The 72,089-nt window shown below is 31.4% G+C and overlaps 6 protein-coding genes across 7 annotated transcripts; 1 reads left to right on the top strand and 5 right to left on the bottom strand.

The window, feature by feature from the left end:
• Positions 1–299: 299 nt before the first annotated feature.
• LOC111038730 lies at positions 300–2,470 on the top strand. Its single transcript, XM_022321956.1, has 6 exons — positions 300–785; positions 932–1,184; positions 1,267–1,436; positions 1,499–1,862; positions 1,939–2,251; positions 2,358–2,470. Exons 1-6 carry the CDS (start codon positions 555–557, stop codon positions 2,422–2,424), a joined length of 1,398 nt encoding a protein of 465 aa, XP_022177648.1. The 5' UTR covers positions 300–554; the 3' UTR covers positions 2,425–2,470.
• Positions 2,471–2,586: 116 nt separating this feature from the next.
• LOC111038724 lies at positions 2,587–5,478 on the bottom strand. The gene is made up of 3 exons (XM_022321949.1): positions 5,154–5,478; positions 4,315–5,057; positions 2,587–2,703 (listed from the first exon to the last, which is right to left on the bottom strand). Exons 1-3 carry the CDS (start codon positions 5,476–5,478, stop codon positions 2,587–2,589), a joined length of 1,185 nt encoding a protein of 394 aa, XP_022177641.1.
• Positions 5,479–17,547: 12,069 nt separating this feature from the next.
• LOC111038727 lies at positions 17,548–19,409 on the bottom strand. Its single transcript, XM_022321954.1, has 6 exons — positions 19,138–19,409; positions 19,030–19,059; positions 18,876–18,956; positions 18,713–18,814; positions 18,545–18,643; positions 17,548–18,485 (listed from the first exon to the last, which is right to left on the bottom strand). Exons 2-6 carry the CDS (start codon positions 19,037–19,039, stop codon positions 18,217–18,219), a joined length of 561 nt encoding a protein of 186 aa, XP_022177646.1. The 5' UTR covers positions 19,040–19,059; positions 19,138–19,409; the 3' UTR covers positions 17,548–18,216.
• Positions 19,410–22,554: 3,145 nt separating this feature from the next.
• Positions 22,555–25,271, bottom strand: LOC111038723 (zinc finger BED domain-containing protein 1-like). Its single transcript, XM_022321947.1, has 4 exons — positions 25,265–25,271; positions 25,120–25,211; positions 23,212–24,264; positions 22,555–23,097 (listed from the first exon to the last, which is right to left on the bottom strand). Exons 1-4 carry the CDS (start codon positions 25,269–25,271, stop codon positions 22,555–22,557), a joined length of 1,695 nt encoding a protein of 564 aa, XP_022177639.1.
• A 1,003-nt stretch (positions 25,272–26,274) lies between these two features.
• LOC111038726 lies at positions 26,275–28,316 on the bottom strand. Of its 2 annotated transcripts, none has more exons than XM_022321952.1 (4): positions 28,155–28,316; positions 27,416–28,081; positions 26,935–27,351; positions 26,275–26,801 (listed from the first exon to the last, which is right to left on the bottom strand). In XM_022321952.1, exons 3-4 carry the CDS (start codon positions 27,071–27,073, stop codon positions 26,326–26,328), a joined length of 615 nt encoding a protein of 204 aa, XP_022177644.1. In that variant the 5' UTR covers positions 27,074–27,351; positions 27,416–28,081; positions 28,155–28,316; the 3' UTR covers positions 26,275–26,325. Both variants share the same exon structure in this region, with proteins under 2 accessions (XP_022177644.1, XP_022177645.1).
• Positions 28,317–33,582: 5,266 nt separating this feature from the next.
• LOC111038720 (scavenger receptor class B member 1) lies at positions 33,583–61,556 on the bottom strand. Its single transcript, XM_022321945.1, has 10 exons — positions 60,895–61,556; positions 39,969–40,060; positions 39,004–39,182; positions 38,690–38,831; positions 38,346–38,552; positions 36,540–36,769; positions 35,692–35,939; positions 35,482–35,603; positions 35,284–35,409; positions 33,583–34,444 (listed from the first exon to the last, which is right to left on the bottom strand). The coding sequence occupies exons 1-10, from the start codon at positions 60,953–60,955 to the stop codon at positions 34,127–34,129; spliced, it is 1,725 nt and encodes a 574-aa protein (XP_022177637.1). The 5' UTR covers positions 60,956–61,556; the 3' UTR covers positions 33,583–34,126.
• Between the last annotated feature and the right edge of the window lie 10,533 nt (positions 61,557–72,089).

Genomic DNA, 72,089 nt, shown 5'->3' with positions numbered 1-72,089 from the left:
TTTTGAAAACATATCATGAACGTCACCATACATTTTCGCATTTTCAAGCAGCAGTTTCTTTTTTTTATCACGTGCTTTTTCAGGGTTTGTGCCCAGTTCGCCGACACCCAATTCGCCGACACCCGGTTTTTTGATCAAAAAACCAGTTTTTAATATTTTTTAAAAATAGCCCAATTCGCCGACAACAAATGATATTGGCGACATGCTACGGCGGTATTGCAATAAAACTATAATACTATCATAAGCTGTAAATTTATTTTATCGTGTGTATAAGGTACCTTTCGACTATCGCACGTTATTATATCTGTAAACTTATTTGATGGTGAGTATAAGATAGTATTATAGTTATCTATCACATGATAATTTTGACATCCATCAATATATTATAAATATATATATATATATAATAATAATATAAGTCCACTGCGTGGTTTTCAAATAATGATTAAGATTTTAGTTTGCGATTATATTTCATTGCGTTAGGTACTGCAAAAAAAATTATTCTTTATATATATATATATATATATATATATTATTTTAATTTTTCCGTCGTTATGGAATGGTTTAAAATTAAGTCAGAAAAAAATCAGGACTTACTTGTAGTGAACAATTATATTCACAGAATAGACCGAAAACGTGGAGACAACGAATATTATAAATGTGTGGATAATTGCGGCGGTCGTGCAATAGTTAAACATTCAAACATAGTAGTTACGTCTAAGCCACATAATCACGGAACACATGGTTTTGAATTGGCAGAACGAGGTTTCCGAAATAAATTAAAGGTAAATAATTATATTAAATATTATCATATGAATAATATTCATATTTTTATAAGCAATTACTTGTAGTACATTTCAAACCCTGGACTTAACAATACATTTTTCGAAGTGTTTCACAAAATTAAAAACTAAGAATATTTTTGTTATAGGATGTTGTTACACTTAATCCAACAAAACCAGTTCCTCAAGCTTTTAACGAAGTGAGAAGATCTGTTATAACTTCAGGATTACAAGGGTCATCACAAAACGAAGTATATAGTTCTATCCCTACATTAAATAGTGTTCGAAGTTCATCATACCGTAAAAAAATGAAACTTATTCCTAAATTACCTAACAAATTACGTGATTTAATAATTAATGGCGAATGGCTTTGTACTAATGACGGAAGAGATTTTTTATTAGGTATAAAGATATAATTAATTATGTATAATAGTATAATATACATAATAAATAAATAATATACGTGTTATAATATTATTCTTAGGATCAGACGGAGATGATGACAAAATAGTTATATTCGGTACCGAAGGCTTCTTAAGAAGACTCTGCACAGCTGAAGTTGTTTTTATGGACGGTACTTTTAAATCAGCTCCGAAGTTATTTCTTCAAATTTACACGTTACATTGTTTTGTGCAAGGAATTTTGGTACCAATGGTAATTATATTTAAACTTTAAGTCAATAGCTAACAAACATTATATTTAACCTTCTTATTTAGGCGTATGCACTTTTACCAAATAAGACTTCCGCAACGTACAACCGAATGTTTAATCTAATTAAAGAAGCCGCAATTAGAATTGATTTAATATTTAATCCTAAATGTTTTCAAATTGACTTTGAAATTGGAATGATTATGGCAATTAAGGAGTTATTTGGGCACCAAACTAAAATAAAAGGCTGTTTGTTTCATTTTGGACAATCTATATGGCGCAAGGTACAGAACGTAGGACTATCTGAGGAATATAAAAACAATGCCGAGGTTAAACTAACTGTCCGTAGAATATGCGCATTAGCATTAGTCCCTATAGATACAATTGACGAGTGTTGGACCACAATTCACGCACAAGCTCCAAATAATGAAAGTAAGAAAAAAATATTAATGAATATTGAATACATAAAAATATTAAAATAGACTAATTATTAAATATGATTATAAAGATCTAACAAAACTCATGGATTACTTTGTTGATACTTATTTAAATTATGACGTATGCCACTTTCACCGAAAAATGTGGAATCATTTTGAAACAGAAGGCAGTCGAACAATTAATCATTTGGAAGGATGGCACGCAGCTTTAAATCGAGCTGTTAACCGTCACAGACCCAATATTTATATACTTATAAACGAGATCAAAAACCAACAGCAGAACTTTGAATTGGATATTTCATCGCAAAGTAGGGGAAATCCCAAACCTAAACCAAGTTTGAAATTTCGTAAGCTCGAGGAACAGTTGAAAAATGTTAAAGAAAAGTACGTAATATTTTTTTTTCTATCATATACACACACCGGGTGAACATACTTTTATGACTTTTAAAAACAATGTTATATTTTAAATAATCATATTTCACTATTTCAGGTTAAAAGAAAATGAAATTTCTCTAATGGAATATATTGATACCATAAAATATCATATCCGCTTATAACTTTTTTTTTCTTATAACTATTTTTTATTTATAATTTTTACTATAATATGATACCTAATGACTACCTAATGTAATATTACCATTTAATTTTTTTTAAATTTTTTATTCTGTAATAAATTTACTATTTTATATTTTTTTATATTATTTATATATTTTTTATAACTAAACTGTAACTATTGAGTGTCGGCAAACTGGGTGTCGGCGAATTGGGTGTCGGCGAACTGGGTGTCGGCGAATTGGGTGTCGGCGAACTGGGAATACACCCTTTTTCAGCACCACCTGGACGTTTTTTTAGTAGGAATAGGGAATGACATTGTAGAACAAATTTAAATTATGTATTAAAAAATTAAAAACAATAAAAACTTAAAATTGCAGCAGTAACAGTAATAACGTATTCGTCGTATTCCTGAAATACTAATGGCAATACTGCTGAAACCACGAGAACGATAACTGTAAAATGGAAAATTTACAAAACTGATTATACTATTGATTATAATATTGTTATTTGTCACTTTGACAGTTGTAGTTATCGAGATGTATATACTATATATATATATCGATGGTCGTAGTCAAAAGATTACGATAAATAAAACAACTATAACAGTGACCATCACGGCTCTAGATATTATTTCTATTTAAAGCCGTGGTGACCATACTGATTACTCTAACCAATGTTTTTTTATTAGCTTATAGCTGTCATTATATCAAGATAACAATTTTTATCATAGATTACATATTTACATTTTAGAATCACATGTTTGTCTTTTGATGTAAAATAAACTATGGATAAGATATTTCTCCTAATTCAAAATATCATCAAAACGCCCCAAATCTTTCGAATTTTTAACGGCCTACCGGGTGTTGCCCGGGTCAGGATCATTGGAATCCGGGCCTGCATATTACATAGGTACCGTAAAATGGGGTGACTCCGGACAGATTTGAACCTTTTTTCAAAAATTAACCTCAATATATTGTTTCTAAAATTATGAAAAAAATATGCAATATTCTTTAGGTATGTTGAAATCATATAGCAGAAGAATAATCATAAAAGTCTTTAAAGTTCACACTTTTTTTAAAAGTTGAACACTGTCCGGAGTCACCCGCAAAATGGGGTGACTTCGGACACGTATTAAATTTCATTAAAAACCGATGTTAGAATTACAATGGTTGACTTCGGACAGTATAGATATTTTTAAAAAAAACGTAACGAATTAAACAAAAAAAAAAACATAACTTTATCATAAATACTACGTATTTTATTCAATATTTTGAAAAACTTCACAAAAAAAAATTTTTTACTTTTATAAAAATATCAACAAATGTTATATTAGGTAGGTATGTAAATTATAAATTTATTTTATTTTTTTAATGAAAATTAGTTGTATCAATATTGTCAAAAATAAAACGTCCTCGTTTCATTATTTTAGTGGGCACTAATTTTCGTACTACTTGCAGTTTTGTGATATTACTCTTATCTTTGACTTGTGGAAAAACGAAATATGACCCTTCTAGTGCACTTGTTTTTTGTCTCAAAAAATTCACGTATATCAATGGAGATTTTTCCATTTCCACTTGTCCAATATACATAATATTTCGTTTATTTGTTTCATATTTAACAATAATAAAATCACCCTTTTTTATCACAATATTTGGATCAATGCAATCTTCTTCGTTAATTATTTTTGAGAAATCGTTGCCTTGTGTCCCACTGGTAGAAGGTGCATAAATATCAATTGAATTTTCTTCCCGAACTCTGTCGGGGTCATCTAGGTCATCAATATCATGTAGTTCGTCTTTTTTTTTAATATCATCTATTCTTACACTTTTTCCTGCAGATACATTGATTTTTTTTCCTCTACATTTTTTTACTGTACCTTTTTTATTTCTTACATCGGACAAAATATCAACAAATTTTTCAGTCCATGACCTTGACGATAAATCATCATCGTTATTTTCAGATCGACTCGGAACTTTATTTAAAACTTTTTGCTTATTGAACGGGTAGATACCTGTTGCACTAAATCCTGACTTAATATTGTTTTGCATAGTTTCACTTAATGATTCTAAAGTATTTCGAAGTAGTTTGGGAAATTCGGATTTAGGTATTGTTCCTGAGTTTTTGACTTTCCAAGTATCTAAAGTATTTCGCCAACATCTTTTAATCGGTCTAAAAACAGCGACGTCGAGTGGTTGACACAAGTGTGTTGCATTTGGGGGAAGTAATACAAAATGAATGTTATTTTTTTCACAAAGTTGAATTACTTCTAATGATAAATGACTCGCTAAATTATCACCAATTATAACCTTAGGTCCGTCCAAATTACGACAAGCCGGTAAAAAACATGTTACAAACCAATCCTCAAATATGGGCATATCAAACCACCCACTATCGTTCCGATTATAGCCTGCTCCTTCTACACCACCTTCAATCCACGTTGGATAAATATGTTTAGCCTTATAAACTGTGTAGGGTGGTAGCATTTTTCCGTCAGCCGACACACAAAACATAACTGATACACTTGTTTTGGAGGTATCTTTTATAACTTCTGGGTGCTTGGTACCTCGTCTTACCACAACAAGTTTTTTACCTGGGTCATCGACAAAATTTGTCTCGTCATAATTGAAAATATTATCTGGAGGGACATATTTTAAAACTTCATTCAGGTTATCAAAATATTCATTTAAAACAGATGTCGATACAGCTGCTCTCACACGCTTAATATTTTCACCAAATCGTAGTGTGAGAGTTTTATTTCTTTTCAAAAATAATTCAACCCAATCTTTTCCAGGCAAATTATTATTGAATTTATTACAATTATTTGAACTTTTACCCAATCTGTCTAAATACGATTTAACAACTAACTGAATGTCACGGCACTTCATGGGGAAGCCCCACTCAGAACATTTCAGTAACCCTTCTACAAGTCGACTTTCCTCGTCGGTGCTTAAAATGGTTTGTCCACCAGGCTTTCTTATAATTGTTTTTGTATTTAAATGGTCACATAATGTACTTTTTGGTATTCCGAACGCTTCAGAAGCACGTCGAATTGACATTTTTTTGTAACGAACGGCATTAACTGCATTTTTAAGTATATTATGATCGTAATTCTGATAAGAACGGCCACCTACCGTTTTTTTGTATGATCTGGGCATCGTAATTTTCCTGTCCGGAGTCACCCCGCGTTTTGAAAAAATTTAAAGAATGTAGCACTACAGTGTATGAATAAATAAATAAACTATTTTAACACACGTAAATTATAGCTGATAATTTTGCGAGCCGATTGCCGAAAACCGCAATCAAATATGTTTATTTGTTGTTGTTCTACAGATGTTATCAGTTCGATAATTTTTAAATCTAAAAATAGATCATCTTGTATTTACCTCTATATTATATGGTATGATAATATTATGTTATTAATAAATATTATTTTCTATGGAGGTAATAATAGATATGAACGTGGAGTATCAGTTTTCAACTTTTATCAAACTTGTAATCCAAAATGATAAGAAAACTACAAAAATATGGTTTTGTCCGGAGTCACCCCGCATGTCCGAAGTCACCCCATTTTACGGTATTTGAAATAGTTAAATAATACATATATAAATAGTATACTTATTTAAATAGTTTCATATTAATAATATTATAGTTATAAGTCAATATTATTAAACTAAAAATAATAAATGCAACATTTAAAGTATCATTAGAGTGAAGAATAAGAAATGCAATATTTTTATTATCACTATCACATAAAACAATATATTTTAAAAAGTTTGTGAGATCTATATCTACAGTGGTGAATTCTTCAGATAAGTTATTAATATAATCTATACCCAATTTTAAGCTGTTGATAGGTTTTAAAAAATAATATTCAACATGCTTAAACTGTCTTACTAAAAATACATTTCTACCATTAACCGAATTGAATTGTGACATGTATTAAAAACTTTAAAAATTAATAATTTTTTATCATCTTCAAATCCTATGTAATTATCACCGATAGATTTAGTGTTGATTTTACAGACTTGCCACAGATCCTCAATTAAAAAATTCCCTGACTTTTCCAGGTTTTCCAGGCATTATTTTACATTTTCCAGGATTAATCAAGTTTATATAAATTAACTTTCACTGCCTAGACAAAAAATATCTCAAATCAGTTCATTAGAATATGCCCAAAATATTTTTTTAATACTTCACAACATATAATATTTTTTTTGACATTATAAATTTGTTAATAAGTAGCAACTTTCAAATTTGCAATAATAGTAAGAGTAGCATTTTTAAATCTTACCCCAATACATAAATTAAGTACTTAATAGGTTAAATTATGTGTTTTGTGATCAAACATATACAGCACTTCACATTAGGTATAAAAATATACATTGGTAAAATATAACACACAAGTACATAACTATTAAGTATAAGTTTTAGTTTAAAACCGTTTTTAATATGTATTGCATCTCTTTTGTTAATTAGTTAATAAATGTTATAACAAACTCAACAACTTTAATAATTAATTAAAATAATTTAGATAATAATAATCAAACATAACTTGAAACAAGTTATAATATATATTATATAAATACTATTTTCTTAGTGATTGGATTTCTTCCTCTAACATATTTAATTGACTTTGAGTGTCTTCTAATAAACGAATCTTTTTCTAGTTAAGTTCTTTCAACAGAGCCCCAGCTTTCTTTCTTTTTTCATTTGCTTTTTTTGCTTCATTTTGTTTTCGTTTTTTATTTTCTAAAACTTTCTTGTAATATGATCTTGAATTTCTGACATCCATAATCATTCTTTTTGTAATATTAACTTTTTCAACCCCTCCATACTTTTGTATTGCTGCCCACGTATGTCTCTGAGCGATAAGTGATTCTTCATGTAAATGTTCAATGAGACAGTCTTTGTTTGCAGAGAAGCCACGCTCAACACTAACATTGCCATTAGACTATTCAGATTTAAATACACAAATGTTGATTCTTGAAACTTCTTACCATTTTTAAAAAACGTAGAAGTTCCGAAGATAAATCATACTTGACTCCATTATTTGACCAAAAATGGTCCAATCTAATTTCTCCTTTAACATAAGCCTTAACTCTTTCAAAAAATGATGAATTAGAAAACAGCACAGTAATTTCGCTTTCAATTCGATCAGCTAAATACCTTGTCAACCAGTTATTTTCTACAAAAATTGATAATGTAATTTTCAAACGATTATTGGCCATGTTTATTGATGCAGTTATGATTTGGGAGTCACAGAAGCTTATTCCTTTTACCAATTTATATTTTAACGGTGACCTAATCGAATAAATTACATAATTAAAAATATATTTCTATTGATCGGTCATTAAAATAAGAAAAATTATAAATAACTTAAGCATAAGCTTTAAACATATAGTTTGAAGAATAACTAAGCAATATACTCTAAATAGTAGTATTTCTTTATCAGTAGCAGTGATTAATCTGAGCGCTTGACGAGTCATATATCCTAAATTAATTTTTTTAGCACCAATAGAATTGTCTTTGTCCATTATATTGAGTTTTGAAATATCACCAACCATAATTTCAGTTTTAATAAATCTGCTCAAAAGTAATTTCAGAATATTATTTAAATCAGTCTTCATAATATAATCTAACCGTGGCCCGTGACTGAAAATCATACCTTAAGATTATTGAACAGAAACTTTTGAAAATTGATAGCAAAATATTGTGTACCTAACAAAATGTTGTTTTTAAAATGGGAAATTGATAAAAATTCCAGAAATGTAATTTAATGCAGATCAATTCCCTGACTTTTCCAGGTTTTCCAGACTTGTGGCAACCTGTTTTAACATTATGTTTTATGATAATTTGATATTGAGAGGCAGTTAAATGTTCAAGAAGAGGTCCATTATTATGTAATTTTTTATAGATAACTTCATTACTTAAATTAGAACTTTATTTAGATTCACTAAATGTCATAAACTCCTGATAACCTGTTCTTGGGGTTTCTCGTGTTTCCTAATCATTTTTTAATACAAGCTTTCTAATATATTTTTACAATATAAGTTGAAAAATGTTAAAAATACATATGCACAATTTTTTTTTATAAGCATTTAAAGTACGAGTCAAAATCTTGAAAATTATCAATCATTGGAATTAAAAAATTATAAAATGTTTAGTTTTTATAACTATGAGTTGAAAATTTAAAACAAAGATTCTCTTAAATAATTCATACTGTAACGAAAAAATCTAAAAAATATATAGACACATTTATTTTTTATAGACAATTTAATTTCAAATTCGGACGAAATTACATATTAAAACCAAGAACAAAGATTAGTTATTTTGTTGTAATTTAGAAATATTATTTGTTGGTATATGAAACGTTTAAAGTATATTGTTATATTTTGTACACAAACAATGGCATTTTAAAATTTAATTTTTTTGCGAAAAATGAATTTAACCAACTATAGTAAATACCTTTATGCCTAATACTAAAATTAAATACTATTTATTCTCAATTATATTATCAAATACATTTAGTAAGATATTATAGACTGACTGACCATCATTGCTCAGAATCGTTTTTCTTATACAGTGATATTATATCATTGGATTCAAATTTAACACAATCCATTACAGTGACTATCTTATAACCTTCTCTACTGCAGAGCGACATCCACTTACCCGCCCTTTTTGTTGTACAGATTGTATAAACTATAAATTAAAAATAAAAAACATTTATATATATATTGGTGTTATTATAATAATTACAATAGGGATTCTATTTTATGCATTTTAGTTTATCATATTTATTTAGCTTAATTATTTTATTGGTCAATTAATGTAGATCCCATCCGTTCAAATATCTTAATATGAATGACATTTATTTATATGTATTGTGCTAATATTATTATAATAATTACATTAGTGATTCTACAACAATAATTAATTGTGGATAAGATTTTCGTAAATGTATACAAAAATTTTGAGTAGATTATACCCAAGATTTTCGTAAATGTATATAAAAATTTTGAGTAGATTATACCCAATCTTTTAGTAAAAGAATTGTCATGAAATATACATTATTGAAGAAACGGGACGGCATTCCAACGCCACAGGTACTGAAATGCAGTACAAATGGTAGACGGGACGAGCTGTAATTGAGTCCCAAATTAAATAATTCTTAAGCTTGAGCACCCCTCTAAACATTTTTCCTATTTGTGCCACTGGTAAGTACCAAGGCTGACTAGTGATTACGTTGATAGAAAATATTATGTTTTATTAAGGATACGTAATGATGAAACTCAACGAACAAACTGGTTGGATTTTGGCTCTAAGTGGTATGCAATAAGTCAAGTGAAGAAGAATGCAGTTATTTGTTCTTTACACTTTGAAAAACCTTGTTTTGATTTTTATAAAAAATCTGTATAAGTATAAACAATAGATGGGGAAATTTTATTTAAACATACATTTTATGATAAATTTAATTTTGCTTTATTAATAATTTAGCCAAGACAGATATATCCTACGTACACAATTGACACTAATACTGCAGCAACAACTTTACCAGAACCAAATACATCCAGTACTGCCGTATCTTTATTACAAGTAATTAATTAATTATTCTTTTATTTAACTATTTATATATTATGTAACTTTTCAAAGTTGTATTCAACATAATTATGTATCATGTAAAATTTGTACTTTTGGATGAAAATGAAATTATAATGTTTTTAAAACAATTTTTACGGAATGTTTATTTTCTTTTATAATTATTTCAGGAATCATGTATTGAACCACTTTTAAACTGTCAAATTAATAATCCTCAAATTGAAAATGTTAAGGTACCCACCTATGATATTTCATATTGTTTTTCTATTGTTTTAAAAATAGTTAAAACTTAATTATTAATATATATTAATTATAATAGGTAACTGCAAAGGAAATATCTGTCACTGGTATAGCCATATTGGACAATAATAACAGGACAAAAAATATCACAATTGATAAAGAAAATTAATCTTCTTTTGTTATAAAAAAGAAACAAGTAAGTAAATAAGATTTACTCAATGAAATAAGATAGTTAGAATGGGCATGTTATACAACATAATTATTATAAGAACTAAAACAAATGAGTAACTTATTGCTGTATTTATTGATGTAGGTAGAACATTTTAAAAAATCAATTGTTGAAGCAGCTCAAGTTGAAGAAAAAGATACTCCAAAACGTCAATATCTTAAACGTCAAATTGTGTCATTAATGAATGAAAATTCTGTTAAGACCAAAAAAATTAAATTACTAAACCAAATGGTTAAACGTCAAAAAAAAAAAATTATTTCTCTGAAGACAACAATCGAATCATTAACAGAGAAAAAGATCAAGCAGTTATTTTACTTGACAATTTTGGTAAACATAAAGATTTAATAACTAGATTAACCAAAAAATATTCTGGAGAAAAACTTACTCGTAAGTATAGTATGGAATTACGTCGCTTTACTATTTCATTGCACTTCTTTTCGCCAAGAGCTTACAAATTTATTAGACATGAGTTTAATAGCGTTTTACCAGATCCACGCACACTTTCTAAATGGTATGCACATGTTGATGCTCAGCCAGGTATAAGTAGTGAAGCTTTATCTGCTTTAAAATTAAAATGTTCCAATTCCTCAAAACCCATATACTGTGCACTCGTTATGGATGAAATGGCCATTCGAAAACATTTAGAATGGGATGGACAACAATATCATGGATACATTGACATTGGTACAGGAATTAACAATGAACGTGTAGAATTGGCTTCAGAATGCTTGGGTTTTGTTGTAGTTGCTGTAAATGAATCTTGGAAACTACCTATTGCCTACTTTTTAACAAATCATATAAGTAGCTCGCAAAAGTCTGAACTGTTGGAACACTGTTTAGATCAATTAATGACAACTGGAGTGAATATTATAAGTCTTACTTTTGATGGTTGCGCCACTAATATCAACATGGTTCAAAAATTAGGTTGTAACTTTGACATTAATAACTTAGAATCTGATTTTTCATTGCATGATTACCCTCCTATTAATATTATACCAGACCCTGCTCACATGATAAAATTGGTTGGAAACACATTTGGTGAAAAAGGTAACAAAATTGATGATGAAGGAAAAGTAATTAGCTTTGATTATTTAAAAAAATTGTTAGAATTACAAGAAAATGAAATATGTCATTTGGCAAACAGACTTAAAAAAAATCACATATTTTACTATAAAAAAAAAATTAAAGTAAATCTGTTGCAGATGCCTTAAAATTTTGTAAATATAATTTAAAATTAAAGGAGTTCAATGATTGTGATGCTACTATTAGGTTCATATTAATGTTCAATGACGCATTTGATATATTAAATTCAAGAAAAATTAATGATGTTGATAAAAAAAAAACATTATGCAAGTCAAATTTTGATAGTACTCTTTCTTTTATTCATGAATTTTTTTCTTATGTAAAGGCTTTAAAATTTTCCGATGGAGAACTTGTTATTAATTCTCAGAGAAAAACTGGTTTTATTGGTTTTTTAATGTGCTTCAATAGTTTGATAAATTTAAAAAAAGATTTGATTGAATCAAACGATTTGCTTTTCTTACCTTTCTATAAATTAAGCCAAGATCATATAGAACTTTTATTTATTTCGATTAGGGCACATGGAGGACACAACAACAATCCGACAGCCAGGCAGTTCAAATCCGCCTTCAAGAAGTTATTAATACATGCAGAGGTTAGAGATGGAGGGTTAGGTAACTGTATTCCAATAGAACAAATAGGTATACTTAATTGGTCTAGCACTAAAGATCCTGTTGATATAATTAATAATACAAACGTACATTTTTATAAAGATCATGAATATTTGGTAACTAGTAATTTAGGTCTTAGTATGTTTGCCAAAGAAGTAGTTATTTACTTAGCTGGGTTTGTCGTACATAAATTAGAGAAGAAACTTTTGTGTGAAGTCTGTGAATCAGCATTAGTAGGAAATAAACAAGACCTTTTAAATTCTCCTATTAATATTAAAACTAAAGGAGTTTTATCTTATCCTAGTGAAGATGTCATATCCATATGTATGATGACTGAAAAATACATTAAAGAATATTATAGTGAAAAAAAACCAGTTAATAAACTGTTACTTGAGACTAAAGTGTTATCTTATTTTACTACAAATTGTCCATTTAAAAATATAAGTTACCATCAACATGACAGTGATCCTCTAACAAATCATATTATTTTGTTAATTAAATCTATAATTTCTATTTATTTTGATACTAAAATTCATTACTTGTGTAAAAGTAGTAGCGAAACAATATCTTCAAGACATTGGTATAATAAAATAATAATTTTCAAAGGCCAATAATATATTATTATTCAGTATAAAATATAAATATGTATTTTTATTATTTACAAAATAACATAGTCAGCAAAAAAACCACAGAACAATAACCAAGAGACATAAATGTGAAAGGATTAATCGTAACATTTATACTTATTATTTTAATTTTTTTTATGTTAAATTTTTAATTATTGAGTGGATTATAATATTATTATAGTTACAATAAATATAAATTCAAAATTATACATTATACATTTACATTCAAAATTATACATTATACATTTACATTCAACATTATACATTATACATTTGCACAATAGTAAATTATTAGTAATGTGGTGACACTGCATATCGACCTTTAGCGATTCAAATATACTTTGTATGGCCACCACCTGTATTACCCATATACATTGTGTGTATCTGTGTTTGTATCATTGCCTTATAATCATAAATTTACGTATATCCGAATACGGTATACTCTATGGTTTTTTTACAAAAATACAACTGATAAGTAGATAATAATGACTGCAACTTATTTGCCCCACAAATTAAAGTTAATGATCAATGATTTTGGTTTGAAATTATTTAAAATTTAACCTAAGTGATTTAATAATATAGGTAGTTATTGTTTTAAAAATTTAAACTGTGATGGAAATATTATTATACATGGTGATTCTTTTATCATGAACCAGTTAATATCTCGGTAAGTATTAGGAATTTTAATATAATTTTTTTTTTTTACTTTCTAGGTTTTACTATTTTACACTGTGTTACAATTTTAAAGTTCTCTCTTATTTGATAAAACACTATCAACTTTCGATTTTCAAATGGCAATACCTATTTTCGATAACAAAAATCTATTAAACATTCTGAAAAAAATAATTTTAACGTTTACAGAATTTAATTGGAGTAAGCCGTTTACGACTTATTAATGCTGAAATATTCGTTCAATTTACTGCTACTGAGCAATTAAACAACCCAATAGTAAAAACCAGAAATCAATACGAAATTTTATCTCAATTTAACAATACCCATAATAACGGTCATAATCATAGACATATAATAGAATAGACCGCGAATAGAAAGAGAACTACAAAGCCAAGATATGTGCAAGAGAGAAAGAACCATTAGAGGTTTTCTCATGGATGAGTTAGTAAAACTGTTTTTTTTTTCCAGTTGAATTATATTATGCAACGGGATCACGATTCACGATGTAGATACGTGGGACGTGGATAGGATACTAGGAATTAGGTTAAATAAAATATTATTAAAATAAAATATTGTTCATAGACATAATTTACAAGCTTAAAAAAAAAATATTTATAATTTAAACATTAAAGTATAAAATATACAAATTATTACAAATACTTAATATATTATAATATGTGTGTTGTACAAATGGTATAATAACAAAAAAAAGGTAAAACAATATATTATTTTTATGTTACTTATGATTTATTGATGTTTAAAAAGTATTAATTTTGTGTAGAATGTTCTAATTTTTTGATCTATTGAATTTGTTGATGAATTAATATGATGAAGTCTTAGTGTAATATAAATGTGCATAATTAGTTTTAACAGCTGTAGGAGATGATTATTGAAGGGTTCTTGTTCGAGAAAATGATTTGTTAATGAGATGAAATATTTATTAATATTAATTTTTCTCATACATTCAATTGTAATCCTATTTACAACGTTTGACCCATCAATTTTTTGGTATCCACGAATTACACGTTCAGTTATTTTACAAATTTCAATCACATCTGGACTCGGTACAATTAAACCACCTCTATTTTTACGTCCAATTAGAGCAGATCCTGATTCTTTTGTTCCCAAACATTTTTCACAAACTGTACATAGTAAATACACTGTATTTTGTAAACAACAAATCCTGCTATGTATGTTACAACATCATTAAGGTAATTTCTGTGCTCATAAATGTCTAGTATATCTTCTGTTTCAATTATTTCAGTTCCTGCAGCACATAACAAATCTAGCATTTCAGATTGCTCATCTTTTTTTTGTGATGCGCTTGATATTCTAAGAATGCTTGTGTCATCTAATGCTAAAGCATTGGCAGTCGATGGACATTTAACTTCAGCATTGATTATGATAGACTTATATGCAGCTTCAAACTGTGCTACAGTGGGNATCCATAGACATATAATAGAATAGACCGCGAATAGAAAGAGAACTACAAAGCCAAGATATGTGCAAGAGAGAAAGAACCATTAGAGGTTTTCTCATGGATGAGTTAGTAAAACTGTTTTTTTTTTCCAGTTGAATTATATTATGCAACGGGATCACGATTCACGATGTAGATACGTGGGACGTGGATAGGATACTAGGAATTAGGTTAAATAAAATATTATTAAAATAAAATATTGTTCATAGACATAATTTACAAGCTTAAAAAAAAAATATTTATAATTTAAACATTAAAGTATAAAATATACAAATTATTACAAATACTTAATATATTATAATATGTGTGTTGTACAAATGGTATAATAACAAAAAAAAGGTAAAACAATATATTATTTTTATGTTACTTATGATTTATTGATGTTTAAAAAGTATTAATTTTGTGTAGAATGTTCTAATTTTTTGATCTATTGAATTTGTTGATGAATTAATATGATGAAGTCTTAGTGTAATATAAATGTGCATAATTAGTTTTAACAGCTGTAGGAGATGATTATTGAAGGGTTCTTGTTCGAGAAAATGATTTGTTAATGAGATGAAATATTTATTAATATTAATTTTTCTCATACATTCAATTGTAATCCTATTTACAACGTTTGACCCATCAATTTTTTGGTATCCACGAATTACACGTTCAGTTATTTTACAAATTTCAATCACATCTGGACTCGGTACAATTAAACCACCTTTTTTTTTACGTCCAATTAGAGCAGATCCTGATTCTTTTGTTCCCAAACATTTTTCACAAACTGTACATAGAATTTTCTTCTTTATTTTGTAAACAACAAATCCTGCTATGTATGTTACAACATCATTAAGGTAATTTCTGTGCTCATAAATGTCTAGTATATCTTCTGTTTCAATTATTTCAGTTCCTGCAGCACATAACAAATCTAGCATTTCAGATTGCTCATCTTTTTTTTGTGATGCGCTTGATATTCTAAGAATGCTTGTGTCATCTAATGCTAAAGCATTGGCAGTCGATGGACATTTAACTTCAGCATTGATTATGATAGACTTATATGCAGCTTCAAACTGTGCTACAGTGGGGTTATTATTGAAACCTCCCTTAGCTCTAATGGCTCCAAATAGCAGTTCTATATGGTCTTGATTAAATTTATTGGTAAGTAAAAATTGCAAAAGTTTGGTTTCTATAAGTTCACTGTAAAGATTTTTAATAGTTTTTAAACATGTTATTAATCCTAAAAATCCAGTCTTGCGTTCTGATTGTAACACTGATCTTTTTCCATGTTTAGGTGGTTTCTCAAGACATTGGATGCCATTCAAATAATCTATAGATTCGTCAATAAATATATTCAAGTTCAAAAAATTATCAGACAATGGTTTGTTGAAAGGATTCTTACTCAAAAAATTTCTTGAATTTAATAAATCAAATATATTATTAATTCTTCGACAAAATTCAATGGTAGCTTCAGCATTTTCAAAAAGTTTGTTCTTCAGGTCTTTACAACAATATTCCAAAGCATCAGCAACACTGTTGCTGAAAACCTGTGTTGCTAAACGTACCTTCATTTTTTCTCGATGATAATGTATATGTCTTGTTCTAATTTTTGTAGCAGCATGTAGACCAGTCACATTTTGCATATTGACCAAATGTTTAAAATATATCCATTCAATTGGTTTATTATTTTTGTCAAACAATATTCCCCAATCACCTAAGCAATTTCTTATTAATTTCACCATATGGCATGGGTCAAGAACTATATGTACATTATCTTCTGTTAATGGATGTTTAAAATTTGGCTTTAAATCAGCATAATTTAAATTAGCGCCAAGCAAAGACACCATCGACATATTATTAGCCGCCCCATCAAAGGTTATTGTTTTTATTATAATACCAGTTTCATGTAGTTGATGAAGACAAGATTTTATAATGTTGGATTTTTCTTCTGCAGATATTCCATTGACTAAGTAATATGCAATTGGTACTTTCCAATGGGAATTTAAACCAACTACCATAATGACAAAAGCATCTTTAGCATATGGCAAATTATCCATTGAATCGGTACCACCTCCTTGACCATAATCAACATAGCCTTGATGCCTGGAACCTGTCCATTGAACATGTTGCTTTATGCTCATTTCGTCTATGATCAAACATCCATATAATTGTTTACCAATAATTTTCATTTCATTAACTTTGATGGAAATAGCTTGAAAAGATTCCCTCGTTAATCCAGGTAAGCCATTAATTGTTGTGTACCACTTCCTGATAGTACTAATATCTGGCAGAGCTTTTGAAAATATTTTTCTTATGTATAAATACGCATATGGAGAGTAATAATGTAATGTAAGGGCAAACTTTCTTAACTCTGTAGTAATATTTTTACCACTGCCTAATTTTAGTTGGCGCATAAGCAAGTGCTTTTCTTCATCAGATGCAATATTCTAAGGATTAAAATAAATACTCAATTTATTTATTTTTTAAATGTTCTTTATTATTATTATACTGATTACATATATTTTATATTAATATTATTTGAAAGTATCAAAAAATATAAAACATACATACATATTTATTTGTATCAATTTTGTATTCGATAACTTTATTTCCTGAGTATTCAAATACATATTTTATATACTATTCAAAAGAAGTATCTGTATCTGTACTTGAATATTTTTAAAAAGTATCTTATACAAGACTGTACATTATTCATTTATTCTTAAACTATTAAAACAAATAAAACATAAACTTTTGATGTCTCAGTCTTACACGTATACAACATAGAAAAATTTTGTTCACCAATTTTAATAATGTGCTGTTAGTTTTGTATTCAAGTGAATTAACTTACTATAAAACTTATTGCTTAGAATATTGTCTGTGCTTAAGTGTTAGCTTTTATTCAATATTTACATTTTCAAGCAAGATATGGTTTTGTGAAATATCACAAATTAAAAATGCTCATCTTACTTGAAAATATCTAACAAAAGCCAAAAATTCAACGCTTAAGCACAGACGTGTATAAGACCATAGACCATAGACCTTTAAACTAATGGACAGTGCATTCCACTTCGCCCTGCCCACAATGCACGGGAATCATATAAAAGAAAAAAAGGAGAAAGAACATAAAGAGGTAATGATAGACCTATAAACTAACACTGTGTTTCCCCCATGTTCTCTTTTCTCTTTTATTCTATATTGTACCCCTGACCTCTAGTCCATTAGTTTATAGGTCTATGGAGACAACAAACGCATGGGTGGCATCTCTTAAAAGTAACTTAAACTGTATTTACCTTCAACATATATGAACCATTAGCATTTAACTTGCTTTGCGACTGTAAATCATCAATTAAACTATTAAGGTTATTTATTTGTGATTTAAGACTACGGTTTTTTTGCTGTAACAATTTTATTTTTTCATTTTTGGTTTTAATCATTTGTTGATAAGTTTTCCAAAACATTTTTCGTTTTCTAGGTGTCTCTAGGTCTTCCTCAGAAAAGTCTCCAGCATATCTCAACAGTTTACGTTTCTTTTCTGAAAGATGGACTGAAAATTCTAGTACACAGTTAAAATTAATGAATGTCATTTTATAACTAAAATGTTACCTTTTGTAATATTAATATTTTCATTTGCTTGCAGAGTAGTCACTTCAGTATCATAATATGTATCATTATTCATTGAATCTGTAGAATTGTTTTCATCTTCTATAATAAACATATAAACAATATACATATATAGAAAAGTTTTAATTTGTGTTATATTTATATACTAACCATCTACTACTATTTCTTCTTCTAACATAAGATTTTCAAGATTGTCAAATACTGTAGCAATAGGTTTATCTGATAAATTTTTTGCAGAATTGTTTTCATCTTCTATAATAAACATATAAAAAATAGATATGGAAAAGTTTTAATTTAAGAAATGTATACTAACCAGTTACTACTATTTCTTCTTCTAACATAAGATTTTCAAGATTGTCATTTACTGTAAGAATAGGTTTATCTGATAAACTTTCTGTAAAAAAAAAATTGTAATAAATACCTAGGTAGTTGTCTATATTTAATTATTATTCTTTTTTTATAAATACCTGTGGACATTGGTATGTGAACTTCAAATTCTGTTGGAAATTAAAAAAAAAAAGCATTTCATTAAATTAAACCTAATAAAAATGTATTATTTACATTTTTTTTAATACCTGAGAGTAATGATTTTCTTGAACAGAAGAACCTAGATGGTACAGCATCTGGCTTCAATATATCATTTCCAAATGATTATTGATAGTAATCATCATTTGTAAAATGTTTGCTACAGAGCCTAGTATACTGTGTTATGATAATAGGAACATCTTTTTTTATTTGAGCAACCCATTTTTCCCTGAGATTTACATTTTTAGGAAATCTGTAAAAATTTAAAAAAATATTTGTAAAATGCATGAAATGATCCAAAGTATATAATATACAAGGTGATTCTTTTATCATGAACCACTCATTATTTTGAAAATATTTGTTTACAGTTTCAAGTTTTTGAAAAAATGTTTTTATAAAAAAATTAATTTTTAAATATTTTTTATCCTTATTATTTTTTAAGTTTTTTACGGGTTTAAATAAAAAAATTATGTTTTTTACGTTTTTTAGAAAAAAAATTAAGTTTTTGATAAAAGAATCATCCTGTGTTATGAATAAAAATTTTTTACCCGTGAAGTTTGACATTATCTGTCTTAGCAGAACCACAACTATAACATTTTTGAACCATTATATCAAAGTGACCAAATTAAAAAGGCTTAATAGGCAATTAAAAAACNATTTTACAGGAGTCTTAGAAATATTTTCATCTATATCATTTATTGATTCATTTCTAGCATCCGATGTCGAAGTAGATGTTTCACAGGTTCCACTATTACTATTAAAATATTTGTTCATTATTTTTGCATTTTTTTCTAATTGTAATTGAGCTTGAGCTCTACGCTTTCGATACTGGGCTCCTGAAGGTTTATCTTTTTTTGGCGGCATGGTATCAATTATTTTACCTACAATTATTTAATTATTTATATTTGAATATTTAGGTTAAAAAAAAATAATATTTTATGATAAAATGTAAAAGAAGAGAAGACTTTTATTATAAAATAATATTATAATCTTCTTCTTCTCTATTGGCTTCGGCCTTTAAGACCATGCCGCTATAAACAAATCTTGCCATCTGTTCCTGTCCTCTGCAACTTCTCTCCATCTAATTCCTGGTCCTATCGCTTTTATGTCCTTCTTTACACAGTCTTCCCACCTCAACCTGGGTCTTCCTAAAGGTCTTTTCCCTATAGGCTCTTCCTCTATTACCAGCCTAACAAGAGATCCTTGCTTACGCCAGGCATGACCTCCCCACATGAGTCTTCTTTTTGTTATCTCTTTAATTATATCAGGCCTCTTAAACTGCATTTGAATTTCATAATTATGCAATTTCCTCCATTCGTTTGTTTGGTTATCAAAGACCGGTCCATATATTTTTCTTAAAACCTTTCTTTCGAATACTCCTAGTCTCTGTTCTTCGGCTTTTCTCAGTGCCCATGTCTCAGATCCGTACATGACAATAGGTCGTAATAATGTCATGTACATTCTTATTTTTAAATTTTTAGAGAGGGTCCTAGATTTCAGTACTTTTTCTAACCCATGGTATCCCTTATTAGCTAGTTGTATTCTCGACGACACCTCTGTTTTAAGTTCATTGTCTTGAGTAATAATAGATCCGAGATACTTAAATTGTGAGACTTTCTTAAAAATATGTCCTTCTAATTCGATATGTTGTCCTAGTCTGTAATTTCTGCTATTTCTGCTAACAGTTAAGTATTCTGTCTTATCATCGTTAACGGTTAATCCCACTTTCTCTGCAGCCTTTATAAGTTTTTTTCCCAGCCTTTTTATCGTCTCAATATCATCTCCTAAGAGAGCTATATCGTCCGCGTATGCTAAAAGTCCTATTGTTATTTGTACCAGCGCAATTCCTTCTGAAACGTTCATTTCTCGTACTATTTTTTCCAGTACCAGGTTAAACAACACTGGGGAAAGCGCATCCCCTTGCCGGAGACCTGTCGTTACCCTCACAGGCTGAGAAGTTGTGTTCGCTATCTTAACCTTTATATCCGTCTGGTTGATGCTGGCTCCAATGAGGCTTATAATTTTACTTGGGAATCTAAATTCTTTGAGTATATTTATAAGGCTTTTTCTATGAATGGAATCATAAGCTTTTTTAAAATCTACAAACAATATGTGTACATCCTTATTATACTCCCAACTTTAGTTAGGGCTCATCCCTAAGTTTGGCTCATACGAGGAAAGTCTCAATAAATTAATATTCTGAGTTATTATAATAGGATTTTAAAACGAACTTCTTCAATGTAGCGAGAAAAATTAAAATAATATAATAGCAAGATACATATAAAACATTTTAAAATCATTAAAACAATATTATAAACATTAAAAAGTCATGTAAATAACAAAAATAAAACTCCTCTCAAACAAAAAGTGAATCATTCAAAGATATAACATACCATGTTTTAAACAACTCACGGCAATACGGAGTAAGTATTTATTTCATAATTGTACTTACTCCTATTTTAATTCGCAATTAATCAATTTTTGGAAGCCACCAATTTATTTCAGCGAAATTCGGTGGGTATATTCTTAGAGTACCCAGCAAGCCCGAAGCGGCGGATCCAGGGAAACCGAAAGTTGCCTTCGAGGCAACCGATTCAGAACTGGTGAAGGCCCTTTGGGACGAGCTGGCGAAGAAGAAATGCTCGCCGAAATTCAAGCGGATTAAAAAGGTAGGAAGGGACAAGTTGTATTTAGAACCGGAGAATGAGGAGACGAGGAAACTTCTCCAAAACACTTCGCTGGATTTGCGTCCAGCGGGTGAGAGAAATCCTCGTATAAAAATACACGGGGTCGGGATCGAGGTCGACGATGACGGGGTCGCCGCGTTAATGGAGGAGCAGAATGAAGATTATGTGAATCTGCCGGCGGGGTGGAATCAGAGCGTTTCCCTCATTCCGCGGAGAGCAAGGATGAAGAGAAGGGGACGTGACGTCGAGTTCGAGGTCACTCCGGAGGTCGCTGGCGCGCTTGTGGGCACAGTAGTGTTCGTTGGGCTGTCGCGGTGTCGGGGGTGAGCCCCAGCGTAGATGTGCGAAGATGCCACAGGTGCCAACGCTACGGACACGTTGGTTCGCTCTGCAAGGCGCCGTCGGTAGTCTACGGTAGAGATGTGTCGTTCGCGAACGAACGGATCTTATTGAACGGGTCAAAGTAGTTAACGAGTGATCCAGATCGCCAAACTGAGGTGATTCGGATCACTGATATTTTTTTTTCCGTATTGGTTCACACTGTGTCCCGAATCACCGAATCACCGAATCATATACGAACCGTTTGAACTTTGAATCACAAAAAAACGAGACTGAACGAGACCCAAGTTTTTGATAACACGTTATCATAATAATAATATTTATTAATAAAATAAACATTTGTTTTTATCCTCTTAACTCTTTATATAATAATAATAATAATAATTAATAGTTATTTACTACTATTTAGTATTTAGTATAGTATACAATAAATAATATGAATCACATGTTGTGGTTAAGAAATAATATTTGTGAAATTTTTGATGCGGAGAGTCGACTTCTTCTTTCACTTACAACTTGGCCTGCTTTGGAAAATATCCTTTCGCAAGGTACCGACGTTGCCATAATACACAGTCTCCTTTTAACAAGTGTGTATAATCTTGGGTACACTTTTTTACGCTCAGCCCACCAAACCAAAGGATTTTCTGCACGGCTAATTAATGGTTCATTCAAATACTTATCAACTTCAATAATGCCTGCCACTGATGAGTTGGATCCTCCGATCAAATTTACCACAGTTTCATCAAACTCTTTCCACAGTGCTGAACTTGAATTACTAGTAGAGGTAGTTGTAGCAATTTGTTGATGTATTGGTTCGCCTGATTCTATTATAATGCTTTGTGCTTTAGCCTTTAAAAAATCAACTGCATTTTTACAATGATTTTTATTAGAGAATGCAAATTTCTTGAACCTCGGATCCAATAAAGTTGCTTGAGTAATTAAATGGTTCTCTTCGATATCACCAAATCTTGCAAGCAACTTATCCTTTAAAACCTGACCCATGGAATTAATTTCTTTTGGTAATGTATTACTATTAATAAAATTTGAAACAAACCGACTTAATGTTTTAATAAAAATTAATTCTTTTGATAAAGTTACATATTTTTCAGCACTTATTTCTGTAGTCACTTCATAAAAGATTTTTAAAATGTCCCGGGCATTTTCCAATATTATCCAGTCTTGTGGGTTCAAACAGTTCAACTCTGGATTACCTAAAACTGCAAGAGTAGCAATAATTGGATCTTTAATTGCAATTATTCGATTAACCATGTCATATGTTGAATTCCATCGCGTTGGACAATCCTGTTTAAGTTTCAAAATATGGGAACCAATTCGTTTTTGATAGTCGTTTAATTTAGCCAGGGCGTGCGAACTTTTTTTAAAATACTGTACTATGCTTTTAATTTTTGTAAGAGTAGAATCTATACATTTCAAGCTAGATTGGACCGTTAAGTTCATGGAATGTGCAAAGCAAGAGAGCCATCTCCATTTACACTTTTTGATTGCTGATTTAATATTAGCAGCATTATCAGTAACTATAGCAGTAAGTTTATTTGATAAACTCCATTCCTCAACCATGTTTCTTAAAAAACGAGCCAAATTGTCACTTGTATGTTTTTCATCAAAATCAATACAGCCTAATAATACAGATGAAACATGTGTCTCGTTTTTAGGGTCAATAAAATGTGCTGTTACTGATATAAAACTTTGATTAGTCCTGGAAGTCCACCCATCCGTGGTCAAACACACAGCTTCCACATTTTTTAATGTATCCTTTACGCATTCAACAGTCATCTCAAACATCTGAGGCATCAAACTTTGGGTTACTGTTTTTCTTGATGGAATAACGTAAGTTGGAGATAACATTTTAATTAAGTTACGAAATTCTACATCCTCTACCACACTAAATGGATGATATTCCTTCACAATCATTTTGACTAACTGTTGGTCAATCATTTTTGATTTGCTCATAGGTATCGGCTTTTGGATAAAGTTTGCAATAGAGATTTGTCGTTTGTTATGGGGTCTTAAATATGCTGTTGATGTTGTTGCTATAGTTGCTGCTGAAGAAGATTGTTGTCCAGTAGGATTTTGATTCATAGATGTTGAGGGTTCTGAATCATCAATAATCTCAGAATTTGATTCATTTACCTATAATTTAGAAGTATTATTATCTATTTAAATTAAATTATTCATAATTAAAATGTAAGTGTAATTGTAACTGTTAAAAGGTTGGTTGTGTCATTGATTAGATATACTTATTATATTTTATCAATGGTTGTGTTCAATTTTTGTAGGTAATACATTTTGTAAAAGTTAACATATCGAGTATAGGATTGTAAAAAATGCTTTTTAAAAGTATCTCAAGTTATACTTAAATACTTTTTTTATCCAATGTGTTGGATAAAATACTCAATGAGTTATTACTTAAATACATAAGGAAAATATTTAAAATAGTTTTAAACTTCTAAAAATAAATTTTGTTATTCTTTATATTAATTGTATTATCTTTATTATAATATATATTTTTTAAATTAATCATTACTATTATTAAAATTTATATGCCTAAATGGCTAAGTAGAATTCGTAGGTATATCATGTCTATTAATTATCACATACCATGATCATTCATCAGTCATCACACTATTATAACAATATAACATATTTTGAAACATTGATCTATGAAACAAAGTATAAACTATAATAATAATAATAAATAAATAATATAGCTAATCTGATTTTATAATATAAAAAGATTGTGCAAGATTTGCTATTTTGATTTCTAATGAGACACAAGTATAAAATATAAAAGTATTTGTAAAAGTAAACGTATTCATGACCATTTAAAAGTATTATTTAAATAGTGCTCAACTACAAATAAGAAAAAAAGTATTTGAATACTTATATTAAAATACTTTAAGTTAAAAAAAATACTTTACACATGTGATCATGTATAGATTTCTATTGATTAAACTGTTTTTAAATTAAATTTAATGAATATTTTACCTGGACATTTCTCTGGAGTGGAACTGTTGGATGCTTTGTTTTTAAATATCTCAACAAATTGCCTGTTGATCCTCCACTGAAACTTACTTTTTCTGAACAAACATTACATTTCGCTATGTTATTTTGTACAATAGAGTAATGGTACCATACATTACTACGCTTCCTATTTAATGTTCTATTATCGGTGTCGTACAATATGTATTTAGGTGTACAATTTACACGTTTATTTTAATTAATAATAACTAATTATTTATTAACTTTTTCGGACCACATTTTGAATAAAACCTACTCTATAATGCCCTCTTTAATTAAAAAAAAACTACACGAAGGTTGAATAAGTACACTGGACGAAAAAACTAGGTGAAATTAATAATACTGTGAGTTGAATTAATAATAATGTTATAAATATACTGTCAATAAAGGCAATTATTAATAATACAGATTTTATTTTATTAAACTCGCAGTCAATAAATAAAATTATTAAATTAAAAAAGAAATTATCAATTTAATAAATTTAATAAATTTATTTTATACATTTGGGAAGACATCTTACCAAAACAGTTTATTAAATTTACCATGTATTTATTCATTTGATAGTTAAAAACTATTAAATTAACTATACATTTTTTCTAAAACAAAAATATTTTAATTGAATGAATAAATTTAACTTAATTGAATTATGATTTTTATTTATTAAAATAAAAATATTTTAATTGAATGAATAAATTTAATTTAATTTAATTATAATTTTTATTTATTAAAATAAAAATAATTAATTGTTATTTTAAATACCAAAAGGCATAATATTTCAAACCCAACTTAACCAATAATAATGTATTATTAGTTTTTTTAACCATTTATCACCATTTATTATTACATTTTAATATGGAACTTATTGGTAGTAAATAATATTAAGACCACATAAAAGTAGTAAAATAGGTAACAGCTTAAATATTAAAATAATAATTTATACAACAAGTAGATATTGAAACATTTTATTTACAGTAAAATAATATATTCATCTAAAAATTCTAACATATAATAAGATAAATATAGAAAAATACATTAGTATTATATCAACTATATTTTCATAATTATTAATTATAATACAATTTGAGTACAAAAAAAATATATACATATATAAATGACCAAAATTGTTGTCCAATAACCGCAAACGGCGCAAACTAATACATTTCATTAGTTATGTTATGTTATATTATAATTTTCATAAGCTTTAAGTTGAGCAATCGTTTGGTTAACTTGTATACAAGGCTTATCATACATAGTTTTTATCTTAAAATAGTATATTTGAATGAATAACCAAAAGTTTGAAGATTCTAGCGGATATTCAATATTAAAAACATAATAAATATTGAAACAGATTTCAATAGCTTTTACTATTGTATTTATGATATACTTAATGCCATCAAAGTACACCATAATTTGTTTAGGGTCATTAATTTCGCCAATTATCAACAAGCATGGTTGAATTTTCGTATTTTTCTTAGATATTAACTCCTCCAATTCTGCACTAGTTTTTCCCAATATGACAAAACTATTCTGAGAGTCTCGAATTGAAAATTTCTTCGAAGAAATTTTGCCATTTTCATCTCTGGTTGTCTTTCTAGAACTTGGAATAAACACCGAATGAAGAAGGAAGAATAGAACCGCATTTTTACAATCTAAAATCAAGAAAAATCTTTAATTAAAAATTATAATATAATATTTATAAAAACAAAGAATAAATTATTAAAATCATTAAATAATTTAATAATATACTGTTATATAAATCTTTTGATATATTGAATTATTTACTTTCAGTTAGGTATGAGGTTTTCAACATTTCATCCAATTGTTTTTTTGAACTAGTATCTTTTATTTTTTCTTTCAGCACTGTCAATAAATTTGACTGAGATTTTTCAAAGTTTTCAATAAAACTGCTTTCAGGATACATTTTTTTGAAATCGATATTAACCTAGAAAAAAATATATTTTAACATATAAAATGAATGAAATACAAAAGTACAAGACAATGAAACTAGTTAATATAAATTTCTCACAAGTCTATATCCCATCGGTTCTTTAAAGTGCTTCCAATTAACAAAAATATTGCCATCCTCTTTAATATTTTTTAACCTATAATTGGTTGTTTTCGACCAAATTATTTCAATTTCAGGCCATGTTAGTACTTCATGATGCAATTGTGAAATATATGTACTGACATCTTCAATTTCTGAAAATATTAAACATTGTAAATACATTTCAAACACAGTTTAATAAATATAAAAAGTAAATACCTATCATGTTATCAAATGATGATGATGATCGGTTTGTAGGCAAATTTGATTCAGTTGACTGATACATTTTCTTATCAACTAAACCATGGTTTTGAAGTTGTTTGATGGTGTTAAAATACTTGGAATATATTTTACCTTTAGGAGTTTTATTAATTGAATCTTTAATGAAGTATATGTCCTAAAATAAAATTAACTGTATAATATTGATTCATTGTCAGTTTATACTATTGAAGACTATTACTTTTAATTCAGTGGGGAATTTAGCAACAACTGTGTCTCCTATAACATTTGCTAAAGAAATAGACATTGGTATTTTTGCTTTTATAATATGATTTATGATAGCAGTTACAATTATTGATCTGCATGAATCATTTAAACAATTATGTAAACCATAATAATCAATTACATATGCACACTGATTGTTTTCTTCAAATACAGTTTCAAGACAAAATGATGTTTTTGACTGAGGAATAGATAAAGGTAATGCTGACGTTGATGATTCACATATCCTGGGCAAACTAATTATGTCATTATCTGAAAGCGTTTTTTGCCATGACTTAAGACTAGTCTCAAATTTGATTGTTACACCAAGTGGATAAAGCAATAACAGTTTTTCTACATGATGTACTTGCATGTTCTTTAATGCTGGTATATCAATATAATTATCTAAAAAAAATATTAAATTTAAGTTAAAATACATTTTAAATGGCTAGGTAATAGTAGGTATATAACAGTTTACTTATGCAAGTTTGATGGAGAAACGCCAGATCCCATGACTCTAGGAGAGCTTTAACTTCATTATTTTCAAATATTGGAAATAACATATCCATCGGTTGATTCTGATCTACACCGTTATTCTCAAATACATTTGAACAGTTGTCTGGCAACTGGTATTATTGGCTCATTGTGACTTCAATTTAAATATTTTAAAATATAAGAGTATAAGACTTAAGAATATATTAATAAGACAATAAATGTAATATTAAGTTGGTAATTAATAATTAATTTAAAAATAAATGTATTGATTTAAGATACATGAATTTGTATCTAACAAAATACATATCCATTAGAAATATTCTTTTAATCGAATCATTAATGATCCATCCAAAACTGTATTAATGTTTATTGGTGGACCATTAAAATCCTCTATTGGCATAACTATAGTAAGAATTTCAGATTTATTTTTATCTATCATATACGATTTCAAATGTTCAACATAGCAATCAACTTTAATTTGTTTAAGAATAAATATAATTTTATTTGTTGAGTTTACTAGAATAATTTCTAAAATTTCATAAAAACTAAGTTCATATGTAAATTTTGTGACATAATAACCAATTTTATACATTGTACCTTTAAATTTCAATTGAGAGTAACAGTCATATGATCTGTCCCCTAATTTGTCAGCTAGGATCTCATGGTAACTGCAGTCAATTTTATGTTTATCAGCTTTAATAACATCATCATCTTTTGTATCATTTAATAAAAAATTCGCAAATTTCAATTGGCATTTTTTAGCTAATGATAAGGCTATATTTTTTCTTGATGTTATCGCACGGGCATACATTTTCAGTTCTCTATGTTTAGATTCATATTTAAAACACCAAAAATGCCTAGGTGGTCCAGATTTTTTAATTATTGAAGGATAATGAGTTAAGAAGTGGTGTTTAGGTTTTAATGTGTCTTTAAATAATGTAACATAATCTAAATTATGTTTTTTTATGAGTCTTTTAAGGCAAGCAATTAAATCTTGTGTCAGCTTATGTGACATTAATATGTCTATTATCTCAAGAAAGTTTAAAAAAAATAGCCAAGTATCATCATTATTAGGTATTAAATCACCTATCATTAAAGGTAAAAAATGAATAAAACACATCATTTCCCTCGCCGACATTTTTAAATGAAATTTTAATAAATGGTGTTTTTCAATGTTATGAGAGTTGTTACCTATTTCTATGGCACCATAGTTAAAATATTGTTTCCTATTATTTAGAGTTTCCAAGGAAATTATTTTAACATCAAAAATGTAATACTGAAGAATGTGGCATACATTGTAGTGGCAAACACCTTTGAAAAGATCATGCATAACATCAATGCAGTAATTTGTTGTAACGTGGAATGAATCAATTTGATTCAAAATACACTCTTTGTATATACCTGTTAATTTAAAATCATTTATTTCAACATCTGTTTGATAATTATGAACATTTCTTAGCATTGATTCATCTTCTACAGCCAAATGCTGGGTCAATGATTTGTTTACTTTGCAAAATCGACAGAAAAAAATAGCAGAAAATGACTTATTAAAATCACATATACAGTTTAGTCCCAAGTTGTCTCCAATAACTAAACCCAAAATGAAATGTACATTTTTTTTACCACATGATGTGTTTATAGAAATCCCATCTCTTTCTAAGCTATTTAATTCATCAATTAAATGTTTAAAACACAAATCATTTCCAAAATTTTTTAAATTTTTTGCTTTAATTAAAGCAGCTAAAAATATTTCTTAAATTTTTGAGTTATTTTTACTTAAGGGGAAACTATAATATACAGCAGATATAGATTGAAAATTTGCATTCGAACCTAAGGGATTGTTGATTTCAAAGTCATCAATATATATGAAGTAAGGAAGAACTATTTTATTTTGAAATTACTTTACTTTATCTTTCCATAAAGATCCTTGAATGAAATTAGATAGGAAATTATCATCTGAGATATTTAAATTATCATATAATTGTAATGTTTGAATGAGTATATCATTTTTTTCATAATATTTTTGAAATTTAAATTTTAATGGAAATAAAATTCCCTTTGTATTTATTTCATCATACTCAGTTTCACCAGCATTAGACACAAAATTAATTTCATTATTTATTGTGAATTGCATAATATCCGCAGTTAATTCCTGGTTAGTCAACCACTTGTTTAACTTATATTCACTACTACAATATTTAAAAAGTGAAGAGATTTCAGCTTTGATCATATTTGTGTTTGATATTAATAAAGAATCATTAATCTTATCAAGTAAAGTACCTTTGAGCAATAATATAATTGAATTTAATATTTTATCAGAAATTTCACTTTGAATATTTAAAATATCTTTTCTAGAAAAGTTATTATTATTATGTAATTGAAGACTAAATTTAACAGCTGACACATTAAGAGAATGTAAAGCTTCTTTTAAATTAAAATTATTAGTATTCAACAATGGTGGGGAATTTGTATTATTATTTAACGTATACAAATTTGTATCAATTAATGGTACAGAAGAAGTATTAATATGACACGGTTTTACAATAGTATTTGTATTAAAATCACTATTTACTTCAGTAAGTTTAAAACTATTATTATGTGTCCTAATTATATGCCTTCTAAGACCATTTAAATTTTGAAATGTTTGAGAACAGTTGCTCTCAGAACACTCATATGTGCTTAAAGGATCAAGAAAATGCATAAATTTATAATGAAAAGCCAATGCTGAAAATGTAGCTACATTAATTTTACAAATGAAACAAATCATAATTCTGAATTAAAAGTTACCAACTATATTAACATATTAAGCTTACTTTTATACATTCTATATTACCTTTAAAACTTTATCTTTATAGAACCGTATTCAATGTACAATGTTTTTAAAAGCACAATACATCTGTAAAATTTTAAAATTAATTTTATGCAAAATTACTTCAGTTCCTATATTAAATAAGTTATATTATAGCCTACATGGCTTGAAACTAGTTGCATATTTAATTTTTTTTTTCGGTTTATTATATTTACTGCTAAAACAATTTATATCCAGTTCATAACCTTATGAGTTATGACACACATTATAATTTATTTATTTATCTTATTTTTATTCTTCAAGAAGATAATGGGCCCCATTGAACATGTTCTTGTGGGGGGGGGGCTATAATATATGATATATTGAATATATTATATAAAATATACATTATACACATTGTGTAACATAACGCATTGTTTATCAAAATTGTTTTTCCATTTAAAAAGCATATTTTCTTGTTTCAGGTAGATATTTTAACAATTTATTTTGTAATACCTATCTAAATAAGTACTTTAGTATAAATATGATAATAAAATAATAATTGGGTGGATTTTAAATTTTCACAGCATATTTTAAAAGCACATTTGACTCTTTTAAAGTGCATAACTGCATCTAGGTAGGTATATTTAGGTACTAAATTTGTAGAGCATTAAGTTCCAAGCCGTAGACTAAAATTATTTAAAAAATTGTTACTTACCACGACACGTCAGTCAACAGGACAGGACTAAGAATGTTAGTTCTGTATATTATCTGTATAGCAACAATAGCAACTAATAACAATGACTTATAAATTGGAAACAGACAAACTGTATAGATAGTAGGTAACTGTAAGTACCTAGATAACTTGTAAGTTGGAAACTGTATAAGTAAGTGTACCTGTGTACCTAACTGTAACTTGTAAGTTGTAAGATTATAACTTAAAAGTTGTGACACCAACGAGCAAGAGCAACGAGTAACAACCGACAGACCACATCAAAACGACACAGTGATAATGATTAACAAAATAGGTATGATAATATAACGATATTTTAATCAATAAATAATATTTATAAATTTTTCTATACTATTTATTATTTTACCTACTTACTAAGGGAAAACCCAATGGGTATAACTAATAATAAAACCGGCATTATTGCCATGGGTTATAGGGTCTATTTTTGTTATAAAATTAGAACTCAGTAAAATGATTTTCTTGAATTTATAAAAAATATTATTAATTTAACCAACTTAATTATTTAATTAAATACAAGTTTACTTGAACTAATAAAAACAAATAATTGATTTATTATATTTATACGAATAATAACAAAATACATTTTATTGAATTAACCAAGCAACTTTGATTTAATAAATTTGAAATACTTGGTTCCGTACAATTTTTATTAATTAAATCATTATATCATTGAATGAATAATAATTTAATTGAAATAATAAAAAACCATTGGTTGATAATTAATCAAATATTTTTGTTGATTCATATACTATTTTTTCGTTCAGTGTAGTTTCAACGCCAATCTATAATTAAGATTCCAATTTCACTTTTATATGTTTTTTTCTGGATGCTACTAAGATGGTTATTTAATATTTTAATGTTTTTTCTCCAAATATTACAGATGCGGATATTGTTACTGTAATTGTAGATACTCCAAAAACTCATATTTGATAAAATGTTCACCATGTATAATAAAATAAATAAATGTAAATAATTAAACACAATACATTTTCCCGGTTTTTTTATTTTTAGGCAAATATAATATTTTTAATTTTCAATAATTGTATATCACCCACGAGAAAACATTTTTCACGACACAACACATAGATATTATATAACCTTACAATAATAAAACAAAAACATATTTTATAAACACTAAGTACAAATAATAATAGTAATTATTATTATTATACAAGATAATATTATAGATAGGTACGTAATTGAGCGATATATATTATGACGCGTTCGGGAAAACGAACGTTAAATAATATATAGGTTCACAAATGTTATATAAGATGTAATCATATTGTACTTCAAACAACGAGAAACGAAACCCGAAAACCTCAATCGCAAGAGCGGTTAATCAATAAAATTATTTATATATTATATTTTTTTTTAACAATAATAAAATTATAATATTATAATGTTAACGTTTAGAGCGCATGTTTGTTATCCCCCGGCTTATTAAATATTTGTATGCTGTATAGTAATCTACAACTTTTTGTTCGTGTAAGTGTAAATATCATGTTTGCATCTCATGAGGTGGCCATGGTGAAAACAAACGACACAATGTTTACGACAATAAATTAGGTATATGATATTTTAAAAACCTAATAAAATAATAAGTTCCTCCGATTAATAATTATAATAATATTAACTATGTACACGAGTCAACGAACGAAAAAAACACATAAAATAATAATAACCAATGACAAAAATAATAAAAATAATAATAATATGAGCATTTTTCCACAAAAATAAAAATATTAATCGTAATATTATATTATAATAATAATAAAAACATTAATTTTTAGACATAAAAATGACGTTCTATGTACATGAAGATAGTTTTATTCGTCAAATATTTTGCGTAAAGATACGTCCGGATAATATCGTAATAATAATATAATAATAATAATTTTAATAACAATAATTATTATCATTGTTGAAGTCGAAATATGACGACGCGGGAAAAATGACCTGTGTCGCGTTCTCACAACCATCTTCGCATTTTTATATAATAAATATTGTATGAGATTATGATTGTTTCCGCTACTCAATTTGTCAACCACGCGGACACATATATTATATAGTTGTAGTAGTCAATTGATAGATAGAGAGAGAGTGAGAGAGTTCAGTATTTATATAATATATTATAATTATGATAATATAATAATAATAATAATAATAATATAAAAGTAATAATAATAATAATAATAATAATAATAATAATGACAAAATCATTGGATTACAACTAAAGTCGTATCCATTATATAATATCATTCTTATTTTATGTACATCGAAATAGATCTCGTATTATCTTAGAGTGGCTGTGAGACTACATGGACTGCACCCTATCGATGGGTTTTCAGTTTTCCCGTCTGATGGTGGTCGGCCGTGCAGCGCTGTCTTTATTGTCCCCGGACTACTGAAACTATTCGTCGTCGGCCACATAGCCGGCGTTGGCCTTGGCTGCCGTCCCGTTACCGTTTGACAGCACCGTGGTGCTCATGGGCGCAGGTGGGATCGTTTTCTTGGGCTTCTTCTTTTCGTCCTGGCTGTAGTGCGCTGTTCCTTCGAGAGACATGGTCTCTTGCCGGTGCGAGTTGCGCACCAGACACCCGAGAGCCAACAGCAACAGCACAGCTCCTGAGGCGAACAACGCGTACTGAAGTGCGGCCTTGGCCACTGGTGGTGTCTGCGTGGCCAGCTTGAGCAGTTGGATCACGTGGTCGGGCAGCTCATCGATGCCCTGAATCGGATATTGACAAAGATATATTATTATAATGTTCGACAGGTACGAAAGATATAATTTAATAGTATAATATCCCAGTGATTTATCAAATAAAGACATCATTGATTACCCAACAAAGTTCTTAATAAAAAAAACTTCACAAAATTCTAGTACTTTTGTTTATTAAATTACGATATTATGATTTAAGGGGATCAAAAAGTCCTGCCCCATCCCCATTAACTTAATTTATCGTGTTATAGGGTGAATGTAGGTTCCCACACAAAACAAACCATGTATAAGCCACCCATTACGTAGATAGGCGAAAAGGTCACGAAAAAAATACATATGTTTGTATAATATGTCTACACAAAAAAATACAACAATAATATTATGTAAGTTCTTACACAAATGAAAAAAACTTAAATGTGTTATTTCTACAGTGTTATCTACATTTATTTATTTATTTATTTATTTATTTATTTATTTGAATTCAGTTGGACGCAATGGTGTCATATACCGATAAATTGTTTGTAAAAATAGTTTTGCATGAAAAGAACCTCTCAAGCTACATTTTCAATCAGAAAGCAATATTTTCTGTGTTGTTATATTTTTTTTTTTTAGTATCATTAACAGAAATAGGAAAAAAATATTATTTTAAAATCAGTATTTATTTGGCTTTTTTTAACTTAAATAGTAGATATCGGATCTACCCATAGATCATAATTAAATTATATTAAATTGGCTGAAAAAGTATTCAAAAAATTATATTTAAATAGTAGGTACTTTGAAGTTTGAAGACACTATCAAAGTATTCTTGTACAACTATGCATATATATATCCTAATCTACAACACTTACCTCTTCGAACCACATAATCGGAAACACAATGTCAGGGAATGTAGCCACTTGTTTGATGTCTACTACTTGACTTACGGCCAGATTAATTTGCACACGGGCTCGAGCACGCATAGCCACTCCCATTTCCTGTACAAACGAATATAACAAGATATTATTATGGTTGGTTTTAAAGCATATTGCAATATAAAGGACACTCACGGGTTGCACGTCGATGTAAAACTCGTGGCGGTCAGCATCTGGCTCGTCCATTCCGTGAACGGCTTCCCGGAGGCGTGGATCACCCATGTAAAAGTGAGGGAAAGACAGCAGCACCGGAGAGTCTGCAAACAAATATATAATGTATATCAGTACTTTAGCTCTGTCAACTCGCAAAGGTTCCTTTGCGAATGTTTGAATTGAGTGACTCACCATATTGACAGAGGCTCACATTGAATGTGCCGTGAGGCGCACACTGTGGAGAATTCATTTTCGTCGATACCGTGGGCATTGCTGTAGTAGAGCTGCTAGTACCAGAAGTACTGTTTCCACTAGGACTGCTCAGCGAAGGGCAGTAGCACCGGTTCTCCGGCTCGTGATCAGGGTCGGCAAACGCTCGGTGGTCAGGGCCAAATCGGTACGCTTTAACTCCTCCCTTAGCTTCAACTTGCTTCTTAAACCTGTGAGTTTTGAATAGTTAGGAATAAACATCAAATGAAAATAAAATAGCTACAGATCGACTGTTTATTCGCTATGCGCGGTATGAACTTTGATACTCGACTAACTAACTCAATATCGCCAGCAATGGTAACACCGATAACAAATAACTTTAATCGCAATGACTAGAGCGCTTAACACTGTGCACGGGGACAATTACAATGATTCATTAATCTCTTACCGACCCGGATACATTTAAATTGTATTCATTGATACTAATGTCAGGCCTAATTTTTTTTGGAGGGTAAAAGGGGAATAATCTATCTAGTAAAATATATATTTTCAATATTATATAGTTAATTAATTTATAAATGTATGCATTATGTATAAGTACATCGTGATTTAATAAAGCCTACTATGAGTTTTATAAATCATAATGTGACAATAAATACTTGATAAACATTACAATATGGTATTTGTCTTCTATTAAAGAAACGTGTGTATTTACAAGCTATTATTAACTTAGAATCAAATGGAGTATTGGTATTTCAGAGCATCGAGGGTAATGTGGTGATATCAGTTTAAATTTACAATATTATGTATTGCAGGTATGGCGCACTTACACTAGGGGTAGTTTTCGGCACATATCCTTGTCGAAAACGTGTAGGATGGTGTCTGGTTGGATCCTTGGCGGGAAAAGGGAACCATCACTTCCACCAGACATACGGTTGCAGGAATCGGTGGTCCAGTGCGATAGGTGAGTACGCCCGTTGAACTTGTCCAGGGCGGCGAACAGCCGAATGTCTGTGGCTCCAGTGAACACGGTCATATTGTCACGTGAAGTTCCATTTTTCTGTTGTCAAAGTGAGGTGGCCGTAGGAGTCGGACGGGAAAACCCAGCGTGACATGCAAAGAAAAACAATACGTTTCGATTAGTACTTTGTAACTGTGTGACGCACAAACGAATCAAATTATAAATAACAATGCGGTGACGGCGGTGAGTGTGTATACAATATATATATTTCAAAACAGCAAACAAAACAAACTGACAAACGGTGAATAGTGCGCGGCGGTTGCGAAAAAAAAATAGTAAAACAAACAGTGCAGTGTGGACTGCAGTGAACAGGTGTCGGTGGTTAGGTGGGCGGCGTAAAACCAATGATGGACTGAAAACGACACGAGAGTGTCTGCAGGTTTGTGGTCAAATTTCCTGCTAGTGACACGGCTATGTCTGCGGTGTACGTGTTTTTGACAAAATGTTTTTGTTCTGACCGGCCGTCCCATCAGCGACATCCTGGTAATCTTGGCGGGGTGCACCTCTTGGTGCTCACGCGTTGGCTGCATGTTGTAGTCCTTAGCCACCGGCACCGTCTGGATAGCAGTCGGCCACTGGTTTCCACCAAGTATAATGTTGGTGCCGGCCGACAAGATTCCATCAAGCAGCGGACCGTCCGCAGACAGTAGTCGATCCAGACGCAGGTATCCCAACAATTCGGGCATCGTCTTCACGTCATACTTGTCAACAATGTACTGGAGCTATGCGATGTATACATGACTCAGTATAATGTACATATGATGTTCAACAATACAGTCTTCAAAGGCAGTGAGGTAATCATGGAAACAATTTATGCGCGAGTAAAATATACTTTTACAGTAGTGAGGTAAATTTACACGATTTTTTTTTTATTTGCTTTACATCACTACTCTACGCTGTATGCAATCGAATTAAGTTGCATTAAAGAAAGGTCAATATATGATATCTTGTTCAGACTGTGTCTACCGACACTCGCTGAAAATTAGTCTCTTCCTTTGTTCAATCACGTCTATTTTACTAACTCAATACTCATGCTACATAAAGACATATTAAATATTAACATTGCAGATATCTCATTTTTCAGTATAGGACAATCGTTTCTTAGCTTCTATTCCATAAAATATTTTACTCGGTGAGCACATGTATATTTAGTAGGTAATCATTACATATTTTTGTAAAATATGTTTCTAGGTAATAACTTCCAAGAAGAAATATCAGGATGGAAAATGCTTTCTAAAAAAAATTCTAAATTTAATAGGTATCTAATTACAGTTTTCCCTTTTTTCGATATTTTTGATATTTTAAACTCGATTTAAAAACAATGAGTATTTCACGGGGACATATATAGGCAATTTGGATGCAGTATTTCAAACTAAATGAAACATGAATATTTTTAATACACATTAAGTATTAAACAATTGCTTTTAACATAATTTGGATGTAGTCTCACGTGGATAGCACTGTATAGTATAATTTTTATACTGTTGTATGCCAAACAATGTAACCTAAGATTACAGTTTCAATTCATAAAAACAATATAAAATCGTTATAGGAAGAAAAACGAATGTTTTTATATTTTAAAACTAAGACTACAACGATTGTTGAAGATACCGACCCCATACAGCAGACCGAACTCTTCGTAAGGTAGCTTCTGTTCCTTAGGCACCACGTCTTTGGCCAGTTTTAACAACGGATCCTCATAACCCCACAGCAGCTGACCGACGCTCACCTCGACGAACGGTTTCACCTTAAGGATGTCCATGATGCTGGCCATGGCCAGTCTCAAGAACCGGGCCGCGTGTTTGCTCTGCGACGTGGCTGACTGTAAAACACGACGGTGACAATGGTCATTATAATATACTGTTTATGACACATTTAACTAATTTACAACATGATGCGAGACTTTGGTAAATCAGTTAAACTGAAGGTGGTACGATAAAACATAGGTATATAACTCACCAACATCGGGATATTGGGTACCACGACGATATCATCTTCGGAACCGACGCTCTGCTCAGGATCGAACCTGTATACCTTTTGCTGGTTGTACGTGAGCGTGCCGTTGTCGTGAAATGTCAGGTTGACTTTTTCCCACGTTTCCCTGTGGGGTCAGAAAGCGGTTGCTGGTTATTCGTTAGTGTGAAATTAAACAAAATCTTGAACAAATATACAAGTAATACCACTGCAAAAATTTAGCAGCGCGATCGGTACAGTACAATGGTTAATGGCTTTACCAGTATAATATATATTATTTTATATTATATTTTACTCACACGTAGACAAACGGACCCAACTCGTCCAAGATCGGCTTCTCGCGCACCTCACCGGGCGCGATCACATTCAAAAACTCGTCGGCGTTGGTGACATTGTACACATACACTTTTAACAAAGGTCGCACAGGTGGTTTGCGCCACATCTCGAACGTCTGAGAACCGGGCCGCAGCGTGATTTGCTGTGAACGACATGTGATAGATTTAAGTTAGTTAGTTAGTTAGGTATGTATTTTAAAAAGCTTTAATATGTAATAATAAGTCATAGTAGTGACTGCGGTGGGTAGCGTATAATGTATACACCTGAGGTGTTACATCTCTATACGAACTGTATAGATTGGATAACTTTATCATAGTATAATTAGTATAGGAATTCTAGGCTCCGGTTGTAGCTCATATAGTCGAGTTATTTTAGTAAATATTTATTTATAGAATTAACCTCTATAGTTTATCTATGACTCTGAGACTTCATAAATATTATTAAGTAATTATGTAATTGGCAAAAGTTTTCAATTACCTAGTCTTAATGTCCTAATAATCATAACGCATGATTCAAATTGTATATGATTTGAAGTGGAAATGTTTTTTAACTCTGAATCAATTTTAAAATAATCTAAATTATTATAGTTGTACAATGATGTAAATATTATAAAATAATAGCAAACAAATAACCAAAATGGGATTCATTAAATGTTAAATTATTGTTTATGCAACCTGGCTATAGAATATTAATGTCTAATCTTTAATATAACCGAGTGTATAAATTTGACTTAATCACTAAATTGGAGCACAAATTGAAGTTTCTACTGTATTATCGTACAAACAAATTATTATTATCAAAGTATAAGTTACTGAATAATTTTCTTCCCCTTTTCTATTTTTCGTCTATACGACGGACCTGCTATTTGGCGAAGAATGTACTGTCGGTGAAATATAATAATATATATTAATATTATTAAAATACTCACGTCATCGATAACCAACTCGACTGCTGCAGTGAAAAACGCCACCACTAGGAGGCCACCAACTAATAGGGCTACGGCTATGGCAAGTACGACCCCTAAAAAAGAAAATACAACTATGAATTAGTATTATAATATCTATTTTCTAAAGGGTAGCATATATTTTATCTATATAGTGAGAGTTAGGTAATTATATAATATGGCATCGATAGTCATTGTACAATACATAATAATATTCCTTTTGCCCCCGGTCCGGGTTTACATACATATTATTAATTATTATATAATAGATACATATATATTTTATAGGCATAAATTGCAAATAGCAAACGCCGAGAACGCGGAACTAAATCGGATTGTAACTGTCTAGATTATAGTTATAATAGTATAGTTAGAGTCGACATGAAGAAACAGGCCACGGAGTCGTCCTTGCTACGGTGCTCGATGTCACGAGCGCGGAAGCGGAAGTGGCGGCAAGCAAGTTACTTGCCTGCCACCCGTCCATATACGTATTATAGAGGGATTGTACATGGACGTACAACGACGTACATTGTTTATTATTCTGTATAAATGCGATGCATATGCTCTATGCCGGCACACAGCATTGAATCACCGTCGACGGAAATATGGATTTCCGATGATTTTCGATGGTAACCTTTTCCCACGATAATCGGCCGAGCCGAGTCACTTCCGTCGTCCCCGAATTATCACTATCGGGCGTATAAATACGTAGTCATCGTCATCCGAGTACTGACTGTTTAGGTTTGGCGGAAAAAGTCTATGTGAAAACCAAAATAATTATAGCATTATACGCAAGTTACAAGCAGCAGCGGCGACGCTTAATTTATAATAATATGTAATGGAATGAGCGATGATGATGAATCAACGGGTGTAATTATGGTGTTTTTTTTCAGAATAACATTATTATCATCATATTAAAGACGTTATAATAATAGCAACTTATTTCATCGCAATAACACAATAATTGTGTGTACCTACTTTAGGGCTGGGCTTTTAAATTCCTTCGAATCGGCCAAAGTCAAAAGTTACCTTTTTATTAATTTCGAAGCTATATTTTTTAATGATAGTATGATGAACGGGCACTTTGACTATTTAATATAAAAATGATAGGTAATATATTTGAATGTTTCAATACACTTAAAAAATATATTTATGCTCACTTTTCCCTTGTGTTATTAACTTTATTTTAGCATAAAAATAATCCTCTCGATCACCGAGAACATGGATATTATTTAACATTGACAATGTATTAACAAGTTTGATTTTTTTTACTAAAATGTCCTTACTATTGAGCCCTCGTAATAAGTTGGCTGCCTTGAGTATCATATTTGAGTTTTGGGTTTGGAGTAACATGGTAATTGGTGATAGCCGATGGGTGAGTATTATTTTTGATAACTACTCAAGGTGAATTTGAATTGTTAATTTAAATAATGGTAAGGCAGTCAACTTGTTGTATTTCTATGTTTTCTGATAGGATGTGACCTCTGAGGTTAAATATTTACTGACCTCAGATACCCTTATAGTGAGCAAAAGTTCTTAAAAAAAGACCCATTTTTTAAGAAAAAATAATCTATACTTATAAATATTATTGTGTACATCCTAGCTGCATCCTAAATGGTAAAAGGGGCTAATAAATGTGTCAGTTGGGATGATTTAATTGGAGGCCACTAAAGCAATTAAATCAAACTGTCAAAACATGTTTTTGTCGATGGTGACTTGTAATAGAACAGTGATTTATTTTATTTTTACATAGGTAATCTTTATTGATGTTTCACTAGCTACTTTTTTTATCACACTTAAAAATATGCAGATATTTTTTTTTATTTGCCATTGAAAATGGTGATAATAATTTTTTTTGCAAGCATAAATTAACGGAATATAACACGAACAAAAAATAACCTTAGACAAAAAAAATAGCTTAAATTCTCTTTTTTCATACAAATTGATGGAAAACCAACCGGTGAAATACTTAGAACATATTTTTTTAAAAAATTTCGTGATAACACCAAAACAAAAGTGAAATAGACCACTGTCTTGTAGATTTATATGAAATATATGTATCTAAATATAATAATATTAATATATTGTACTTCAAGTCGAAATTGCCTACGTAAAACCCCTTATGAATCGTTAAATGTTGTGCCCGTAATTAATATAATACCATGTTCGAGGTCGGTTTTGCTAACCGTGCATAGGCGATGCGTAGAGTTTGATTTTAGCTTGTAAAATTAGGAAAATTAGCAGTTCGTTAAAAATTGAACTCAATTTGGAAATGTATACGCGCATATATATAATACATTGTATACTTTATTATTATAACGAGCGTGAAGCGAACCACTTATTATACATTAAAACTGACCTACCGATAATGATATACTTATTATATTATGGAAATAGAAAAGTGTCTATCATATCGTTAGCCACGTCATCTGTACAGGTACGTACGCCATTCGTATTCGACGTAGGTAGGTACAAACCACACGTAGCTCAACCGTAAAAACAAATTACTCGCTGAGCCGCAAGCGCGAATAAGGAGTTATCTAGCCTGACTTGCTGACCAGTTTTTTTTTATTGGGACGGGGGAAATAGGAGGGCTCTTCCCTTCGATTCATTGAGAGATATCATCGATCGCATGACTATTTGCGCTTACGAGCATATGTGAAACAACGCGTCCACATTAGGCTCATATGCTGTAACAGCATACAATAATCTCAAGATAAAATTTGTCAGCTTAATATTATAATATTAATAAGCTACGAATTGGACATGTGGTATATACTTGTCCTCGAACCTGGTTGTATGCCTAATACGACTATATACACAACCGCCGTAGTCATCGCGCGTTTATACGTCCGTACGTATTCGTGCAAACCTGGCGTATAATTATTGATATTAATTTATGATGATGATAATATATGCGATATCTGCCGAGGACATCGCTGGCAACCGCGGTCACCGAGTATACCTATTACCAGTAGTATGTTATACCATTAGTTCGCTCGATGTCCTTCTCCGCAAAAACTAGTATATTAGTAGGATTACAGATTGTTATTATATTATTGTGAGTTCCAGAACGACCACGATGCCATTCCGGTTTTCTTTTTTCCCGTACCTCATAATATAGGTACATCATTATTCATTTTAATATAATGTCATTATATTATTATTATGTACCTAAACTGCAAGAAATAAGCTTTCCAATATAGTAGTTTTTTCTAATTGTTCGATTGATCACCTTCGACAAAAAAAAAACCTTTGAATTGCAAACACTGCTGAAAACAAACAAACATACCGATGATTTTCCGCCAATTTTTTTCGGTTAGGTTCCTATATACCGGCGTAAAAGGCCACACAATCGTCGCGTGACAGTCAGAGGTCGACGACGTTTTTTTATCATCTAATTTTTTTTCCACGTTTCGTTCCGCTGAGTATAGGAAGTGTGCAGCAATAAAAACAAAATCGGAAATATGGCAAAAAAATGTCACCCAACCTTCCGCTTTGCACACGGAATATTACGAAATACCTTCCATGTTATTATTATTATTATTATAAAGGAACAATGACTGTATACGCTACATACCTACAAGTTGCAGCAATAAAACAATTACACTCAATTATTATGTTATGTTATAGTATGTATTGTACACACGCTCGCTATAAGCGGACATTTCCGAACACGCGCTCGGTATCGTCGTAATATATTTATCATTACGTACGGCGATGAGATCGGAGTATTGTTTTGGTGTCATCAGCGCGCGGTGTCCGTGACCGATATGGGACGGCTCGGGCGAGTTGTGATGAAAACCCAAAAATATGCAATAGCGAAATGCCGCTAAGGCTCGACACATGACGTAATAACTATGTTACAGTATGATTACAACGCATCTCCTTTTAACGCCGGCCAACAACGACGTAAGTTGTCATCAAAATAAATAATATTTTCGTTATCTGCTGGCTTTTATTTCGTTCATCGATCGAATATCAATAGATCTATAAGTATATACTTATAGATATATATATATATATATATATATACTTATAGGCTTGAGAACAAAATAGTTCTGAGTAGTGACTTTTCAAAAAAATATTTTTTAACTTATTACTATACAACGTTATAATTTTTGAATCCTATAAATCTAGTTCTTTCAGATTTAGAGATTAAATATTTGATCTAACGAAGTCATTATATTTATTCTCTGATGATGAAAAGGTTGCATATTACAATGTGTTTCTACATTGTACGTCAGTAAAAACATTTGTAAGATATTATGTTATACACTACAGGCTGCAATATGTTATGATAAGAAATAATTAATTGATACATTTTTACATTCCTGCGTAATAACTATTGTTCATATAGATTCAGTTGAAAAATGTTCATTGAACTATAAGCTCACTTGAAAAAAAGGTTCTATACCACCATACCAGGTAATAATTATTAAATATTTGCTTGTTAATGAACTTTTAAATAATTATTATATCTTTAAATTCGATCAAAACTTAATAAAATTATATTTAGCATTCATTCTTAAAGTATCTAATCAAATTTTGTGATGAATCAAAAAAGTATAAGTACCAAATAATATGAATTTTTAAGCTTTAAAATGTGTATCCTACACAATTTCCAAACCGACCTATAGAACCTTTTCATTCTTAGATCACGTAAGTAGCGTCTGGCATAGATGGTACATTGGTACGTGATAAATAATAATGAATTCAGCCACCACACTTTTTAAAATACAAGGAGAATGGCGTTGTGTGTAATTACTAACTACTAATTAACGGCATATAGTTAATAAAAGTTACTTATAATAATAAACTTACAGTAGTTAAGACTTATTAATGATTGGGTACTACAATGATTAGTAGGTGCCTGCTGTAGACAAAAAGAACTTGGAAAAATATCAAAAACAGACATCGTAGTTGAATGACAGATAATTGAAAGGTATCGTATAGCTCTAAAGTGTTCTACACCAATTACAATTATTACATTTTATTGGCCATGGTGTGTGTACTTATATTCGTTAGAAAAACACAATATATATTTAATATAAACAAATATTTGACATGTTGTATGAAACTCACAATTTTATTTGAATATATCGTATGGGTAACTCAATTATTTTCTTTTTAATAGGAACATTTGAAAACAGTTTATTGGGCGCCACTGATTATTTATGTATAATATTATATACGTCACGGATGCGGTAGAATGTGTGAGCGGAGTAGAGTGTAGTGAACACGATATTACAGTGACGCGCGCGTGGGAAATCCACGTGGACGGGGCCAATAACCGGTCGACTTCCGCGATGCGAAAAAATGTTATTGCACAGACACAAAAATATCTACGTAGATAAGTACGTCGGTGGCAGTAATAGCGTCACACGCCAGCTATATGCCTATATTATGATGTACAGCATTGTCTCATATGAATAATTTTTTTCTAATGATTTTTAAAAATATGATTACCTACTGATACAATTCCTTATGACTAGTGTGAGTTAGAATTGAAGAAGTACAACCATAATTCACTGTACCAAAAACAGAAAACATTTTTTCTCGTCTCTTACAAGAGAGCGCATTTTTATTTATAGGTGAACTACTTGGTAGTATACTACATAATGTCTCGAGTTACGGATTTCACTATTCGGATAGTCTGGATTGTATTTTTAAGCTTAGAGTAGGCAGTGTAAACGACACTCAGCACTCAGCAGTTCACGGCGCCTGTATAATATTGTACTGCTTAGAACTAAGTATGGGGAACAGGTATCATGGCGGTAGTAGTTATACGAGCACTATAATAGTGGCATCGTTGACACCCTGTGCATATATTATTACTGTAACCTACATCTTATGCGCGGGACGACATATCGTACATCGCAGTGAGTATAATAATGGTTATTTAAGGTACCTATTTAATACCTGCGTACCTATATACCGTTCGTCGGCATAAAATATATGATACGCGATGCGTGTGCGGTTTGACCCGGGCCGGCGGAAGACCGTGCGAATCGTCCTCGCACCACAGAGTAAAGTGTACAACATGTATTACCTATATACATATACATATAAATATTATTCAGTTCACGTGCATCGTAATATTAAATGTACACATACGTATATACACCGTACTAAGACTCATATATATATATTACACCTACATAACACGATGCGTAGGTACGGCTGGAGATTATATATTATTACTATTATTATTACTGAGATGCGGTCGGCCGTATAGTATATATAGGTACAACACGAGTACCGTTATGCCGCCGACAATTCGTACATAGGTGCAATCGAACCGCGCGCAACGTTCTTTATTCACCGACGTCGCGGTGTACTGTGCATGCCTCACCAGTGTTAAAAAAATCGTAAGACTTGATGAAAATCTCATATACGTTAACGCGTATCGCATATAATTATTGTGATTATATATTGGAGACGGCGTGGTCGTGTCTACGAGTGTATTGCTATTTGTTGTTGTTGTTGTTGTTGTTGTTGTTGTTGTTGCCCAGAGTAGACACGCAACTCGCTGCAGATTTTTGTTCCTCAGTCGTACGTCGACCCGCAGAAGATTATAGCTACCTAATGTTTATTTAATTTTTTCGCGTTCTCTCGGGAATATAATATAGATTTTTTTTCTCCGGGAATACTTCCGTCGGAATCGGTCGTGACGCATTTTCTTCTTTCCAACAGACCTCTACAATTAACAAGATATAATAATACCGTCGAGATGAAACCAAAGAGAGAACGAACTATCGCCGAGACTATAATATAAAACGATACAACCTGGTCGAGCTTGCAGCCTCCACCGTGGTCTGTGCATAAAAGCGATGGAGACAAAGCGACACGGTCAACCGTCCTGCGACTGACAGTTTTCTCTTACGGGCACTGTCACATATTATCATAATATAACACTATACATATATGCGTCATTATATTCGTTAATTCACTGTTGTTGATATAACTACGTTTGGGTCCAATAGTGTTACATTAAAGCATCGTTCTACACGTTTCCGTGAGAGGTATACTCTATATTTAAATATGCTTAATGCCCGAAATGTAATTAAGACCGTCGTCACCTCGGCTCATTAAATTATTTTGATCCTGAAACGGTCCAATTACTGCGTGTAATATATGTGTGCGTCAAGGCGAGACCGGGCATCTCGATTGTCTCGGACCAACCAGCATAATTGACGGTCTCGAAAAAAAAGAAATTGAAAATTAGGTGTACATATTATATTATTTGAAAATCCTCATATAATAAACTCTGTGCGCCTCATATTTTATACAGATATTTTGTTTGCAACTACTGGTTCACCAATCACCAGCCATAAACAATATCATTTTTGTTCTGCGTCAACCATATATATTACTATATATTATTTAGTCACATAAAATTGTTTCTATAATATTTGAATATAATGTCCGTTTTTGTGCTATTTATATATATATATATATATATATACATATAGAAATCGAATTATTTTATATTCAGGAACGTGTTCAATTGTCTAACTACATAATATGTGCTGGATAAATAAAATATGATATTTCAGGATAGGTACAATGCAACATTTGTCATTTTACAGCGATATACCGATACTGCAACACTCAATATGTACTAAATAATAATGTAAAAGCAAGTGAGACATCAATATAATATTACATTATTATGCTCACTGATGTCAGAAAAAAAGAGGCTTGTCGAACAATTTTTTTTATAAATCCACCACTTATGCTTATAACTTTGTGTTGACGTGTTGTATAAATATTTTAGTATATTACACAACTGCATGAAATGTAAATCGAAAATCAAATCTAACTTTTATTTGTTTTTATTACATAATATTATTGTTATATTCTGACCTTATTCAGCATCACACCATCACACACCAAATTACCATAGCCGCCACTGATTATGCTTAAGGACCCACAAACAGTGTCATACAATCAAAGTGTATTTTATTCAATGAGTAAACGCCGCGCCATAGTGAGATACATATTTTAACAGTCGTGTATATTCGATGCGAACTGTTACGATTCATTCGTCGGCGTATTGAACTTGAACGATTTCAATTTCTCTGTTAATTTAATTAAATACTTTCAAATACCATAAAATACAAATAAAACGTTAACATCCGTGACACGATTGTTTTCTCTGTCCAGCCTATATATTTTTAGGTATATACGTTGTCTCATCGGTATTTGTATAAACGTGAATCAAACAACTTTTTTTTTCACTAAGCGCACAAGAAATTAATAAAAACAGATTTGGTTCTCATCGCTTAACACGGGCGTGTAAAACTTAATAATATAATCCATTACTCTATATAGTCTATAAATTATAATATGTTATAGGTATATTATAATGTCTATACCGGGACGCGCGTGCGCACAAGATGGAGAAAACATAATATTTCGTGCTCTGCCAGCGATTGTGCAGATATAATCGGTGTAAATATTCATAAGTGCTATTACAGCTATTGACGATATTTTGTAAAATTATTCGAAAAACATTTCAAAAACACAATATTAACATTACACTTAGATTTTATACTCGCGGATTTCCTTTTACACCGCCGCTCCGCCACGATGTGGTCGGTGTGAGATAAACGAACAATAATTTACGTACTTACCTGGTTACCTAAATCATACACAACAACATAAATAACAATGCGAATGCAATATTATAATATAATAATAATATTTGTGTAGGCGCGTGTGCTCGCACGTACGGAGAAATTTAAATATCTTATTATTGGAGAAAATCGAAACGAAACCGATCACTGACGGCGGAGGCGGTGGCACGCGCCCCAAGGACGCCGCCGCCCGATCGACCGTGTCGCGAGCAACACGCCAATTAACCCGCCGCTGTTATACATTTTTATAACGGTCGGTGTACAGTTGCAGTGAACGCGTTAGGTTGCGTTGCGGTGGGGTGAGGGGTGGTGGGTTGCGCAGTGCAACTCGTTACATCGGCGATCGCGGGCGCGTGACGGCTCGCGTGGAAAATCGGTTTCGTAACGATGTGGCCGACAATAGGCCGTCGGTCGTATAATAGTATGACAATGTGGGTAAGAGTATTTCGTATGCGCCCACAACATTGTTATTGTTGTCATCGGATCGATTTCCTGGAACCCATATTATCATCCTGGAATATTTCGACCGCTCGTGACAGGCAGTCTCAGAAGGTTTGGGATGCTAGTAATAAGGGGAGCCTCTTAAATTATACTTTTTTTTGGTGCCTATTTGATAAAAGTGAAGATAGATTTAAAAAAGAAAACACTTCCACTTAGTAGGTAACTCGTGGTCCATAATATGTTCCTAGTTCCTTACAAAAAAAATCCGTCATTGACGACAGGATAATCGACGAAATTGCTGTATGATTATTTTTTGTGGCTCAATTCCTATAAGAATGTAGAATTATATAAATATTGACCAGACGGTTTCGCTCAAATCTATATAATAAAGATACGTAAATCACGATATTTTATTAACACAATTGTAGTTATTATTATAACGATTGGAAGCTTTGTGAATGATTTTTGCCTATTCCCTGATATTATAAACAACGTGAATCACATGTAACGTGCAAGTGCGAGTGTATAATTGAGTTGCATACCATATAATAGTACAATAGAAACTGAAATATTGTGAAATTAAAATTTCATTGTCGACCCTACAATCAATTTTCCGGCATCTATCCAACGGATATTTACGCGCACCATAAAAATGTACAGTTTTACGAAATTTGACCGGCAATTTGCTTACTGGGATCCCGTTCGGCCTGAGCTATTCTAATCCGCGAACGGCCTGCGACGGTGACCATTGCTCTCGCGAACACGAAGAACGCATTTTTTTTGTCAGACCGCACACGGTGGCGGTCGGGCGACGGCGACGAAGACGTCCAACGCGCCCGTCGACGGACAGTGCTGCTCCCCATCCGCCGATGTGCCAAAGGTGTCGCGCTGATGTCTCGCAACCGCTGTGGGAGTTCCCGGTTCCGACGCAACCGTTGCTCGGCACGGGTAGCCGGCGGCCACGGCAAACAGAAATCGGAGAGTACCGCTGATGAGTCGGTGGACGAGTCGGACGAAGATTCACCGACGCCGTTTTTGACGTCCATTTTAGGACCATTCGCCGTCGGCAACATAGCGTAAAACGACAATAACAACAACGTAAGCGATAACGATAAAACCTAATTTGTGCGTATCGCGTGAGACCGTCTCGCCGTTGTGCCGCCACTGCACGACTGAGCCTTTGTGGGCGCGCCGCTCCGTGGTTAATATATGGTCGAAACGTGCGTTCGTACGAGGCCGGGTTTTCCCGGGCACATCACGTCACGATATATATTCAGTCACAGGTGGCATAACAACGAATTCGTATGCCGGGGCATATTCGTCTAATGTCATGATGATAATATATTCATGTGATTCCGTTGCAACAACAATATAATAAGAAATAACAATATAATAATATGTAGAGCAATATTCGTGTCACCCACCTCACACGTGCCTAGTACCTACCTGAAGCACAGCCCGTTAATTAAGTCTCCGTGCTGTGTACAGATTTACGTGGCTGTGTATTTTTTTTTAAGATAAGTGTTGAAGATAAAATAGTTATTGTGTACTATGTAGTATTGTAGTTACTTCTCGTGTAGCAGTAATATACGTAAAGGTAGGTAGGTATATGTTGCGTTTGTTTTTTGTTTTGAAATACCAGCATCGCTTATCAAAACAAAAACAGTATACCTATAACCTATTGTATAATTTATTATAAAAGTACAATATAATATTATTATAACATTAAACGGATTGCTGAACATTTTTTTTTAACATGCACAGACCAGTTGATTTGAAAATGAGGTAAGTAAGTATTTCGTAAGTATTTGAAATTTGTTTTCAGAATTTGCAAATATACTTTTACAATTTACTATTTCTTCACTACTACTACAAAATATACTTCGCAAGTATTTACATATTAGACCGACGTCGTTTGGTACATAGAGAGGGTTTGCGTAAAGTTGACCCTTCAAAACTCATTATATTTTTTATGATCTGAAAAATGATTTTCAACTTCTGAAATCCAATTTGCAAAATACTGAATATTTTCAAATAAACTGGTCTTAATGAAGAGGATGATATTTTACTTCGTGATTTAAGCGATAAAAAAATTATGTACAGTGTCTAAGGTACTAATAAGTTTAATAACCATGTTTTCGAAAACAAAATTGTCGACGCTTTTTGTTTGTAGACATCGTTCATTCACAGAACTTTACAGTGCAAACTTTACATAATAAAGGGTGTATTCCTGGGTATGTCTATTCAGTTTTTAAACATAATTTTTTTACCACCAACAAACAAAGACCAATATTATTTTCCACGTGTGCATGGGGACATTTTTTTTTGAAAATTTTTCTATCCTATAGCATTATGACGAACGTCGAACACCCTGTATATAAACATCTATTATATAACACTATACAATGTCACGTGCGTCAGCGTATAGTAGTAATACTATGTACGTCGGCCGTAAAACAATATCGGTCGACATTTTTATAATAACGGTAGGTACGTATTTATTATTATGTATTAATACGGAGATATGCAGCCGACGACCTTATCGTGTCGATGGAGTATAATATTTTGCGGCGATCGCGCACGGCACTGCAGCACAGCGTGCGCTCGTATAAAACGTTAATTATGGGTACGCCGTTCGCGTTTTGCGATCGAAAAAAAAATTACGAATTCCTATATCTATAATATTATGTTTACACACATACACACAAGCGTATGCGCTATTTATTTATAAATTATAATATACGAACGTGCGTGTGCGGCACGTCAAAAGGTGTATAATATAATATTATAATATGATAATCTCTCAATTAAAAGTGGCGACGGCGACGACGACTCGACTGGTGACCGTGGCCGTGGCACCGCTGAGATATTGTTTAGGCACCAACGTTAATATATAACTTCTATAATAATAGATGATATATATATACATATATATATATATTATATTATATTGTACGTGTAAGCAGACTTAAATATAATATACTATGCTAAGCAGTGTTTTATGGGTACCCGCAGCGAGGGTAGTGTGGTGACTAATTGCCGTGTTGTAGCAGCTTTAATAGTAATGACGTGTAATCGCGATGATTAACGTGCCAGTGTGCCTCAATCCATATATAATATATATTCAATATTAAATTATTACTTTTATTATACTTAAATATATAAACATATTATTTAATGCGCATTTAGGTGTAATTTTATGACTAAAAGTCGAAACAATAAGAGCAGCTCGCGTGCGCCATCGGACAACACGCCCGAGGCGTAGGTTTGGCTAAATTCAATTGTTTTTACGTTTAGTTTTTTAAATGTCCAACGAGCGTTCCAGAAGAAACATCGAACGTATGGTGTATATATGAGCTGTCTTACAAAAAATCGATGAGGCTGAGTACAGGTTTTGTTCTATGTATTAGCATGTGGCACCAACTTCGACTTTGCATTATCATACTTCGTCAATCGTTAAACATAGACATGCAATAATATTTTTAGAATATTAGCTGGTATCCTATTTTTTTTTTTTTTATTTGATAACAAATGCCTCGGCGATTATAGGGCCATTGGCTACAATGAATTACATAATTTTTACATTAAAAGGGGATTGTTACATTAAATATAAACTTATAAGTAATAACTAAGGTAATATAAATATACAATAAATAGATAGGGGTTGATAGTAATACATCATAGGTGGATATATTATACTTATAATGATGTTAAGGTTTTCAGCAAGATCAACCCACCGGTTGGATTAAATTTTTGACGTTGTAATTCGTACTTTCTACAGTCGGTGAGGATGTGTTTAACTGTCATGGGATCGTTACAGGTCGGGCTCATGGGTGGGTAATTATAAACCCAGTGTTTAATTAGGTATTTACTGTCTACCTATACCTACTTATCTTGTTAGCCATTTATCTATTATTGTCACTGACGTTGTTATACAGAGTTTTATTTCGTTCTGTGGGTTTTTTTACTAATCATCTGAGTGCTTGATGTTTTTTTTTTTATTACAAATTATGATGAATAAAGAATTCCCAAAATTGTCGTTCTAAAGAAAAATGTGATATTTAACAAACGTACAATTGATAAGAAATACTGTTTACATGTTTACTGTTTAGTCATTTTGTATACTAATGTGCATGCAATGTTAATGGTATTTATTATTTAATCTTGTGATAGGTACGTTTTATTTTCTTACTTGTTACTATACACATTTACCTGCAACCATACTTTATACCGATTTCGGATCGGTTCAAATACATTTTTATTCCATACTGCTTAATAATTTACACTCGTAAGAATTGTAAACCAAAATTCCTAGCCAATGAATACGAGAAATAACTCAACAAAAACCTGTACGTAAGTGGTAACAAATAGAAAGTATCGGACTAGTTGCGCGTACATGAGGATATAACAATTTATATATTATGATATACGACGTAATAAGTTGGAAATATTGTAGGTAGGTAATTAGTGTAATATTGTTAATAGTTATTCATTGTTAAATTGAAAATTGACGTTTATTGTAGGTATATATTATGGGCCCTCACTGCTTCCCGTGAATTTTTTTTACTCGAATTGCCTCCTGACTGAAAAATATTATTCACTCGAATTGCCACATATTTTGTGTGGTGGCAATCGTTGTACTGGAATCGCCTCCAATAGCTATAATTAATCGATAACCTTACACTATAGGAAATATTATTGAATTAAATAATAATTACAATAAATAATATATACATTGTATAAACATTTTAGAAAATATACTGTTAATTTATCTTAAATTTAAAAAATCATTAATCAAAGCATAAAATAATTTGGATGAAATATAATTCTGTTATACAGTCATTATTCTTCATCTCGTCATGGAATAGTTTTGTCCTAGAGCTTTTCATTTTAAATTGTTGCTGAGTATCTATATGTTGATCTTTTACTCCGATTTTTAACTGATAATCGACAGATTAATTGGTCTGGGAAATACTGTATGTCTCAAAATGAATATTTTTTAACAGTTTGAAAATCGATATAATAACGATAGTACATTTTTTCAACTATCTATATATTAATTAATAATCCAGGTACGCTCTAGGGGGCAATTCGAGTAGACTGTTTGGGTGTACTCGAATTACCTTCTAAAACACCCGGAGGCAATCTGAATATCGCCATATATATTAGTGTGACTTGGAATGCAACGTCGTGTTGGTTTGTTCGAAACCTCGAAGTCAATGATCGGGGCATTGAGCACATATTATCAGATTCACCAGTTCTATAACGTCGGTACCTAAGTAATGAGTATATATTATAGCTTTGTGACTTTGTAACAAGGTGTTCTATGTGTTTGTTAAGCATTAGAAATAAAAGCTTGACGAATACAAAGTATAGGTGTGAGTTAAATTCAAGTCTCACTGAAGTTGTGAAAATTTAAACAGGACACAAACCATATAGGTATATAATTTATTTATTGCCTTTAATACTATTATATTTGTTTATATACAATTGTAGAATATATTTCACATTGACGATTATAATATGTATAGGTACTATAATGTATTCGAGTATGAATGACAATTTAAAAATATGTAGCTTTTACTGCATGTCTGCAGGTAAACATATTTCAGTACTGAGATACACATAACAACATTATTCAGTTCAGTAGAATAGTACATTAAATGCTGACAAATCATCATAGTTAGTTTCTGTCTATATCGATTTCGTTAAACCGTATGTGATTGGAATTCAATGTTGATTATTATCAAGTATTTAACAAAGTCATTAAAGGTACTATCTAGTTTTATTTAGTCCGTCTACATAAGGATATATTAGGTATTTGGATAGGTTTGTAATTTTATCGGTCGAAAAAACTATTTTTATTAACCATACAGTACCTACCATATCGGTACTTAAGCAAAAAGTGAGAAAGACCTGTGATCGTCAAGCATTCGGTATGTGATGCCAATCTCTCTCCACCCTTCTCCATGAACATTCACGAGCGTTAAAGTCATCGATCGTCGTATGCCTGAACTTTATATGATGAAAATCATAACAGAACCCGTCCTGCACTGAACACTTTTTATGCTAAAACTTCGGCAAACCCAACTTTCAGTATTACACACACCTATATATAAATACGTTTAAATGGTTACGGCGCCTACGGACGTCGTATGTCAAAGTTTTATAATTGTTGTTTTAAACTTATAATATATGGTAATGGACAACGGTGCAGTTTCTGAGCAAAGGGTCGAGCAATGGCTCTCTCCCGGGCGATATCATATGTTACGGCTCATTATCACTTATGAGTGATCGATGAAGAGTGAGGGAACATAATATAAGGTTCCCGAACAAAAATGCTATCAATCGATTTTTAATTGACGTAGAGACTATAACTGACAAATGACAATATACGCATACAGGCATGCTGTTGTATGGCTTGATAAGTGCGTATTACCTGGAGCGTAAATATTATATAGAATGTATTTACAATTTCTTATCGTCATCGTCGCCCGCAGTTCATTATTGATGACCGTTCATGGTTCTCTAAAAAACGAGTTTGGAAATCTTCCACGGTGTATAGGCGCATCAAAAAATCATCGATGGGTACCTATTATGTATTATGTACATAATATAATAATAATATGATCGTCACGACAATATTAACCAAAGGCGAATGCAGGAAGGAGCGAAGGAAACGAAAATAATATCGTATACGTAGTACGTACCTAATGCGTTAACACGATAACAACCCATTAAGGCGGTGGTTCACCCGAACCATTACGCACTCGCCCAGATATAAATATTTTGTTTTTACGGTGAAACCTATCATATGACAACACATAATATTATAATTACATTATCTACCGTCTAGTCAGCGAGCCTTATACATTCCTCGTTTATTTCGACGGAGACTTTATATACGATTTCGTCCAACAAGCTCGTTAACGGCCGCAGTAAAAAAAAATAATCGACGTCTCTCGCACGTTTTTAGTCCACGACAAGATATGTTTTTTTGATTTTGAACACGGCAAGGTCAACGCAGATGTCGACACTTGACGTTCCTCCGATATAATATACTATTATAACTTGACACTGCTGTCGAGACGTATAAGATACGTATCTATTATGTATACACATCACACACGCGTGTTAATATAATATAGACAAACTGTAAATTCCTCGAGTTTCCGGCTTTGACTTGCCTATACACATGTACCTACCTACGTCCTATCGAATGAATTAGACACGAGAACTGTACGCTTCTTACGTGGTCTGGCGGGTGAGCATTATAATATTATCATAAAATATTGATATTAATAACTAATATTCGTACACCGTTTGTCACTTTTTCGTTTGGTTTTATCTAACTACAGTCGCAGGTTATTGTTCCGTATAAAATGCATATCATTATTTTTAAATCTAGCTGCTGATAGTCGCAACTTCGCAAGCAAACCGAACGAGTTACACTGTATAATGTCTCAGACTCCCAGCAAGACGGTTTCGTCATGGGGGCGAGGCAGTCGGCTTATATTCTGGCGATGTAGCGCATGATAGAATGTCGCGGTACCTATGATAATATACTTGGTGGCATAAGCGTTACACAATATGATGTGTATAATAGAATAATAAGTGTTTGGTGGACGCTCGTGATGTTTTTCATAAACAATTATTACTGGAAAAAAAAATTAAACCATCGTCATTTGTCGACTCATTGCTTATGACACAACTAGGTGTGTTGATATATATATATATATATATATAGATTATATTATTACTTTACTGTTTCGTGTTTCGTGAATCCATTAAACAAATAAAATAAAATAATAATATCATAGTGCACGCTCTGGCCGAAATCCAAAGACCTACTAAAATACTAAATCATACAAAAACACAACATTACGTTCATGATTTATTAAACCAAACTGCTGTATATGCCAAGCCGGACGACTGACCTCTATTTAAAAGAGTCCGATGCAACTTTGATGGATTTTTTCTCTTACAATTGACAAATAATATCAGTCAAACGCAATAAAGGCGTTTTCTTATTTTTCATCTTTATAAGTACCTATGTCTTAAGGGAGAAATTGGCAATTTGAAAAAATTCTAGGAAAATCCTCGATTTTCAAAAGAAGTAGCCCCACGGAAGACCCGTACAAGTTGGTTCTCTAAAACACTTAGTTGAAGCATTGGTAGGAAAACCAAAATTATGGAAAGGGACAATGCATTTAATGTAATGTTTCAATGACTATTGCAACTAATACCATCGGATAGACATAGATTTGATCCCTGCGTGAGTAGAAAATATTTCAATTCAATTTTAGAATAACACGATGCAATGGCTGTCTTTGCATATGACCCAAAGTAGAAAATTTATTTTTCAAGAAACACTAACTGACGAGAGAATAAATGGCTGCTCCTAGGTATGCACTTATATTATAGCTACATCTTATATGCTCACCAATCGTATAGATATAATATACAAATGACTGGATAGGACGAGCATAATATCATCAACTACATGCGTCTCTCTTCCCCCCAAAAAATACCACGCGTACGCAGTTGATGACACATCAATTGTTTGTCCTATCCATTGCTTTAAACGTTATCTATAAACCATTATTACTTTGCTATAAATATCCGGCGATCGGTATAAATATAGGTGCAGCCGTTTCACTCGTTTTCGGCACCGAATACGTCGGTTTGCATTTTTTTTGCGCACAACATAAAATCGTTTTCGACGAACTGTGCTGATAATGTCGAATGCCGCTGCAGGAGATAGGGCACGCGCGCTGTAAGTCCAACACACGCGGGAAGTGCATCGAAGATAAGGCGGTGACGGCGGAAGTCCGCTGTTTTAACCGTGACGAAACAATGCGCAAGTGATACGTGACGTCGACGGGACAATAAATAATTACGCTTTTGATGAATTCGCGATAGGAAATAAATATAAAAACCAATGGCTCATATAATATACGCGAAAACTGTAAACCAGATGCGTATAAAACGATCGCGAAACGGCGTTGTATATGGTTGTACGGCCGATGACGTTGTTATTGTTATTGCAAACGTTTTGGACGAATTTCGATTTTCGCGCACGGACGGCAAATGGAAAACATCATTATGACGACGGCGTCGAGGTCGTCTCCGCCGCCGACAAGTCTATGTAGGTATTCGCCGCTCGGGAGAAAAGAAAACAATATTACGTTATTTACACGTTATTGCGTCCCGGCGGCGGCGAGTTATACTAAATAATATTATATTATAATGTTATACTCTTCGACGCAATATTTATGACATACCACGCGACACGTCTCAACAACAATCCGATAACAATAATAAAAACAATAATGACGGCGATGACAATATATACGTGTCTCATTATAACAGGCGTACAACAGCGGCGGACCGACGGCATAATAATACAGCACGTATGGCGTACACCGTACAACAACAATATTGTCGCTGCGTACTCGTTTGCCTTTTTGTACGTGGCGTTTTCGTCACAATATAGGTGCCTATATGAATCGGACGACGGCGTTACGCCACGCGAGTCTTGTGACACGGCCGCCGCGGACCGGACGATCGGACGGACGGACGGACGGACGCAGGGCGGGCGGGACGAGCGGACCGCGAGAGAAAGTGTGGCCGCGGAGGGCACGGAGAGAGAGAGAGTGGCTGCGGTAAAATCCGTCGACGTCGCGAAGGTCGATGGGTAAAAAAAAACATTTAAGTGCACACAGTTATAATAATAATAATAATAATAATTGTAATATTATTATGTAAATTTCACCGTGCTCGAAATACCGGTAGTACTGGTATACGCGCAAGACTTTAATATTATTATGATATACGTACTTTTAAGGTACGACTTCGTACATGCCGGCAATATTATTATAATATATTTACATAGAATAATATTATAGTATAGTATTATATTAGTGGTCGTCCTCGGCGCGTTATGTAATTATTTTACTTTTTCGTTTGCGCGACGACTATCCGGACTAGGAGATAATATATATATATATATATATATATATATAACGGCGAGTGGCCGGGAGGAGAGAGTGTCGATAGAGGAGAGAAAATCGAATCCTATCCGTCGTGTTGTTCGTTATTATGTATTATAATATACGGTTTACCAATCAATATTATTATTCGGTCGGCGCCGTTGTCGTTTAAGATATTGATTATTTTTACTATTCTTTGTAGGTACCTACGCATATAATATCGTCTGGATTACGACAGCGAGCTGCGCGGGAGGCAACTGTGGCGTCTGGCGAGGATGTAGGAAAATAATAAATGAAGAACTAGGTAGGTTATATCATTATTGTTGTTCTTTTTCGTTGGTACATGGCGGAAAAAACGCGGCTACTTGTCACGACGACGACAACGACGACAAAGGCTATACAATGTGAAATAATATAATAAATATATAAATCGTGTTTATTCGTCGTCGTCATTGCCACCGCCGTTACTACACCGAGTACGGATACTTGCTGCAACTGCCTATCGTAATAATAATTATATACACTTGTTGTGGTGCGGAAAATAATTAAAAAATAACCGAACACTGTAACATGTATACGGCTATTATACTTAACGCCATCGTCAATAACAATCTATATAGTCTGAATTATTATCTTCGTCCCGAGCGTATTATATACTGTTAAGACTATTACAAAATAGGGTACAGACATCATTGCGGTAGACACGCAGATTAACTAACTTCACGGTGGCGATGGGCATAGGGCGAAATTGGCCAAAGGTCCGGCCAGTCGGGTACGCATCAGAGATTCTAGTGATAATAATATCACGACTCGCTAGAGAGATAGTTTGTCGAAGTGCGTTAACTACAACTTACAGTTCTCTGGCTGTGGTGGTGAGGTGCGTGGAAAGGGGTGGGTGTGGACCGCGGAGATGAAACCGGTTGTGTTATGTGCTTCAGTCCAAGACTCCCACCGCGTCGGGGCCTTCGAGAGGCGCGAGCATATGTGTTTGCTTTGCACCGATCAGTTATTTGACAGAGAAAGACAGAGAGTGATATGGCGGTGGTGTTGCTTTCCAGCAGAGGACGAATCGATGAAACGGATGGATGGAGAGCGAGAAATGTAGATGTGGACTGACACTAGGCTGCAGGGAGAGATATACAGTGAGAGGAAAAGAAAACGACAAGCGGTGGCTGGTTCCGCTCTTCAACAACGTTCCGGATCGCGTGCACTCGGACTCACGACGATGGGTTTGTACGTGCGTGCGTGTGTTGTGCTTGTACGATGTAAGTTCGAAGACTTATACGAATTAATATAAAGTATACCTGCCCACCTGTTGTTACCTATCTGCAGAAATATATAATAACTATAATGCTACCCGACAACCGATAATAATAATAATACGTGAGTTTATTATTATTATTATTACGATGAGTAACGCAAAGTAATACCGTAGTAGCTTGCACGCGTATGCACCGCCGTTGCTTTAGATTTCTCTTCGTGGGGCCGGTTGACCGTGTCGCCGCGCGCAGCCGGTTCGAGCCACAGGTATCTTATATTATATTATAAAACCAACTAACCCGATCGACCAACTCTATACGGTTAACTAGGTAGGTAGGTAGACAGTGCTGGTAAACAGCTATATAAACCGTGAGACCGCCGAGGGGTAGTGGTGGGTGAGGTGGCCGAGGAGAGGAAGCAAAGTTGCCACCGCCATAATGTCTTATATCGTGCGGCTACTACAATCGTATACTGAACATTGAAGGGATAATATTGTGGCAATAACACGATTAAATATATATGAAAAATAAATAATATTACGAAAAAAGAAACATAAAATATCGTATGGGTACTTACACCACTTGCGCAGGAAGCTGCTGGTGAGCTTTGTGCACAGCTTGCCTTTTTTGTTATGCATCTTGATAGCGGACGTTCGGTGTGTGTGTGTGGCCGAGATGAGCTGCTACTGGCAGGTGTGTCGGTCGACCTGTTGGCTTACCAAACGCGGCGCGAGTTCACCGCGAGAACATCAATCCGACGAGGACGATATCGCGAGTATAATGCGCGTGTGGCGCACACCGCGAGGCGGCGGGCTGTCGGTCGAATGCGATTTACGGATAATATTATTATTTTTTTTTTTTTACACGGCGCCAAAGGAGAGAGAGCTGCTGCTGCGGCGGCGGCGTCGTTACGTGTGTTCGGAGCGACGCGTGGCGTTGAAAGTACACGAGACGGTGGTGGCGTCGGTGAAGAATATTATAGTTGTAATACCTACGACGAGCGCGCAGGGGAACGGTGTATGCCGCAGTCGACGATGTTGTGTTATTGTGGTTGCCGTAATTCACGTGCGAAATGCAAAACAATTTCTTTTGGTACGTGGAAAATCGTCGAAACGATTATAATGATAGTAAAATAAATATTTTCTGTCGGTCCGCGAGTTGTTCTGTGCTGCAGTAGTCGGGCGGCGGGTCGCGATAACAGACTGACTGACTCGACTTGACCGACGGACTGCAGCGGCGGCGGATGGCTCTCGCGGCGCGCGCGACCTCACTCCCTCTCTCGCCAATGGCCGACGCGCTCTCACCGCCACGGCCGCCGCGACCGCTCTACTCGTGCACCACAAGAATATATAATTTACAAGAAGAAGAAGAATAAGAAGTAGAAGAAGGTTACGTCGCCGCCGCGATGGTGTCACGTCGATAACGTACCAGTTACACTCACACGCACACATACACCGGACCGGTCGTCTTCACTCGTCATAGGTCGAACGCAATAAGGGAACATTGGGAAGCGATCGCCAGATTTAAGTACCCTAATGCAGCTATATAAAAGTTGAAACACTGTAATCTATATTATGTACTTTACAAATCATTAAGATGGTTAGCGGTTTTGAATATTACAAATTTCTTGTCACAAGAACGACCACAATCGACCGTCGAATAGGAACGATTTGTCTCAAAAGTTCCGTATCACCACAAGTACCTTGCACGGCAAACAATATGTAGCTTTTGCGACGGAAATTCGAAAGAAAATTCCAATTGAATAAAATCAAATTGAAAAAATTGTTTATGTAATTTTGTTTTTAAAATTTTCGAAATAGCAATTTCTGTCTTCATTTTTATTTCAAAAGTGGTAAAATTATAAAAATGACTAATTTAGAATTGACTGTTAAGTTTTTGATTTTCGGTGGAAATAATAGGCAGGTATTATAGATTAAGAAGTAGGCAAATCCACAGTTGGTGGAATCTTACTATAAATGTACTGATTTTAAGTTGTGTTGAAAACATATTCATAGGTACCTCAATAGATCTATTTTTACAGATTATTACAATACAGAAATGTGAGCTTTCAAATTACAAATTGATTGAATACATATAATAGAGTATATCAGATTGACTGTCGCTACCTATTAAAATGTTTGTATGATTAGTTTTTATGAAAATCAAAAACTTAATGTGCTGTTACTCTATTTTAACATATATATATATTTTCAAATTATGTCAATGAATTAACATTTTCTTATCAATGTTTAAATATATTTAATTTTAATTGCTATGGAGATTATTGGAAGATACGGAACTTTTGTACTAGTTGTATATCTGTGTGAGGTTGTAAAATAAAAACCTTGTTTTGTTAACAAATCAAGTCAAGATTGGGGGGCATTTTTTTTTTGGTTTGGGGAGGGGTGAAAAAGTGGTTGAAAATCTTTCCCACTTTTTTTTAAAACCACGACATCGAGGTGTACCGATAAAGATTTTTCACCTAGTCCAATACCACTGACCATATAATATATGATATATTACCTGATGGTTAACAATCCCAATTTTTCTCTGATTCGTTATAATTTTGTTCTCCTCGAGGTATTTGGTATATTATTATGATGATCGCGATCGGTGTAAATACCAGCCGTTTTGTGTAGCGTTATTGTAGCGTGAAGGCGAGATGGTTGATAGCAGCAGTGTATGTGAATTCAAAGGGGTGGGGCGGCGGAAGAGCCTCGCCTTCAACCAGGCCTTGTGTAATATTTCATTTATACCCATGCAAACATCTATATTGACGGAAAATCTAAAATACCACTCAATCAACTTGACGGAAAATAAATAATATTTTGTACAATTATATATTTATCAACGGTATTCTATAGGGTATTTCAAATTCTTAAATTCTATACCATAACTATATACCAATTGCGTACATCATGGAATAAAATACTATAAAAAACTTTCACATTATCGGTAATGTTACATCACACTGAATTCCAGCATGTATAAATCAAAAGTCTAATTCGTATATATAATGAACGTGGTAAATATAAGTGTCTCATTATGAATGCAACAGATTCAAATTATTTCGTTTAATTATGCTGTCATCCGCTCCGCCAAAAATAAATTAAGCCAAATTCGCTACTGGACGGTAAAAGTGAAAATCAATATTAAAGGACGTCATCATCATTTACAAACACTTATTAATAGATGGTAATAGTGTACAAATATAATTTATTGGCATGTATGATGTATATACTGTTATACACATTGTACATTTATACATGGCAGTATATAGTGTAGTGTCTATTACATAGCATAATAAATTAGAGCTGCAAAATGATACGGTGGAGAACGACGTGCGTAAAATATAACATAAAAAGTTAGAAATATTAAAATATTATTATACAACATGGCTGGTGTATGCACATGTATTATAATGGTTTGGCGACGGGTGAGAGGACGACCGCTCCGAGGACGTCGTCGTCGGCAGCGGCGAAAGTGATTCGAAACCGCGAATGTTATACACGCGCATTAACTATAATCATTAATCATTAACAACGGAAATAATTATTATTAGTGTAATAACAATATCAACACTAAAAAAAATTTTAAGCCATACGACCGTAGGACTAAGTTGTAGTGTATTATTATGTTAATAATTATATATATTATAAATAGGTGGTGTAGTGTATATAAACGAAAACAAATCTATTCACCAATTAGGCGACGACGGCGAGATATGAAAGTAAATGAAAATAAAAAAATACGGTAAAAATGGTAAGCGTATTTATTTATTGTTTTTTTTTCTATTATATCAGTTATAGCGCAGCACTGTTATTGATACCTCTAGGCTGAAAGTGATATTTATATCATCGGCAGCTAACAGTGTTCGAATTCGAGGTTTGATCAAATTTATATTTGAGTATATTAAAAAAAAAAAATACATGTTCAGTAATTACAGTTAACTCATAAATCATAATATATTCTTTCAGATTTTGATTATTATTATTTTTTTTTTTTGAGATAAACGATTTTTGTGGATTTTCAAGGATAGTTATGTATATATTATGTACCTAATACCTACATGCATATAAAATGTGATGTGATTAACTTAATGGTTAGGCAAGGTAAAAGTAATTATCGTATAAAATAGTAATACATATTATTTCAAGTATTAAAATATCAGAGCCTTAAGTTACACGTCATAATAAAATATTGCTAGGTAATATACATATACCTAAAAAAAAATCAGTGCCAAAAAAAACTTCTTCAAAGAATTTTGCTCTTTCAATCACAACTTATAATTTCGCTAGTTATTCTAACTAGCTTAAGTTTTCTCGAGATTTTGATTTGTTTATGTACCTTTAATAATAATGGTAAGCATAAGTACTAAAATTAGTAGGTACAAGTTATTACAAACTGTAATTTAAAAATAAATAATTTTGCAAAACATACACTTTCGATAAAATTAGAAATTGTTTTCTGATATTGCATGATATAATAAAATGAAAATGTACCTATTTGTATGTAATTTTTATTATTGATTGAGTATAACTTTTAATATTTTTAAATAAGTTCAACAAAGTATAATTCATCATAATTTAAAAGTGAATTAGTAAGTAGATAGTATGTATTGTATTTAGCACAATACTAAAAAGTAGTGAATAGTACGTTCTGTACCTATAGGTACTTATGCAGAATTATTATTTTCACGATAAATTAATATTATTAATAATAATATGTGAAGTGTTACACTATTTTCCTTTGAAAGAAAACCATTTGATAGTATCATACTTATTTAAAAGTTTAATTACTATAATTTTAAATATGTGTTATTATATTAATTATACTAATTAATAGGTTTTAATTTGTTTGATGAATGCATAACAGTTTATACAAACCCTTTATGAGTTATACCATGACCAAGTTCATACATTTTTTAACATGTGAAATTTCGAATCAAACAATGTTCAATGTTCACATTGCTAATTGTAATACGGGTTAATTATTTTATAATTCGTAGTGAATTCTTTGTAGGTGATTATAAAATTTAGGGCATAAGCCAAAATATTGACAAAAATTCCATAGCATTTTCGTAATAACTTTAATCAGTGAAGAAAAATTGTATGTCTGTTAAACTACATTAAAAAATGGTTTAAGTTGGTATATTATAATATATATATATAAGCGTTCCTGCGTAAAATGTGAATACAATTCATACATCGAAAATAATTATGACGACTATGTATTGCCAAAAAGTCAAGAGAAACACATTTTGTTTACCACACAAATGACTAATGAGTAACCGAATTTATCATGGGTTTAATATCATTTATTATAATAACATACTATTATAAAATAATACAGGTTTATTGATCAGAATAAGTGAGTACTTGTCAGGTATAATAATTAAAATAAATAATTGCATTAATTGACAACACGGGCAAGTGCACCCCGATGGTTTAATGATGCAGTCCAGAGATAGGTGCCTAACCTAGTCCTAAACTACATGCGGGGGAGCTAGTGGCTGTGGCCCCTTCCCAAACCCTCATTTCTATCAAATTGCATATTGTTAAGAACAAAATTACCAAAAAAACATATTATAATATCAAAATTTTCTGAGAATTATGACTTATGAGGCTCCCCCCAACCATGTCTCTGAAGCCGTCCTTGAGATTCACCTACAAATAATTCAATATTATTTAACATACTAATTGAACTATTATTACACATGAATTTGTACTTGTATACCTATTTTAAATATTATTACCATATTTATTAAAATTTGAAGTATTTCAAATTCTAGAATGGTAATGGACACTATACGCTATGATTGCTGAAAAGTAAAATGCCTGAAATCTAGTACTACACTAATAAATTAATAGGTAAATAGTTCGGATACATGTCAGTATGTTACATAACCAGAAACATAATATTTTCTAGGAAAAAATATATTTCACTACGTTTCGCGTGCTATGTAAGTATACTAAAATAATCGTATAAAATCCGAATACTGTTATTTGTATATTTTAAAATTTTATTAACTAAACAAAAATTGACCAGGTGTTCAATCTATTAGCAGAAAATGACAAATAATCGTATATTCTAAATCCACTGATTCAAGAGTGTGTTTCCCCACGTATACTGAAGATGACTCGGATTCGTAAAAAAAAAATAATAAAATGTAAACAAAAACTATACATGTAGGTTATTTGCTTATTTCAATTAAAAACTGCTGTGCATAAAACAATAAAATAAAAGTTTAAAAAAATCTTTTGACATACATGTTTATAATATACTACTGTATACATACGTACTTCATGCACACAATATTACATATTATTAGGCACTGGATATTTTATTATTTTTATTAATTTGTACCTATACAAGTGAATATTATATGCATACACTATAATAATATTACATATATTATGGTAGACGGACGGTGTCCATGGCCGCCGCCGTCATTGACGGCTAAATAATAATTACAATAACGAAATAAATAATAACCACTATATATTGAATATATCACATGTACATTAATACTTGTTCAGTATATATATATACAGATAATGCGCGTGCGAATGTAAATTAGTAATTATACACATAGGTAGGCATAGACACTCTCCCGTGCAGCAATAATGCTCAAATGCAATAAAATTCAAATTATAATAATATACGGCGATGATAATTGTTGTAATTAGCGTACTTATATGGCCAATATAATATAATATATATTTCTCATCATCGTCGTCATCGTCGTATATACGCATATCATTGCGAATGCATACATTATAATTTATAGTTTATATCTATACTTGTACAGGATACAGTATACATATTACAATTTACAATTTATTATATTGGACATATCGTACCGCATTAATAATACGGTTGCTAGTCGTCCATGGTTATCGGAGCCGTTTTTTTAATGTTTTGTTTGTTATTATAATAATATTTTTTTCTTTAATGAGTATAACTTGAAAAAATATAAAATTTTAAAACAGCAAAACGTTTAAAATGAATTGCGACGGAGTCGTAGCTATACTTACACGTTATAGTAGTATGTATATGTATAAATGTATATCGTCTTAAGCGATTAACTCAATAGTCTTATAAGAATATGTATAAAAGGTGTGTGTGTTTGCAGGCAATTAGCAACGACGCGATTAGCGCGTAAATGTTTTCGAATGACTGTGGCAAAAATTTATTTTTTAAAATTTAAAATCAAAGAAAACGCGTAAGCGCGTCTATTATTCGTAATTAACACGTTTGCAGTATTTGTCGCCGTGTCATCGTCGTCGTCAAATAACAGAAGTGTTCGCCCGCGTGTTCTTATATTATTATATTATGAGAGTTTGTGTACGCTCGCGCGACGGGATTTTGTTTCTTTTTTTTTTGTTTGTTTCCGTCACTAATGAGTGACGACTACGACTAATACGATTATTGTTGTTTGAATAAATCTATATTAAATATTATTATATTGTGATTTAGTATCGATTCGTTTTACATTTATAACGTCTTTACATTGTTGGAAGGCTAACATTTAAAAAAGACTGAATCTGATAAAAAAATGTTACCTCAATTTTCTCGGAAAAAACATTGATATAATTTCATAAACAGTAATATTTGAAAAACATACTTTAGATTCGGAAAAGCTAGTGAGGATTGATGTATGTTTTTGTTTTATTTTGGTAAACGTTTAAACTCTAAAGACACAATATTTATTGTAGCAGTTTAAAAAAGCTCGAATTTTCATCTTGAATTGTGTCTCCAAGTAGCAAACTGGAGTTTGTACTTTGGGAAATTTAAAGTTAAAATCGTTCTATAATAATTGGGAAAAATAAAGAAAAAATCTGATTTTGAAAAACTCGAATATTTACTCATTTGCTTTTTACAAAATCGATTATATTTTAATTTTGCAATTATAATATTAAAAACTTTAAGCACATATTTATATTTGTATTTTCTAGATATGATATAATATGTAATATACAGAGTGTCCCGTGAGGATATACGCATTAGTCGTAGAGGGAGACAGGCCGCCTGGATAAAAACTATTTTACCTATAAGCTGAAAAATGATAACTTCAATTGTTTCAAAAATAAAAAATCAAAAAAAAATCCTTGTCTCTGTGAGTCTTATAAAAAAAAACAACGATTTATGATATATTTAATATCTTTCCCATCATTTATTGATGTAAACAGTACAAAATATACGAAATTAACCACAATAGCATCTCCTGGATGCTCACCCTCTCGACCTGGCAGACTTCCCTAAGCGTTTGCTAGTGTGTATGTATGTACCAGGGAGCTAGGCTCGGGGGGCTTAAAAACCATACTAACAGAAACAGAACCTATTCACACCGTTGTACATATTTTGTCAGCATATTGACTATTAGATTTCTTACCTTTTAAGTTAATAACAGTAGTCAGTAATACATGATATACTATTATAGTTTATAATAATTAATAGGTACATAATAATGTTATAATAAAACCATGTTTTTGTAAAAATTAATTCAATCTACTCATAATTACTATAGTAATAGGTACACTAGTATAAAAATTAATTACTCATATATTAAGGCATAATATATAAATACATTTTAAATCATTCTTAAAAGTACAGCCTAACCCAGTGACTCACCGTTTCCGCTCAGAATAGTTTTCATATGCAATGATTTATCATTGAATTCAAATTTAACACATATATTACAGTTACCTACTTAATGATCAATGATGAGGCATACTATCGAAACCTCCTATATATAGCATACAGCTGAGAGGCTTTTCCGGTTTTGTATAGTTTGATACACTCATCATTATCTATAATATATTCTATAGTCATGTTAGATTGTGGTAGTTTTCTACTGATTTTAAAAATTACAGCAGGAGTTAGGTGATTGTCATTTACGCAAGAAGAACAATAATAATTTTTTACACTAATCTATATTTGCGTATCTGAGTGTATGATAAAAGTTGTGTTGTTGAAAATGGGCTGCTTAATTATGTATGCTGCATGTGCATTTAAAGTTTGATCATGCCTATGGAGAAAATAAATACCTACGAAATCGTCAAGGATGATCCTTTTGTAACCCTTTTTGTGCCCATCTAAGACTATAATACTACGCAATTTCAAATATTGACTGAAAAAAAAATTTGATTTCGGCTGTTGCCTGTCTTATAGGTAAGTACCTACTGACTTGATTTTAGTATGGCGCTATCCGTCATATTGTAGGTACACTATGACAGTATTATCACGAACTAGTGCGTTGATGTTCTAAACAATTTCATTGAAATTTATTCTAAGAACTAACAATAACTAAAACTCATCGTTAAAAAGTATACAGTGCACTGTCTATGTATATAATATAGTATATACCATAATATATATGATAGATGTTGCTATTCGTCTACTCATGTTTTATGCTGAAATCAATAATTTTATATGAATAGGTAGTCATAAACAGAATATTCACATTAATAATCCAACTGTGATTCTATGAAATGTTGTTATGTAGTAGTAAAAACAATTAATGTGGCTAATTTTCGATCTAGAATTTTATTGGTTATCTATACCTTACACCAGTTACACCTCGCTACATTTAATGAATATTTTCAAGACACACCTATACCAACCAAGGGTGTTTAAACGGCGCGGTGGAGTTATGAGGGAGGTATATATATATTACTTAAATATTAAAAAAAAAAATAATGTAAAGAATAATATTCTACATTCTGAGTGCCGAGTGGAACTATTATTTGTATTGATTATTCAACGAAGTGTGTTTTTTTTACATTTTTTATAGTAGAAAATATGCATCGATTTTTAACTTCAATGTCTTTTCTTGTATAAAAATTAATATAGTTGGTTTTTTGGGAGGTCAAAAGTAAAAAAAACTCCTAATACTTTTCTTATTGATTGGAAAACAGGAATTTTTACGGAAAACCAGTTTTAGTCAAATTTAATCGATTTTCTTATTTTGTTAAATTCAAAAACGAATAACCATAGCTGGAAAGCAACGGATTAACCTTCTGACAAATCGTATTGAAAATTGGGGCTATTTTAAAAATTTTAACTCATATCAACTGTTGTCATACGAGGGATAACAATCCAATACGTACTATTTCAATTTTACACTTTTTTCAGTGTTGATGGATTTTTTTTAAGAATTACTGAACTAGTTTTCATTTGAATTATATTGCAGTTTATTTATCTAATATTTTTCAACTACTATTGTAAGAATATATCAAGAGTTTTGTATTAAATTTTCACGCTTTTTGACCCAATAAATAATATTTTATTGAAATGTATAGGAAAAAAAATGAAAATTGAAAATAACTGTCAACAGCTAAAATGAGTCAAAATACTTTGAAAATTGTATCAAGTACCTATATGATTTATGAAATGGTGTAAATTTCAAGTGTCTACAGTAATTCGTTTTTTAATTACAACAAAATAAGAAAATCACTTTATAAAAAATCGAGTGAATATCTAATGTCGTAAAAATGTCAACTTCAATGACGCTCATAAAAATTTAATTTGACTTTCCGGTAGAATTGTTTTTTTTTTTTTAATACAGATAAAAAACTTATAAGAAATCTTGTATTACATTTTTAAATTTTAGATACCTATAAAAAGAAAAATGTCTATGAGTTCTTAACTTAAAATAATTTGCGAATTTTGGTGATTTTTTCAAATGTTGTCAAAATTCTGAATTCAAACGCTCATAACAAATAATTGTTTATTTACGCCCAACTTTTTTTTTAATTCCACTAACGACAACTTACGAGAAACCTTGTATTACATTTACAAGTTTTTTGACCACTAGCATTTTTTTTATCGACATTAGTTTAAATAAACAAATGATAATCGAAAATTAAAAATATGCCTATAAATAGTTCAACACGAGTCAAAACATTCAGTGAACATTTCATGTATCTACGGTTATTTTATTTAGAGTTACACTAAAAACCAAAATCGATTCTTCGAAAACAAGTTTTGCATAAAAATTACCGTTTTTCCTTAATTGTTTGTTTTTTTTTCTGCTGCTTTTGAAAACTATTGTTAATTTTAGATTTTGATCCAACCAATTTCATCAACTAGATTCACTTTCCTAACAGAAAAGTTGCTGTTGAAGAAAATCGAATACACAAATATACAAAAATAAAAAAACACCATTGTAAAATCAATACATTCATTGCTTCGCTCAGAATCTAAAAGTAGATAATATATATTTATTTTATGTGCAATTTTATAATTATAGCACTAGATATTACGTAATAACTACTAATATTTAATTTAAAATTGATACCAACATTCACAGTAAAACTGACTGTTGGTCAAAGGAAATATATGGAATCCCAATTGCCTACTCGTCGTATTATAGATAGCACATTATTATTCTACTTGTATAAGTGTAAATTATATAAAGCGAAATTAGTCAGAAGGGAACAAAAATATATCGTTTTAGTATAAATTTATAATTTAATAACTAATTTACTATTCTGTTAATATTTTTATTATTCTTATTATTTAATCTACTATTTATTATAATTCACTTTAATTAGATTTTTAAAAATACGAATTAACTGAAAACAAATAATATTCAATGATAATGTTTACACATTGTCATAGATTCTGGTTCTATGAAGTTTAGAAAAAAAAATTACTCACTTACTTTTTTACAGTTAAAAATTAAACCAAGTTACACAACCATCGCCACTCAACACGATGATATGCAAACGATATTATACTATTTATCCATTTATCGTTTGTTAAAGT

The sequence above is a fragment of the Myzus persicae genome, unplaced genomic scaffold, assembly GCF_001856785.1.
Source record: "Myzus persicae strain clone G006 unplaced genomic scaffold, MPER_G0061.0, whole genome shotgun sequence".
Taxonomy (NCBI): Eukaryota; Metazoa; Arthropoda; class Insecta; order Hemiptera; family Aphididae; genus Myzus; species Myzus persicae.
Note: the sequence above shows the minus strand (reverse complement) of the source record. Positions and strands in the feature narration are given on the sequence as shown.

Coding starts and splice junctions, on each gene's coding strand:
- LOC111038730 (XM_022321956.1), top strand. CDS start 555: ATGGAATGGTTTAAAATTAAGTCAGAAAAAAATCAGGACTTACTTGTA. Junction 1,185..1,266: donor CGGAAGAGATTTTTTATTAG/GTATAAAGATAT, acceptor TATTATTCTTAG/GATCAGACGGAGATGATGAC. Junction 1,863..1,938: donor ACAAGCTCCAAATAATGAAA/GTAAGAAAAAAA, acceptor ATGATTATAAAG/ATCTAACAAAACTCATGGAT.
- LOC111038724 (XM_022321949.1), bottom strand. CDS start 5,478: ATGTCAATTCGACGTGCTTCTGAAGCGTTCGGAATACCAAAAAGTACA. Junction 5,058..5,153: donor AACTCTCACACTACGATTTG/GTGAAAATATTA, acceptor ATGTCCCTCCAG/ATAATATTTTCAATTATGAC. Junction 2,704..4,314: donor TTGTTGATATTTTGTCCGAT/GTAAGAAATAAA, acceptor AAAAACGTCCAG/GTGGTGCTGAAAAAGGGTGT.
- LOC111038727 (XM_022321954.1), bottom strand. Junction 18,815..18,875: donor AGAAGAAATAGTAGTAACTG/GTTAGTATACAT, acceptor TGTTTATTATAG/AAGATGAAAACAATTCTGCA. Junction 18,486..18,544: donor AAATATTAATATTACAAAAG/GTAACATTTTAG, acceptor TAGAATTTTCAG/TCCATCTTTCAGAAAAGAAA.
- LOC111038723 (XM_022321947.1), bottom strand. Junction 24,265..25,119: donor CACTCCAGAGAAATGTCCAG/GTAAAATATTCA, acceptor TCTAAATTATAG/GTAAATGAATCAAATTCTGA. Junction 23,098..23,211: donor AAATAAGTGCTGAAAAATAT/GTAACTTTATCA, acceptor CAGGTTTTAAAG/GATAAGTTGCTTGCAAGATT.
- LOC111038726 (XM_022321952.1), bottom strand. CDS start 27,073: ATGTATCCTGAAAGCAGTTTTATTGAAAACTTTGAAAAATCTCAGTCA. Junction 26,802..26,934: donor AACCTCATACCTAACTGAAA/GTAAATAATTCA, acceptor TCTTGATTTTAG/ATTGTAAAAATGCGGTTCTA.
- LOC111038720 (XM_022321945.1), bottom strand. CDS start 60,955: ATGCATAACAAAAAAGGCAAGCTGTGCACAAAGCTCACCAGCAGCTTC. Junction 38,832..39,003: donor TTGGGTCCGTTTGTCTACGT/GTGAGTAAAATA, acceptor CTGACCCCACAG/GGAAACGTGGGAAAAAGTCA. Junction 38,553..38,689: donor TACCCAATATCCCGATGTTG/GTGAGTTATATA, acceptor CGTGTTTTACAG/TCAGCCACGTCGCAGAGCAA.